This window comes from Miscanthus floridulus, chromosome 2 (genome assembly GCF_019320115.1).
Source record: "Miscanthus floridulus cultivar M001 chromosome 2, ASM1932011v1, whole genome shotgun sequence".
NCBI classification, from domain to species: Eukaryota; Viridiplantae; Streptophyta; class Magnoliopsida; order Poales; family Poaceae; genus Miscanthus; species Miscanthus floridulus.
In genome coordinates, this window is record NC_089581.1 from 133,145,209 (window position 1) to 133,217,297 (window position 72,089).

General features: G+C 45.3%; 1 protein-coding gene and 2 pseudogenes across 2 annotated transcripts; 1 reads left to right on the forward strand and 2 right to left on the reverse strand.

Moving 5' to 3' along the window:
- Positions 1-26,854: 26,854 nt before the first annotated feature.
- Positions 26,855-38,367, forward strand: LOC136537088 (guanine nucleotide-binding protein-like NSN1; annotated as a pseudogene).
- A 761-nt stretch (positions 38,368-39,128) lies between these two features.
- Positions 39,129-48,307, reverse strand: LOC136539731 (putative E3 ubiquitin-protein ligase RING1a). 2 transcript variants are annotated; one of them, XR_010779751.1, is made up of 3 exons: positions 47,486-48,307; positions 41,045-41,161; positions 39,129-39,979 (listed from the first exon to the last, which is right to left on the reverse strand). XR_010779751.1 is itself a non-coding variant. In XM_066531704.1 (2 exons), exon 1 carries the CDS (start codon positions 48,089-48,091, stop codon positions 47,525-47,527), a length of 567 nt encoding a protein of 188 aa, XP_066387801.1. In that variant the 5' UTR covers positions 48,092-48,307; the 3' UTR covers positions 40,568-41,161; positions 47,486-47,524. The 2 variants fall into 2 exon arrangements, 1 of the variants encoding a protein (XP_066387801.1); XM_066531704.1 differs by lacking the exon at positions 39,129-39,979 and having other exon boundaries at positions 40,568-41,161.
- A 20,877-nt stretch (positions 48,308-69,184) lies between these two features.
- The window catches only part of LOC136537090 (uncharacterized), a 24,161-nt pseudogene continuing 21,256 nt past the window's right edge, over positions 69,185-72,089 (reverse strand).

Sequence of the window (72,089 nt, forward strand, 5' to 3'; positions counted from 1 at the left end):
CTCCAAGCGCCAATTTGGCAGTAGCCGCCAATGAGCTCGCTCATTTCCCTCAAACGCCCGAGCTCGCCAAGATCGCCACCATGCTTAAAGCGGCTCACTGTCAGGTCAATGAGATCCGCCAGGATCAGAGACCTTCGTGCTCTACGAGCGCGATTCACCGATCAGCTGCGCCGAGGTCCAATCACCACCCAAGTCAAAGTTGTTTCGCCGACCAGTCGCTACCTCTCCAAGGGGGACCCGGGGGCATCACGCCGAACACCATCGCCAACATGACTAGGAGGTCGAACAGGATGCTAGAGTACATCTTAGCAACCTCCGGGATGTGCGGCGGCGTATCGAGCAACGTCGTTTTGGTCGCCATGAAGATGAAGTACGTCGCCGCCAGGATTACGAAAGGGAGTATGGCAACCCGGACTCAGCCCACGAGCCTATTCCCGACCACAACACCACAGACTATGGTGTCGACAACCATGAGGGGCCTCCAGCTTTTACAAGGGCACTTCGAACGCTTCGATGGCCCTGTGGTTTTAAGATCACCGGGGTCGGGCCCTATGAAGAAAGAATAAACCCAACTCAGTGGCTGCAGGCTTACGCCACTACCGTCCGTGCCACGGGAGGAGACACCAGCATCATGGCAAATTATCTCCCCATCATGCTCACACCACCCGCCATGAGCTGGTTTACCAGCCTTGCGCCGGACTCCATCGGCTCGTGGGAAGAGTTGAAGAAAGTCTTCACCGATAACTATATGGCCACGTGTACTCGACCTGGCACGAAGCATGATCTTAGCCGCATCAACCAGAAGCCATCCGAGCTCCTCCGCAGCTACATCAGGCGTTTCTCCGAGAAGAGGAACTCTATCCCTAACATCACAGAAGCTGAAGTCATCACCGCCTTTATCCGAGGACTCCACCATCACGAGCTTCGCTCCAAATTCAACCGTAAGCCACCGACCGGTATTGGTGAAATGATAACTACCACCAACCAGTACGCCAATGCAGAGGAAACCGAGGTGCGCTTTAATGAGGATGCAGGCACTCAGCAACCACCTCACCGATATGACGATTGCCTCGATGACCGATGTCACAGCGATCGTTGTCTCGACGACCGCAGCTATCATCGCGATAGTGGCCGTGATCGAACAGGAGGACACAGGTCTGGCCAAAATCGCCGCCGCCGGCCAGAACACATATTCGCCGCCGTTAGTCAACCTCACGCCAAGCATAACTACGATGAGTAGTACCAAAAGATCCTCAATGGCCCGTGCCCTCTTCACAAGAACACCAAACACAAGATGAAGGACTGTATCGGTCTAGCCAGGGAGTTCTAGGACAAGAGGCTCGATAACGACGCCAACGATGGAGCCGAAGGTCGCCAACCGCCTGGGAACAATAACAATGCCTTTTAGGACCACGATAAGGTGGTCGCCACCATCTTCGGGGGCCTCACCTCCACTGAGAGTCGAAGGGAATGGAAGCTTGCCGCTCGATGAGTGCTCGTCGTCGCTTCAAAAGAAACTACCGCCGACCCTAGCTATCGCCCATGGTCCGAGATCCCCATCACCTTCAGCAGGGCTGACTAGTGGGCAAACATACCATATACAGGGCATTTCCCCCTCGTCCTCGATGCAACCGTCTAGAAGGTGCTCTTCAGAAAAGTCATTGTTGATGATGGTAGTGCTTTGAACCTACTCTTCGCTGGAGCCCTAAGGGAGTTGGGCCTCGCGATATCAGATCTCACACCCTCAGACTCCTCCTTCTAGGTGTGGTACTTGGAAGGGCATCTAGACCACTTGGAGATATCACCCTACTAGTTCAGTTTAGCATGGCAAGCAACTACTGCGTTGAGCATATCAACTTCTATGTCGCCGACTTCGACACCGCCTACCACGCAATACTTGGTCGGCTAGCTCTAGCCAAATTCATGGCCGTCCCACACTATGCATATCTGGTGTTGAAGATGCCTTTGCCTGCAGGAGTCCTAGCTCTGTGGGCCAACCTTTCCGTCGCCTACGCCTACGAGACAGAGTCTCGCTCTTGCCGAAGCCACCGACCTCTCCATCCAGATGGCTAGCATGGTCGCCGAAGCCAAGACAGTTCCCGCTGATGACATGGAGATTCTAGAGCTAGAGCTTCCCCGCGCCTCCGCCAAGTCCAAGGAAATCAAGGAGGTTGGCCTCGGCCTCAATGACGCCTCCAAGACCGTGAAGATTGGGGCTCACCTTGACCCCAAATAGGAAAGCGCGCTCGTCTCCTTCCTACGTGCCAACACCGATGTGTTTGCTTGGAAACCGACAAACATGCCGAGGGTACCATGGGAGAAGATTGAGCACTCCTTGAATGTCTTGCCGACCGCCAAACCGATCAAGCAGAAACTCCGCTGATTCGCGCCAGACAAGAAGGAGGCTATTAGGGTAGAAATAAAACGGCTCTTAGCTACCAGGTTTATAAAAGAAGTGTATCATCTAGATTGGTTAGCAAACCATGTTCTCGTTCAAAAAAAGAATAAAGAATGGAGAATGTGCGTTGATTATACTGATCTTAACAAACACTGCCCTAAAGACCCCTTCGGCTTGCCTTGGATAGACAAGGTTGTAGACTCTACTGTCGGCTGCGAACTACTCTCTTTCCTTGACTGTTACTCTGGCTATCATCAGATCTCCCTCAAGGAAGAAGACCAGATAAAGGTGTCGTTCATTACACCTTTCGGTGCATACTGCTACAAAACCATGTCCTTTGAACTCAAGAACGCCGGGGTTATGTAACACCCTCGGTGTTACGCCTTAATCAAAATACTAAACCATGTCATGAGCATCATGTTTATGTATTATTGCATGTGGTAAATGAGAAATTAAATTTTATTGCACTAATTCTCAAATTGAGCTCTAATTTATTCCTTGTCCAAGTTGTCCTTCCAGCACGTCATCTCTCTCCACGTGAGAGCTCCATAGCCACAAAGTCAAATGATAAATTATTGTCATTCACTAATTATTAGCATACCACTTGGCAAGATTTATATCTCCATCAATCTCGCGATGCGCCACTGTCATCTCTCGTTGTTCTAATTATCCCGCCTTTACTTCGCTTGCTAATCACCTTGCAAAATTATCAGTGCACGATGCACTACCACTGCCATAGTGTGTCGCACACGCTACGCATTAATCTCACTCACAAGTTCGATCAGTGAGCATGCCGCTCGCTCACTACTCTGCAAACACGGTGCACGCACCCTTTCCTCACGACAGCACTGTAGCAGCAAGAGTTTCAACATGTCAGAACGGTACCAGAGCAGATTTTCAACATGACAGAACTGTAGCAGCGCAGAAGTACTGGTCACGCGTGGAAACACTGTAGCCCCAAAGAAAACATTGTTCACGCGTGGAAAACACTGTAGCTCCGCAGAAAAACATTGTTCACCCGAGCAAACACGTCGTTCCCGCGGCGTTTTATTACCTTTAAGCAAGCTAGTTAGCCACTAATCTTACGACGCGTCGCTGTCGCGCCTTTGCTTCTCCATTTCCTGCGTCTCCTGTCTTTAAAAGGGACACGCCGAGCCACCGAGCCATCTCGCTCCGCTGCTCACTTGTTTCTTCCTCTCAAATCAAGTTCTTCTGTTCTTGCCCGAGAGAGCTGCGTCTATCGATTTTTCCCTGAGCTATAATCAGCTGAGGTAGCTAGTTTACAATTGATCTTCTTATTCTCTAATGTTTCCTTGACCTGTGGTCTCCTCCTCCTTTAATTCCTTGACCTGCATGAATGAACCAGCACCCCACCGCCAAGCACGTTCAGCCCAAAGCCCACTCCAGTCTTGACGTGCTCGTAAGTCCAAGACCACTCAAAGTTCATCCTTGAATTAATTCTCTCATGACCAAAGACCACACCACCGCACACGGCATGGAGCCAGAGGACAACCCTGCCAACTCGATTCGTGCTTCCAGACTACCTAGCTTGTCATGACCACCCACAACCAGTGCTATATATGGTTCTGCTCCGCTCCACGCGGGGCAAGCAATTGCTAAGCTCCCTGGTGTCTCTCATCTTGCATTGCCTCTGCACATCGATCACCGTAGGAGGCACTTCATTCAATTCCGAGGTAGTTAGCCTACAAGAATTCCTTCATCCTCCTTCTCTATTATTTTCTTGACCCATGGTCTCATCTAGTATTTCTAGACCCATAGTCATGTGCAAGTCAACAAGTCCAATAGCATGATTATCCTTCTCCAATAATATCATTTTCTTCATCTCTAGAGCTCATTTGAATTTATTTATTGATTGTGAAATAAATTTTGTTAGATTCCTAAATTCATGATCTATCTGTTAGTGTAATTAGTTTGTATAGTTCAGTGATACCTTTAGGGTTACTTTATTATTTTGAAATGCTTATTATGGTTATTTAGAGAATGAATTTTTATGATGCATGGTAGCTAGTGCACCTTGTTTTATTATATATATAGTAAATTGATATTAACAATAAGGATGCCTTTGGTTGCTAAGATAATACATGAAATGTTTCATACTTGTTTAGTGGGAATAATAGGTAACTTTGCATATTAGTCATTAGAGTTAGCTTAGTAGCTTGGTAGATGTATTCTTATTTTAAGAGTTGCGGTTGCCTATATATTAATTATTGCATCATCATCACTGCATGCATATAGAGGACGAGCCACTAGAGATCGTGACCTTCGGTGACTAGGAGTACGACGAAGTCATCGAAGAGTACGAGGAGATCCTCGTGCAGGAGGACGTTCCGGAGCCACCCATCACTGACTTTGCTGACACCGCGCCTGCCCAAGGCAAGCCCCGGTGCATAACCCCTATTTTTAAATGATCACTGAATATATTTATATGATATGTATTTACGTTATAGGCATTTTATGGAAGCTACATGCATAAATATATCCACCATGAGTCCTACTAGTACAGGTCGAGTAGCTGCTATGCTCAGGATGTCGGTAGCGTGAGTAACCTGTCGTTACTCACAAATAGGTGATTAAACTATGATATCATGATGAAATAATGGAAAGGAAAATGGTGACTGGACAGGGATGTGGATTTGGTACTAGTGGGTGTGAGGGGTTGTGTCCTATGGCCAATAGGGCATAGCCCGGTTACACTTTTCCCTGTCTGTGTCGATTAAGGACCAGTCGTTGCATATGACTCTAGGCAAGTCACAGATTATTGTCCTAAGCACATACTTGGGTATGGGCGCAGGGAAGGCTTGCTGCTCTCTTATCATGGATCTGGCTCTTTCTGGATCGACTGATGGGAAGAGGAGGTGGTGGAGGTCCTTGCACCGCACTGAGTCCGGGACTCAGAGGCGGGGGCTTGGAGTCCAAGTTTGGACGGGGACCTGGACACCCAGGACAGGAGAGTGGTGGGTTAGTCCTGCTTGTGCCTGGGGTACAAGCGGGACATGTGTCTTTGGGGCACCTAGCTGGGCACATTGATTCATGAATCACCGAGTTATCCGGTACAGCTTGTCTGCGGTTTAGCACCGTAGTAAGAACTGGAAGTGGAAAAAGAGAAGGAACAGTATCGATTGCTCAACTCTTGCTTGAAAGTAGAACAGGTGCTTATATAGATTGACTAGATGAAAACTTAATATGGCTGATGATAATAATGTATCAATAAGGACTCACTATTAGTATTGCTTTTTGCTAAAAGAGAACCAGCAAACCATAAAGCCTAGCATATTCCTTGGAGTCGGGAAAGTATTCCCACTATCGGATAAGTCTTGCGAGTACATTGTGTACTCAGGGTTTATTTACCCCTGTTGCAGGTGATGCTTGAGGAGTTCCTTGTGTGGAGGATCCATCTGGTGGGCTCAGACGGAATCCTCGTTATCTTATCGCTAGATGTTATCTTTTAATATTCCGCTGTTTATCATTCCGCACTCTGTATTTGGTATTGTAATAATGTACTTTTCAAGAAACTCTAATGTATGAGATAGACTTGTGTTGTAACTCGTTTTCATTATTGGATCCTTGGGAAAAATGTGGATCTTTCAGGTTCTCCCTTGGGGTATGCCCGACGGATACCGCCCGCTGTAGCCTGCTTTCGGGGTGCTTAGGGTCTGGTGGAAGACGAGTGCCTCCGTAAGTGTGCTATTTTGGGCGGTTCTACCATAGGCTACCTATCACAGGGCCATTTAGATGTGCCTCGACCAGCAGATCCACCGCAACGCCGAAGCCTACATCGATGATGTGGTCGTCAAAACCAAGACAGCCGACAACCTTATCGCTGACCTCGAAGAAACCTTCGCCAATCTGAACAAGTACCGATGGAAGCTGAACCCTTCAAAGTTCATCTTTGGAGTTCCATCCGGTATACTGCTGGGCTACATCGTCAGTGCTTGAGGCATCGAGCCTAATCCTGACAAGGTCTCCGCCATCACCAATATGAAACGACCAACATGTGTCAAGGATATACAAAAGCTTACAGGTTGCATGGCTGCTTTAACCCGTTTCATATCACACCTCGGCAAAAAAGGGCTACCTTTCTTCAAGCTCCTCAAGGTCTTCGAGCACTTTTCCTAGTCAGAGGAGGCAGACTCAGCTTTCGACCAACTCAAGTTGTTCTTAACAAAGCCGCCGATCATGATAGCGCCAAGGCCAGATGAGACTCTGCTAATATACATCGCCACCACTTCTCGCGTCGTGAGCACAGCTATCGTCGTCGAACGCGAGGAAGCTGAGCACGCTTACAAGGTGCAATGTCCAGTCTACTTTATCAGTGAAGTACTTAATGAGCCAAAAACTCATTATCCTCAGGTACAAAAGCTGTTATATGCAATTCTGATTACGTCGCGCAAGCTCCGACATTACTTCGAATACTACAAGATCGCCATGGTCACTAAGTTCCCCTTGGGGGACATTCTTCGCAACAAAGAAGCCAATGGCTGTATCATTAAATGGGCTATTGAGCTTGGCACCTATTCCATTGAATTCAGAAGCAGACCTACCATTAAGTCACAGGCGCTCACTGACTTCATCGCTGAATGGACCGAGATCCAAGAGCCCATCGCCGCTGCTTGCCCCGAACACTGGGTGATGTACTTCGACGGCGCCCTTAACATCAACGGTGCTAGTGCGGGCATTCTATTCATTACGCTGACCAAAGATAAGCTACGTTATGTTCTTCGGATACACTTCCTGGTCTCCAACAACGCCGTGAAAATATGAAGCATGTCTCCATGGTCTTCGTATAGCCATCGAGCTCAGCGTCAAATGCCTAATGGTGTATGGGGACTCCGCATTGGTTATCAACCAGCTCAACAAAGACTGATCTTATTCTAGCGAGAAGATGGATGCTTACTGTGCTGAAATCAGAAAGCTTGAAGGAAAATTCTATGGTATCGAGTATCACCATGTGGTACGTGACCAAAATCAACTCGTCGACCACTTATCCAAGCTCGGTTCTTCTTGCACCACGATCCCGCTGGGGGTTTTTATTCAAGATCTCCTGGCACCATACATCAAGGAAGATAAGGAAGTTGAAGAAGTTCCCCGTGTCGAGCAGTTGGTACTTGCGGTACCTTCGCCGGTCGCCGATTGGAGGGAGCAATTCATCAAGTACCTCACCAGCACCGAGGTACCCGTAGACAAGACTGAAACTGAACGTCTAGTTCATTGGAGCAAGCTTTACGTGCTGGTCGATGACAGCTTGATGAGGAAAAGTGTCAAGGAAGGGATACTGCAGAAATGCATCACCCAAGAGGAGGGAGCGAAGCTGCTTCTTGATATTCACTCTGGTTCCTGTAGCAACCATGTGGCCTCGAGAACATTGGTCAGCAGGGCTTTCCGAGTAGGTTTTTATTGGCCCATAGCCATCACTGATGCAGAAGATCTCGTCCGATGTTGTGAAGGATGCCAATTCTTCGCTAAGCAAATACACGTACCGGCGCAAGAGCTGCAAACCATCCCAGCTTCCTGGCCCTTTGCATGCTAGGGACTAGACATGATTGGGCCTTTCAAGCTAGCACCAGGTGGTTTCTGGTACGTGTATGTTGCCATTGACAAGTTCTCCAAGTGGATTGAATATAAATCACTCGTCTCGGCTACTGCAAAAAAGGCAGTTGAGCTCTTTGAAGATATCATCCACAGATTTGGTCTACCAAACAGCATCATCACCGATCTCAAAACTACATTTACTGGACATCACTTCTAGGACTTCTACGAAGACTATTGCATCTTCGTCAAATATGTTTCTGTTGCCCATCCAAGAGCCAACGATCAAGTCGAACGGGCGAACAGTATGATCCTTGATGCCCTAAAAATGACTGTATCAGAAAGAAGAAAAGCACCTGAGCAGATGGCTCAAGGAACTTCCAGCTATAGTCTAGGGACTGCGTACTCAAGCTAGTCGCAACACCGGTGTGACCCCATACTTTTTGGTCTATGGCTTAGAAGCCATACTACCAGCGGATGTTACTTTCCGAGCACCTAGAGTGGAAAACTATGATGAAGAGCAGGCCGAGGCTGTTTGGTCTGAGGACATTGAGAGAGTCGAGGAAGAGTGCCTAATCACCTATGTCCGTACAACTAAGTATCTGGAAGGTTTGCGGAGGTACTACAACCGAAACATCAAAGGTCGTTCATTTGCTGTTGGCGATATTGTTCTCCGTAGAAAACAAAAGACTGATGGTTTGCACAAGCTCTCTTCCCCCTAGGAAGGGCCTTATATCATCAAAGAGGTTACTCGACCAGGTTCTTATCGGCTAAGTGACTTAGAAGGAGTTGATGTCCCTAACTCATGGCACATCAAACACCTTATACGTTTCTATCCTTGAAACACTACAGATATATACTCTACAAATTTATATTCAGTAATGTTTTTTGGTCTCCATAACTTGTCTCCGTTTTGTCTCTATTGTGGATTAACAACCACTTATGGTCATCGAGCTATATGCTACTTCATAATGAACTCTAGTACGTAATCGCCGTAACTACGCCGAACACGGTTTCTCCAAAATGCCAAACTCGTTTTCTCCAAAACGCCAACCACATTTTGCCCAAATCACCGAACACGATTCCGCCAAAACGCCGAATGCGTTTTCTCCAAAACACCGAACGCGTTTTCTCCAAACCGCCGAACACGATTTCTCCAAATCGCCACACTCGATTTCTCCAAACCGCCGAACATGATTTCTCCAAATTGCCAAACTCGATTTCTCCAAATGGCAGAGCATGTTTTCTATATAGCAAAAACATTCTTTGATCGGAGAGCAACATTTTTTCTTTTCTGTTCTCTTCGGAGATGACCCAGTCTTTGATTTCTCCCTACACGTGCTACGGGCTTCACGCTCTATGTTATGGGTGGTCGGCTGCGGTCCTTTGGTCACACCTGTTTTTCATACATGTCTACGGGCTCTGCGCTCGACATTATGGATTATGGGTCAACCAAGGCCGAGAGTTCAACATAGAATACATTGCTCGAACGCCACTTGTGTTGCCTTTATCTCCAAGTTCGTTTAACAGCTGCCGACCAGAACACGTTCAACGCTGATTTTTATGGAAAAAAACTCAGCCACCAATTTTTTCCTACACGTGCCATGGGCTCTGCGCTCTATGTCATGGGTGGTCGGCAGCAGTTCCTGGGTCATGTCTGTTACTCCTACATGTGCATGGGCTCTGCGCTCGACGTTATGGACTATGGGCTGGCCAAGGCCATAGGGACCAGTAGCAGACCAACTGGTCGGATGTTAGTTGAACTACGCTTAACCGCATTAGGTTTGAGACTTCAAAGATTATTTTCCCGAACTATAAGCAAACTACATATATAACATATACAAGCACCTTATGACAAACATTTGATAAGTACTTGTTTCTTGCGCTATCGCGTTTTCTAATACACAGTCAAGGTTTTACAGATGGTCTTCTATAATCACATTAATGAGCTCCGCCATCACCATCCATCTCGCCAAATAGATCTATATCACCGGCCAGCATTTTTCCTGCGTCCTCCACTTCATCCTCCAGCTACTGGGTCTCCGCATCGCTTAGTCCTTCTACGAACCCACCCTCTATGGACTGAAGGTCGGTGGTTGGATAATGGGACCGAACAACCGCAAGGACATGGGTAGCGACAGTAGTAATGGCATCACGGTTGAAGGTTTTGAAGTTTTCCCATGCTGCCTTGCACCTCTGAATGACGGTGTTAGGGTGTTGCCATCGGCCGTCGTGCTGAGTGGCCATTTTTGGGTCGATGCAGTCAAGCACCGGCTTAATTGCGGTGACTACAGTATCAAAGTTCTCCTTCTGGACCTTGGCCTCTTGCACCAGCACATCAAATTGTGCTTTGGCTTTATGACGATAACCTACGAGAGTTACAATGAGCCGTTATACGAGGAGCTACTACAACAATGATACCGATCAGAAGGAGTTCACCTTTCAGCTCCTTAGCAAGTTTGTTCGCCTGCTTTGCTTCCTTTGCTTTTTCCTGGCGAAGTTGATCGATGGTCTGATGCATCTGGCCGACCTTAGCATCTTGCTCTACAAGCACAATAGTTGTTAATAGAAATGAGGCTGTTCAGCAATACTAAAGTACATTCGTTGATGTACCGTACTAGCTTTCTATTTTGATACACTATTGAGCTATTCGCTTTTCCACTCTAGCAGCTCGGAAGCACATTTTAGTTGGTCGGAGATAGCGGTCAGCTGCTCGGACTGGCTCTGCACTTGCTCGGACACAGCCGCCAGCTTTTCGATAAGGACCCCCTTTTGGTATTCCAGGTCCCGCGCATTGGACTCCGCAAGGTCTCATTCATGTTGGGCTCACTGGATATTCTTCTTCGAGAGGTTTTTGGTCTCTTTGAGTTTTTCGTTCTCCGCTGCAAGGGGCTCCATTCGCTTTATTAGCTGGCGGCGCTGCTAGGCAACTCGAGATATTTCCTGCAACAAATATGATGACATTATTGTTAACCAATGCCAATAAACGACTAGGACTTTTCTAGATGAAGTATTCACCTTGATCTGTTTCATCACACCAGTAAGGGAAGTCTCCAGTCTCCTAAACTCCTTGGTGGTGTCCTCCTCTTCAACAATAACTATTTCTTCACCGCGCTTTTGGAGGATCCGGACTGCTTGAGGTCGAGGTTCATCATGCATGATTTCCTCCACCTCATCCTCTTCCGTCGTGGCTGGAGGGACCACCTTGGGGCTCGGTGGTCGGATAGCAGTTCCAACCATGCCCTCTAGAGAATCGGGGACCGTCGTTTGTTCATTTGACTCTGAAAGCTTTTCCACCCCCGTTTCCACCGTCACAGAAGGAGCTGTCGCTGATTCGCTCGCCATTGTAGGCAGTCGCTCATCGCCAGGAAGCTCACCAAGGGCAGCAATTGGCTCCCGCGTGTGCTCCCGAGCACTCGGGGACTCCACGATGTGGTCCACTGTTGTCTCCACCGCTCCAGGACAAGTTTCTGGTTACCGATCAGTCTGAGCAGGTGGGGCTGGATCTGTTGCTCGCCTTGCACTATATCAAATCAATTATTCAGCAACAACATAAGTAAAGAATATAGCAAATTAACCACAGCACAAGAGTACTTACGGTTTGGTCTGACGGTTCAATTTCTTGAACCGACGGTGTCGGCCAGAGCCTCCAGGCGCAGCTATGGGGTCAACTCCTGTGCTCAGCGGGGGAATTCTCAGCTCTTCCTCGGTCGGCCTTGGTTTAGTCTGCTGCTCCGGGGCTGCTGTCATTTGTTGCTCCAGGATCTCCGTTACCCTCTCCACGAGGATTTCCGACGTCTGCTGCGTAGCAATTCCCACCGCTTGATGCTCGAGGACTCTCCTTGTTGGAGCCTCAAGGACTTCTTCGCCTACACCGGTTTGTTGCTCTGTGCGTGGGTAGAGTGGAGGCCCTTTTGTGCTTGAGGGAGGATTCATAAGAATCTCGTCGTCGTCAGACCAATCGAACACCATGGTTCTTCATGTTCGATTGGTCTGGTCATCATCTAGAGAGATCCCACCTGGTTTGTAGGGAGCAGTCGTTGTTGTTTTTCTCTTCTTCTATGCCGGCTCATCTTTCGCCGGCCTCTTTCCCCTATTTTTTGTAGGGACCGGGGGAGGACTCTTCGTCCGACTAGTGTCCATTCCTCCAAACTCCGAGGAGACACCGATGGAGCTCTCCTCAATTTGAACAGGTCGACATGCATCCACTGACGGTGGCCAATCGTTTCTCGGTATGCCCGAGAAATACACTGCCCTGTCCTGCGAATGGATCTTCACATGAGTAGGATCAGTTTATTGCTCGGCAGTATAAATAAAATTCTCAGACACATAAAGTAAAGACATTCACCTGATGAGGCAGATTCTTGCAATTGAAGGGCTTCGTGTACCCTGATAGCCTAAAGGAGGATAGCGGAGCGAATAGCTCGGCAGTTCGCTCTTCGACGTCGCTCCTAGAAAGTATTTTGGGGCTCTCTCGAGTCCCATCGGTCTCCCCTTTGAATTTAAAACCCGGGTGCACCCTCTCCTTATAGGGTTGTATGTGGTGCACTATGAAACTCGCCGCTACCAATCCGCCATTGGTCTTCACACCCTTTATCAAGCCAAGGAGTTCATTCACTTGGTCCATGTCGTCCTTCCTCGGTAGCTCCGACCAACTCCTTTGGCTTTCTAGGATGTGGTCGGTGTTACAACGCACCACTGGGTGGCTTTGTCTCATGTAGAACCATCTGGTGTTCCACCCCTTCAGCGAAGTGTTCAGCGGTACGGTAAGATATTCACTCACCATCCCATCCCGAAGCTAGAGATACACCCTGCCAACCACCTTTGAACCAGAGCCGCCTCTCTTCTTCAGCCAGAATAGGTGATGGAAGAGATTAAAGTGGGGTAGGATGCCAAGGTATGCCTCACAAAAGTAGATGAAGATAGAGATGTGCAGAATGGTGTTGGGGTGAAGGTTGCACAGAGTAACCCTCTAGAGCTCCAACAGATCCCTCAGAAATGGGTGCACAGGAAACCCTAACCCACGCCAAAAATAGTCTTTGAATACTACCGCTTCATCAGTGTGAGGCGTGGGAAAGGACTCACCAAGAGCTGGCCGCCATCCAGCGGTCGCACGGTCAGGGAGAACATCGGCTTCCACTAATCGGTTTAGCTCAGCTTCTCTTGTTCGTGATGGCACCCACTCCTCATCGTATCGGGCCATGGCATCCGACTTCTTGGGACTTATCTTCTTTAGTTTCGCAGCTCCTCTCTTTGGCTCCATCTCTTAGATCAGGTTAGGGTTCGGCGGTGGAGGCAACTGTGGTTGCGGATTTGGTGGCGCGAGAAGTGAGGAGGAAGATGAAGTGGAAAAGGTGGGAATGGGGACTGCGGTGGCACTATTATATAGGATCCTCTCCACCATTCCGCATTCAAGGGTTTTTTGGGAACCGTTCCCATGATCTACGTCGCTGCGATTTCTTCGATGCGACAAATGGGCCGTTACATGGGCTTCCGTGCAACCGCAGCCCATGGCGCTCATTTATCGCTGCCTTTAGTTGCTCCATGCTGAAATATCACTGACATCTCTGCCATTTATTGAGGCTAAGTAACTGACGCTGTCTAGCCGTTACTCTGGTTTTTCCTCCACGATTGGATTTCTCCGATAACTCCTCCCGCAGCTCGAGGACTGGCGGTCTTCTCCGTTGGTTTTTGGTTGTTGCTCTGTTTTTGACCCTGGCACCATGTGACTGCACCACCTACTGTCAAGCTCGGGGACTAAGTGGGCACACTTCACCTTGCGGTGAATGTGTTTTGTTTCTTTTTTGGGCCACAACCAGGGACTGGCTGCCTGCTCGGCTAGTTTTCTACTTTTCTTCAAGTTTCTGACCTTGGCACCACATGACTACATCATCTGCTATCAGGCTCGGGGACTAAGTGGGCACACTTCACCTCACGGTGAGTGTGCAGGATTTTTTTCTAGAAGACTAGACGCCTACAGAGGAAGATTGACTCCTACAACTTTGTTCGAACTCTAAGTGGGCACACTTGGTCTACTGCAGAGAAATTTTCAATTATAAAGTTGAGCTCCTTACACCCTTATGGCAAGCCGTACTTTTGTCATTCTGCTCGGCGATGGTTCACGGTGCTTGGTGATAGGTCACGCTGCTCGGCGACAGGTTATGCTGCTCGACAACGGTTCACATTGCTTGGTAGTTCAGCATGGTGGTTGGACCATGAGCTTCACTACTCGGCGTTGTTTGCACCTGCTCGGACAAGCTTAAGACAACGTTGCACAATGGGTACAAGGCACTTGGGGACTAGCTGTGGGGTGTATGACCCTGGATACCCATGGCAGACCACATGGGCTGCGCCCCTAGGGGTGGCCCAGCTCACAAGAAGAAGCCTTGCGGGGCATGACTCTGCTCAGCGCCTTCCGCAAGACATCGGGAAGATATCTAGAAGATACTACAAGATCTGTTAGGATATGTATGATCCCAAGATTCTTGTAATCAGTTATTACTTTCCAGTTATCTCTTAGATCTAACCGACTTGTAACCCTGCCTCCCAGACTATATAAGGCGGGCAGGGACCCCCTCTAAAATCACAGCATATCATACGATAGCTAATACAAACCAACAGACCACGGGAGTAGGGTATTACGTCATACTGATGGCCTGAACCTGTCTAGCTCGTGTGTCTCTATTGCCTTCTTGTTCTTGATCTCACGCTCCTCTGCCGATCAATCTACCTTCGTGGGATACCCCTTGGAGGACTGCCAATGATATTTTGTCGATAGATTCTCTTTCGGGTCTTGTTGTTGGAGAAGATGCTGAATATGTATTGAACCTTTTACCTGTAGCGATACCCAAAGGATGAATGTGTCTTAGATTTTAGGTGTTGTTATTGGAGATAGCCTAAGTGGGCTATGGGAGAGTCCATGAGCCGCAAGTCACGAGAGCTGTAGAACTAGAAAATGGCAACGCCCGATGACGGCGATTGTGGTAGGGTTCGGGAGGTGCGATTGTCAAGACAGCGACTCAACGTTGTGGCTTCTTGTGGGCTCTATGTTTTGTCCAACGGGCTTCACTGGTTAAAGGACATTGGGCCACAAAGGAATTATGGCTGGGCCACAACAGCCATGGAGCCGAAGTTTGCGGGGCGAGCGTGCGGCTTGCGGTAAGAGACCGCCCCACCTGCAAGCTGACTCACGGCTCACCCTGTCACCCGGCAACCACGGGAGGCTACAAACACAGAGGTGGTAATGAATTACAATCCAAATTTAAATGAAGAAGTTCGATTGAAATTTAGAGGGAAAAAATCTAACATCTAATTGAAATCCAATTCAAAATGACTAACATCCAATCCAATTCAATCTGATTGCTTTAAGGTCCAAATCCATCCATGACTATCTAATAATAACAGAAGTGCCATGCCTACATATGTTAACCTCATGACTAAAGCTAGACATTAGAATTAAAACCTCATGTTCACATATTAAAAGTTTAGGGAAACTGATTGAAATTTGATTTAGGTGACTTAATATGATAGTTGGTTACTTTGTGCAAATTACTATGACAGCGGGTACCTCCCCTCTCCCTGGCAGTAGGACACTACCATGAGTATCAGAGCATGTTGTAGGCTTACATCTATGGTCCTTTTATCAAGATTTTCTTAGCACAATTTCATACTTCTAAAACCCTAAAAGTGGATCTCTATGCTTTAGGAGCGACAATACAAGTTGACTTAACTCTTCTCTTTAGGATGTTCTAGCCTCTCTCTCTTTCACTATAGCCCATAAAGTATATCGAATTGGCAAAATTTTAGTTTCTAAGAACTGACTTAACCATGAGACTAAACTAAAAGCAATTCGGATGATATGTAGGACGAGTAGGATCTGACCTAAGTGAGGAGTGTGTCTTCTAGTCTAGATGCCCTATATGCATGTTGAAAGCTCTAATTTGATTTTGGTGAATTGATGAAACACTAATTGCTAACCTAGTTTATTAAAGTGATTATGAGATAGGTGGCACATTTCAAGTGGTGAAACAAATGAAGATCATAACATGATAATGGTGATGCCATGATAATGATCACATGTTTGGACTTGGAAAAGGATAAAGAAAAACAAAAGACTCAAGGCAAAGGTATAAGTGGTAGGAGCCATTTTGTTTCGGTGATCAAGACACTTAGCGAACATGATCACATTTAGGTTCGATAGCCGTACTATTAAGAGGGATGAAACTCATATCGAAATGCAGTTATCAAAGTGCCACTAGATGCTCTAACTCATTGCATATGCAGTTAGGATCTAGTGGAGTGCTAACACCATTGAAAATGTTTGTGAAAATATGCTAACACATGTGCACAAGGTGATACACTTGGTGGTTGACACATTTGAGCAAGGGTGAAGAAGATAGAGTTGAAAAGGAGTAAGTAGCGCTGGTCATAGAGTGACCGAACACGCCCGGTATGGCGACTAGACGCGTCCGGTATGTGGCTCGATACTAAAATGAAGACAGTGACCGGGCGCGTCTAGTGTGAATCAGCGAAGTCGATGTTCAGTATAACAGTTGATTAGACGCTAGGACCATCTGGTCTGGAGTGACCGGACATGTTTGGTCGGCCTAGAGTGGCTCTGGGAGCTCTCTAGACTCGACTGTACGCTGAGTCTCCTACGTTCGGTCCGTGTGACCAGACACGTCCGGTTGGCCCTGGGTGCTCTCTGGACTCGACCGGATGCTGCGGCTCAGTGTCTAGTCATTTCTAAATGGTGCATTCGGTCGCATGGGACTCATGTCAGCAACGACTAGTTTATTTAAAATGGGACACATGGCGGTCAGGCAGCTACTGGACGCGTCTAGTATGGCGACCGAACACGTCCGGTATAGATGACCGATGCGTTCGGTGAACATGACCTGCACGTCCAGTCGATACATAGTTAGCCCAATAATTGAACCAATGGCTCTATTGATTAGGGGTGTCTATAAATACCATTTGGCTAGCTCTAGCTCACTCCCTTGGTCATTTGCATTGACATAACAACCTTGTGAGCTTAGCCAAAGCCCTCCCACTCATCTCCGTCCTTGATTCATCATCTTTGTGAGATTAGGAGAGAATCCAAGTACATTGCTTGAGTGTTTGCATCTAGAGGCACTTGGTGTTCGTGTTTCGCTGTGGGATTCGCTTGTTGCTCTTGGTGGTTGCCACCACCTAGATGGCTAGGAGAAGCGGAGGAGGATTGACATGAGTTGGTGATTGTTCTTGGCCATCTCCAGAGATTGTGAGGGGACTTGTGTCTTCCCCGGTGGAGCGCCGAAAGGTAACCCTAGTGGATTGCTCATGTTATTGAGTTACCTCACTTGTGGGTAGGTTCTTGTGGTGTCCAATTGTGTGGACGAGGTTTGTGCAACACCTCTTAGCCGCTGAACCACCATGTGTTGGTCGATACAATGGGGATGTAGAGTGTTGGCAAACACATGAACCTCAGGAGAAAATTGGTTGTCTCTTACCCTTTGGTATTCTCCCGGTGATTGATTTAGTGTTCATCTTGTCATTGATTTACTCCTCTACATGGCGGTATAATCACCCTACTTACTCATATATATTTGTGCAAACTAGTTATAGCAAGCTCTTTAGTGTAGTTAGAATTGAGAGCTTGCTTTGTTGTTTTGTGTTCATCTAGTGGAGCTCTTTAGTGTAGCAAGTCTGAGAGCTCTTAGTGAGTAATGACTTAGCAAATTGAGTGTCTAGTGATCATAGTAACTAGAATTGTTGGATAGGTGGCTTGCAACCCTTGTAGAACTAGAGCAAGTTTGCATTCTGCTATTTGTTATACTAATCAAATTGCTCTAGTTGGTTTATAGATTTTTAAATAGGCTATTCACCCCCATCTAGCCATATTAGGACCTTTCAAGTGGTATCAAAGCCGTGGTCACTGTTTGATTGAAGTCTTAACAACCTCAGTGTCAAATTATGGCTCAAGTTGTGTTCAACCATGTGGGAGCCAAACCACCTTTCTTTGATGGCACATGCTATGATTATTGGAAGAGAAAGATAAAGATATATCTTGGTTCAATCAATGATCAAGTATGGGATGTGACCGAGAATGACTATGCTATCATTGATCTCGACAATCTCACCAACCAAGACAAGACCAACAAGCAATGCAATACAATGGCTCTCAACACCATATACAATGCTATTGATTCTAAGGTATTTGAGCAAATCAAGGATTGTGATAGAGCTAATGAGGTATGGAAGAGATTGGAAGAAATATATGAGGGCACACCAACGGTGAAGAGTGCCAAGTTATACATCCTCAAGGATAAATTGATAAGCTTTAAGATAAAGGAAGATTAGAGCATTCCAGAGATGTTCCATCGATCGTAAGTGATTGTCAATGATTTAAAGGCATTAGGAGAGAAGATCAAGGATGATGATGTCTCTCATCGGTTCTTGATGTGCCTACCTCCAAGATTTGAGATGTTGAGATTGCTTATCATAAGAGGATGATTGAAGGAGATTATCCCTAACCAAGTACTAGTTGATGTCATGATACAAGAGACATACCATATAGAAAGAGAGGGACTTGACAAGGAGAACAAGAAGGAAGAAGAATACAAGAAGAAGAGTGTAGCATTCAAGGCTAGCTCATCATCCAAGAACAAGGGCAAGTCTAAGAAAGAATCAAGTGATGATGAGGATCTTAGTGACATTGATGATGAGGCCATGGCTCCACTTGTGCGCAAGATGGAAAAATTCATGAAGAAGAAGAGATATGGTGCAAGAAAGAGAAGAGATCACATCAAAAGTAAAGAATATGTGAGAAGATGCTATAATTGCAAGAGCCCCGGTCACGTTGGAGCGGATTGTCCCTACAATAGTGACAATGATGAGGATAAAAAGAAAAAGCATAAGAAGGAGAAGAAGGAGAAGAAGATGACCTTCTAAAAGAAGAAGAAGGGTGGAGGCTATGTGGTCACTTGGGATAGTGATGGCTCTTCGGATAGTGATGACTCTAGTGATGATGGCAAGAAATCTATCAAGAAAGCACTAGCAAGCATCGCCATCAACAACAAACCCTCCATCTTCGATACTCCATCGACATGCCTCATGGTAAAGCCTACCAAGGTAAAATATGATGTAAGTGATGATGATGAATATGAAAGTGATGCTTGTAGGAGTGATGATGATGATGAAGAGTACTCTAAGGAGGAGCTCATGGATATGTGTGAGCAAGTGCACACTTGCTTTGAGATGAAGAGAAAAGAGTGTAAAGAATTGCATAAGAAAGCCAAATTTCTTGAGCAATCTCTTGATGAGCTCAATGCCACTCGTGAGAGGTTAATGGAAGCCCATGAGAAGCGTGGCAAAGCTCATTCTAAGCTTGAAAAGGCTCACTCCTCTCTCATCGAGCAAGTCAAAATAGAGGAAGCCAAGAAGGAGCAAGTGATTGTGTCTTATGATGTGGGACTAACATGTGATATTATTGATGAATCTTTTCACAACCCCATTATAGTTGCTCCCACTAACACTTCTTGTAGCACTTCCACTTTAACTTCACTTTTGAGTGATGGTTCCACTTGTGATGCCTCACTAATGGTGGAAAATGAGACCCTCAAGAAGGAGGTGAATGAGCCCACTTGTGCCTTAGGCAATGCCTATGGTGGAGATGCCCGCTTGCTAAAGTGCTTGGGTAGCCAAATGTTTTCTCTCAATAAAGAGGGATTAGGCTATACCCCCAAGAAAGGCAAGGCGACCTTTGTCACTCCCAAAGCTAGGTTTGTGAAGGGCAATGGTCGGTTTTGTAATAGATGCAAGTAAGTTGGGCATATAGAGCAATATTGCAAGAATAACAAGAATAAGCAACCTAATGTGTCCTCAATTAGATTTGATTCTTGTTATATGCTTGTTAAGGGTGCTAATAGTGTGAAGGCTAAGTTCATTGGTACATCAATTATGAGCCTAAAGAAGAAGGTCATTTGGGTACCAAAGACCTTGGCAACTAACCTTTAAGGACCCAAGCAAGTTTGGGTACCTAAAAGAAACTAAACTTCTTTTATAGGTCAATTATAAAGCCAGAGGAAGGCATTGGGTGCTTGATAGTGGGTGCACACAACACATGACCGATGATCCAAGAATGTTCAATTCAATCAATGAAAACAAGAGCAATGTGATTGATGGTATCACATTTGGTGACAATGGCAAAGGCAAGGTCAAAGGTCTTGGTAAGAATGCAATATCCAATGACTTGAGCATTTTCAATATGCTACTAGTAGAGAGCTTCAACTTCAACCTATTATTGGCAGCTCAATTATGTGATCTTGGTTTCAAGTACATATTTGGTGTGGATAATGTAGAGATCATAAGTGTAGATGGCTCTAACTTGATATTCAAAGGATTTAGATATGAGAATCTATACTTGGTTGATTTCAATGCTAGAGAAGCTCAATTGTCAACATGTTTGATCCCTAAGTCTAGCATGGGTTGGTTATGGCATAGAAGGCTTGGTCATGTTGGAATGAAACAATTAAACAAGTTGATCAAGCATGACTTAGAGGCTTGAAAGATGTCACATTTGAGAAGGACAAGTTATGTAGTGCATGTCAAACCGGAAAGTAAGTTGGTAACACACATCCTAAGAAGAGCATGATGAGCACATCTAAGGCATTTGAGTTAGTGCACATGGACTTATTTGGACCAAGCACATACACTAGCATTGGTGAAAATAAATATGGATTTGTGATTGTGGATGATTTCACTAGATACACATGGATGTTCTTTCTTAGGGACAAAAGTGATGTGTTTACAACATTCAAATCATTTGTCAAGGGCATTCACAATGAGTTTGAAACAACCATCAAGAGAGTTAGAAGTGATAATGGTAGTGAATTCAAGAACACTAGAATTGATAAGTTATGTGATGAATTTGGAATTAGACATCAATTCTCGACCAAGTATACTCCACAATCAAATGGTCTTGTCGAGAGGAAAAATAGAACACTCATTGATATGGCAAGATCAATGTTGAGTGAGTATAATGTAAGTCATTCATTTTGGGCCGAAGCAATCAACATGACTTGCTATTATAGCAACTGACTCTATTGTCACCCTATGATGGAGAAGACACCTTATGAGCTGTTGAATAGAAGAAAGCCCAACATAGCATACTTTCAGGTTTTTGTTGTAAATGCTACATATTAAAGAAAGACACTAGATTGAGCAAGTTTAAAAAGAAATGTAATGAATGTTTTTGCTTGGTTACTCCACAACTAGCAAGGCATATAGAGTTTAGAATTTAGCTAATGGTACTCTTGAGGAGGTTTATAATGTGGAGTTTGATGAAACAAATGGTTCCCAAGAGGAAGATAAGAATCTAGATGATATGAAAGGCACTCAATTAGTCAATGCAATGAAGAACATGGACATTGGTGATATAAGACCTAGAGAGGCGATTGATGTTGAAGATGACAAGAATCTAGTACTCTCTAACTCAAATGTGCAAGCTAGTGGTTCTCATGATCAAGTTCAAGCAAGTACTAGTGATAACAAAGTGCAAGATCAACAACAAGTGGCTAGTTCATCATCTCAACCAAGTGATCAATCAAATGCAATCAATCAAGTGTAAGTGCTTCAACCAACCAATGTTGCAAGAGATCATCCATTGAATACTATCATTGGTGATATCTCAAGAGATAGATGAGGCTTTGAAGGATGTTGAAAGGTTGACACCACTCTCTTCACCAAGAAGCTTGGAAATGACTTGTTTGTAATGCAAATATATGTTGATGATAACATATTTGGGTCAACAAATCAAGATTTTTGTGAGGAGTTTGGCAAGATGGTAAGTGAGTTTGAGATATCCATGATTGGAGAGCTTAATTACTTCCTTGGTCTTCAAATCAAGCAAATGAAGAATGGCACATTTGTGAGTCAAGGCAAGTATATCAAGGACATGCTCAAGAAGTTTGGAATGGATGATGCTAAAGCTATTAGTATACCAATGGGGACAAATGGAAGCTTGGATAGTGATGCTAGTGGCAACATGATGGATCAAAAGATGTATCGGTCTATGATTGGAAGCCTACTCTATAATCGCATCAAGGCTGGATGTGATGTTTAGTGTATGCATGTGTGCTAGATTTCAAACCTCACCAAGAGAAAGTCATTTGAAGGCAACAAAGAGAATATTGAGGTACTTGAAGCATACACAAAATGTTGGATTGTGGTATCCCAAAGGAGCAAGATTTGAGTTGATTGGATATTCAGACTCCGATTATGCGGGATGCAAAGTTGAGAGAAAGAGCATATCGGACACATGTCAACTATTGAGAAGATCACTTGTGTCTTGGTCATCAAAGAAGCAAAATAGTGTAGCACTTTCAACCATCGAAGCGGAGTATATTTCGGCCGGTAGTTGTTGTGCTCAATTACTTCGGATAAATGCTACTTTGAGTGACTTTGGAATCAAGTTTAAGAAAGTGACATTGCTATGTGACAATGAGAGTGCAATTAAGTTAACCAACAATCCGGTTCAACATGCAAGAACAAAGCACATTGATGTCCGCCACCATTTCATAAGAGGTCACCAACAAAAAGAGGACATTTGCATTGAGAGTGTGGGCACCAAAGATCAACTTGCTAATATCTTCACCAAGCCACTTGATGAGAAGAGGTTTTGAAAGCTAAGAAATAAATTGAACATACTTGACTTCTCCAATATGTGTTGATGCACCCCCACTTATAAGGCATGCCTCTCCTTCGAGCAATCCAAGGTAAAAGTTGATTGGCATGGCATACATCCTTGCTAAGGACATGTTTAGTGCATCTAGACATATTTCACATTTGAATAGGCTCATTCATGAAAATCAAATGAATTTGATGCTTGTACGGTACCACTATTGCTTGCATGCTTGAAATGATCTAGTTGTAGCAAATGACATGTTTGTGGGGTTGTAAACCTAGTGTTTGATCTAGAAAATAAGCTATAAGTGTTTAACTCAATATGGTATAAGATAACCCTTATTTGGAGGTGTGAAGAAGCTTGTCCTTGGATCAAACCGAGTTAAATATCTTTTGCAAATGATCTAGATTGAACCAAATTAGAAAAATGATCCTCACTTCACATGGTTTCACCCCAACCTATCTAAAATTTGAGCTCACCTTTTTGTGCTAATTGTTAACAAAGGAGGAGAGAAATTCACAAAGATAGTAAGATAGGAGAAGCAAACAAATAAAATGATATTATAAGGGGATCAATCAAAATTGCACACAAGTAGGGGGGAGCAAGCTCATAAACTTGTATGTTGCATTCAAATGTGCATTTCATATATTTGCTTGCATGGCACAGGTTTAAATTTCAATATCCATGCTTGTGTGGTGTATGCTAGTTGTAGGTTTGAATGATGAAATGAAAAACTAGCATGCATAGGTTAAGTAACTAGACTCATGCTCACATTATGAAAACTAGACCTTTACTTCTAATGTTGATTTCACGGGGTATTCTAGTTTTTGTGTATGTCTAGTTACTAATGGTGCTAAGGATGGTATATTGGTGCACTTCGATTGGTATCACGCTTTAAAGATCCATCTCTTATACCTTAGCATCATTTGGTAGACATTGTCTCCTATATTTCCTATCTAAGCATATGTGCAAGCTTCAATCCAAACTCTTAGCACATATGTAGAAGGAGCAATTGCTACCATATAGGATTCATGAAACTTGTCTATATCCTTTTACACATGGTAAAGATACTTGGGCAAGCAACGTTGATTCAATTAAATCTCAATTCATATCTTTGTGTAAGGGTTGTCATCAATTACCAAAAAAGGAGAGATTGAAAGCTCTAGTTTGATTTTGGTGAATTGATGAAACCTTAAGTGCTAACCTAGTTTATCAAAGTGATTATGAGATAGGTGGCATATTCCAAGTGGTGAAACAAATGAAGATCATAACATGATAATGGTGATACCATGATGATGATCACATGTTTGGACTTGGAAAAGGATAAAGGAAAACAAAAGGCTCAAGGCAAAGGTATAAGTGGTAGGAGCTATTTTGTTTCGGTGATCAAGACACTTAGCGAGCGTGATCACATTTAGGTTCGATAGCTGTACTATTAAGAGGGGTAAAACTCATATCGAAATGTGGTTATCAAAGTGCCACTAGATGCTCTAACTCATTGCATATGCATTTAGGATCTAGTGGAGTGCTAACACCCTTAAAAATGTTTGTGAAAATATGCTAATACATGTGCACAAGGTGATACACTTGGTGGTTGGCACATTTGAGCAAGGGTGAAGAAGATAGAGTTGAAAAGGAGTAAGTCGCGCTGGTCACAGAGTGACCGGGCGCATTCGGTCGCTACACCGGACACGTCCAGTGTGAATCAGCGAAGTCGATGTTCAGTATAACAGTTGATCGGACGCTAGGAGCATCCGGTCCGGAGTGACCGGACGAGTTTAGTCGACCCAGAGCGGCTCCGGGAGCTCTCTAGACTCGACCAGACGCTGAGTCTCCTGCGTCCGGTCCATGTGACCGGACGTGTCTGGTCAGCCTTGGGTGCTCTCTGGACTCGACCGGATGCTGCGGCTCAGTGTCCGGTCATTTCTAAATAGCACGTCCGGTCGGCCCTGGGTGCTCTCTGGACTCGACCGAACGCTGCAGCTCAGCGTCTGGTCATTTCTAAATGGTGCGTCCGGTCGCATGGGACTCATGGCAGCAACGGCTAGTTTATTTAAAATGGGACACATGGCGGTCAGGTAGCTACTGGATGCGTCTGGTATGGCGATCGGACACGTCCGGTATACATGACCGGTGCGTCCCGTGCACATGACCTGCGCGTCCGGTCGATGCGCAGTCAGCCCAATAATTGAGCCAACAACTCTATTGATTGGGAGTGTCTATAAATACCATCTGGCCGGCTCTAGCTCACTCTCTTGGCCATTTGCATTGACATAGCAACCTTGTGAGCTTAGCCAAAGCCCTCCCACTCATCTCCATCATTAATTTATCATTTTTGTGAGATTGAGAGAGAATCCAAGTGCATTGCTTGAGTGTTTTCATCTAGAGGCACTTGATGTTTGTGTTTCGCTGCAGGATTCGCTTGTTGCTCTTGGTGGTTGCCACCATCTAGATGGCTTGGAGCAGCGAAGGAGGATTGGCATGAGTTGGTGATTGTTCGTGGCCATCTCCGGTGATTGTGAGGGGACTTGTGCCTTCCCCGGTGGAGCGCCGAAAGGTAACCCTAGTGGATTGCTTGTGTCATTGAGTTACCTCACTTGTGGATAGGTTCTTATGGTGTCCAATTGTGTGGAGAAGGTTCATGCAACACCTCTTAGCCGCCGAACCACCAAATGTTGGTCGACACAATGGGGACGTAGCGTGTTGGTAAGCACGTGAACCTTAGGAGAAAATTGGTTGTCTCTTGCCCTTTGGTATTCTCCTAGTGTTTGATTTAGTGTTCATCTTGTGATTGGTTCACTCCTCTACACGGCGGTATAATCACCCTACTCACTCATTTATATTCGTGCAAACTAGTTGTAGCAAGCTCTTTAGTGTAGTTAGAATTGAGAGCTTGCTTTGTTGTTTTGTGTTCATCTAGTGGAGCTCTTTAGTGTAGCAAGTGTAAGAGCTCTTAGTGAGTAGTGACTTAGCAAATTGAGTGTCTAGTGATCATAGTAACTAGAATTGTTGGATAGGTGGCTTGCAACCCTTATAGAGCTAAAGCAAGTTTGTATTACACTATTTGTTATACTAATCAAATTGCTCTAGTTGGTTTGTAGATTTTTAAATAGGCTATTCACCCCGCTCTAGCCATATTAGGACCTTTCACATATACAAACCCTAACTCTCTCTCTCCTTGATGCGCCGCCAGGTGCCTTAAAGAGAGGGGAACTGTTAGCGCTCGGACGTCCGATCCGAGCACTAGCGTCCGGACACTCACGCCAGCTGTGCCTGCTCGTGTGACCGCCCGCACGCCTACGTCTACTTCACGTGGGGCCCATGTCGCTCCGTTTCCTACGCATGCGCGTCCACGTGGGGCCATGTCTCGATCTGCGCCCGCTCTCGTTTCCCATGCCTACCGCTCGTGCCCCTCCGCTCCCACACACATGCATGTGGGCCCAACAGCTGCAAGAAGTGGTTGTGCAGGTGGGTCCCACTACAACATTCAAATACCAGATATATTTTTACAACATCCAGATAAATAACTTTGCAACATATGTCTAAAACAGATAAAACATTTGGGACATACAGTTGAAACCCATTGTAACATGTGCAACATCCCGATCTACTTTTGAAATATCCAGAAAAAACACTTGCAACATACAAAAGAAGACAGATGAAACACTTGAGACATACGTTTGAAACACTTGCAACATACGTGTACAAAAAACGGATGAAAGATTGGGGATAGATGTTTGCAACATACGTGTACAACCATCGCAACATAAACAACATCTCGATCTACTTTTGAAACATCTGCATAAAATAATTGAACATACATCTGAAAATAACTGAAACACTTGAAACATAAGCTTGCAAAACATGTCTAAAAAACGTTCAGAAACACTTGGAACATAGCATCACTGCGTGGCCATGATCTACCTGGTGGGGAGCTATGGTGGCGCTAGAATCCCCTTCCTGCCGATGATGCGAGGTGGACTGCTTCCCCTTCCGTGACGGATGAGGTGGATCTGCGCGACGCTAGATGGTGGCGCTCCCACTCTTGTGCTGGCCCGAGCTGTCGCCGCTCTAGTGGAGAAGGCCGTGGTTGGTTCGGCGCGAGCTGTCGCTGCTTCCGGTGGAGAAGGCGGCCGACGAGCTAGAGAAGGCTGCGGTAGGCCGGAGGCGTGGTGGAGAGGTTGGAAGGCGGTCAACCGGGAGGCATGATGGAGAGGGATCAAGGTGGGCGGCCACGCTCGGGCATGGTGGAGATGAAAGCCGTCAGGCCCTCGGCCACCGTGGAGAACGCCGGGGCGACGCGGCGGAGCGCGTTCGCTCGAGCTGTGGTGTTTTTTCTAGAGAATGAAGACAACATGCTACGGTTAGGGACTTGTGGACGAGGGACTACGACTATTGGACCATTGGGTTAGTGTTGTGGCCTACGAACGGGAGCGTCCGGAGGATCGAACGTTCTCACTATAGCATTTCATAGAAAATATCATGTCAATTAACGTCTTAAAAAAGCTTAATCTACAACTGAAAATATATTTTAGAGGCGCTTAAGGCCCTATTTGGATCTCTCCAATTTTTGTCCGTTTTTAAGAATTTAGCTTTTGAAACTGGGTGAGCTTCAAATAGGCCAGTTTTTGCCGGATTCTAAAAAAACCAGGAAGGTGTTGGTACCTAGCTTTTACCAATTTCTTATGACCCCATGAGCAATAAATGAAGCCAGATTTTTAAAACTGAGGGATCTAAACACCCCACCAGTTTTTACTCAGAATACAAATTTTAGAGATTAGAGGCAAAAATTGATTTTTAAGAATCTTAAACTCATCCAAACGTGCCCTGAAACGGCGGTAGCCCGCATGTGGAGCACTGGAGCGTTGGTGGTGCGGCAGTGAAGCGCACCCGTCTGCTCGGGGTCGCCCAACTCGGATTTTTTTTTGAAAGGCGACTCGGATTCAACGTTGGCAGAAAAACGGCCCAGCAACCTATAACGGCCCATAAGCGCCGAGCATTGTACATGGCCTGATTGCCGCTCTTCGCAGCCGCGAGGTCGGGCGCCGCCTCCTGTCCGCTCTCCTCTCCCTCCCTCCTCCCCTTCGCTTCGTCGCCGCCTCTCCCGCTCCGCCTCCCCTCCGCCGGACCGGAGTAGGATCCTCCTCCTTGTCGTCCTCTCAAAGAATCGGCATATCAGACAGTAAGATTTTTATCCCCATGATTTTTGTGGAAGCTGAATCTAGTCTAGCCTTTCAAAAAGGCGTGGTTGAAATAAGTTGTTCCAAACAGGGCCGCCCGAAGTCTGTGTCGCGACACCTCAGTGCCGCCGGCTCCTCCTTCCTCCCCTCTCCTCCACCTTGACAAGCGTCGGCAAGATGGTGAAGAGGAGCAAGAGCAAGAGCGTCACGCTGCGGCAGAAGCACAAGGTGCTGCTCAAGGTGAAGGAGCACCACCGCAAGAAGCGCAAGGAGGCCAAGAAGGAGAGCAAAACCGGCGGCCAGCGGAAGAAGGTCGAGAAGGACCCCGGGATCCCCAACGAGTGGCCCTTCAAGGAGCAGGAACTCAATGCGCTCGAGTCCCGACGCGCGCAGGCGCTCCAGGAGCTCGAGCTCAAGAAGGAGGCTCGCAAGGAGAGGGTATGCCATGTCTGCCGTGCCCTGCACTACCCTGACCCTCCCACCCACTGCTACCGCTGGTTCTATGCCTGTTGTTAGTCTCTGTCCAGAGCAAATAGTTTTTCGGTCTTAGTGTACGAATCCACCTTCATTCCGTTTAATTGCAACCCCTACCTTCCTGTCCATTCAGTTTTCATTGTGAAATTAACTTTCTTAGATGCTTCCCTATATTGGTAGTGTATACATAGTTACCATCAGGAATGCAAATGGGGCGGTGTGCGCTGTGATGTTCAGAGTTCAAAGTTAGACATAAATTGTTAAAATAAATTCAGAAATTCTGGATGACAACGTATTTTACTATATTTCAATGGAAAATAAACTAGCTGTTTTTCAGTAGTTGATTAACACATTCCACATTCATCACAAATTACAGGTTTGGTGCAGATTGAAAAAAAAAAAGTTATGCGCTAGGCTATTATTGAACAAACTAACACCCTCTCGCTCTAATAAAGTGGTCATTGTTGATCATCTGTCTTGACACAATCTAGTCATGGTCAGTATGAATGCCTGAATGAAAACCATGGAGTGAAGGAAGGACCGCTTTATGTGTCATTAAAGCCATACTCTAACTGAAAGTTAAGAAGAAGAGGGGATACTAATTGTAAGCTAATTGAAGCAGAACATACATTTATTTGGATTGAGCCCGGTCATCCATGTAGAGCAGAGTCCATGCCAGGTTCTCTCCAATGGAGTAAGCCATGCTACAATGCTAATAGTCAAATGAATTTGATTTGGATGTGCCAATGGGGATGATGAGATGGAAAAAAGGCTCTTTTCTTCAGTGGCTGCCAATGGAGTAAGACGTGCCTAATCTTGCTTCATCTACTCTCTTTTTTTAACGCAACTTCCTCTACTCCTCTAATGGGGTAGTTGTAAATATAAACAAACTCATAATTAAACTGATAAGTAGACACATGAGCACTCAGCCTAGTCAATTGAGTTGACAATATTTGCATTCTTAGTGAGTAACATTAGCTTCAAGATTCTGTTTGTTTGCTCAAACTGTTACTGATTGCTAATAATTGAGAGCTACTTGCCACTTGAGTGGACATGATTGAACTTGCTGGTGGATTGGGAAAGGAAGCTGAGAAGGCATTCTTCAGCAACTGTAGCTCAGGGAGGCTCACAAGTCACAATGGAGAGAACAAGGCCGAAGGCGGAAGAGCCGGCGCCAGGAGAAGGAGAGAAGGTGGCGGTGGTGGCAAGCTACGAGGCTGACACTAGAGTTGCCAACTCTGCTTGGAGGCGGACTCAGAGCGGGAGGGCGGTGGTGGTGGATTGGGAGATGCAGGGTGTGTGGCGCTGCTGGACTATGCTGGTTGCCCATATCAGTCCGCTCCATTTAAGTGGGTTAGCTTGCGGGCTTCAGCAGGTTAGTGGCGGGTGCCAGCCCAACGGGTTGGCGGCGTGGCCCAAACCATTTGCAAGCCTAGTTAGTACTTAGTAGTTGCCATCTGGTTGATGGCTTGCTATCTTTAGTATCTGCCATTATAGTTTTTGTCCCAACCTTTGTTGTCCCTTATTACAACCTAAGGCTTGTTTGAACCAATATTGCTGTATGTATAATTGTGTTCTCTTGTGAAATTCTGGTCATTGATCTCAGACAAGATGGATGCTCATCCTTTATTTGGGTCTTTTCACTTCACATTTTAGGCTCACTCTGTCAGGATCATGAAATTTCACATAGACTGGACCAAACAGTGATTAATATTGTCACCCTTAGTTAGGTTAGGCAGATGAATTATGTGTTCCTTAACATCTATTTATGTTCTTCGTCTAGTTTTATAGATACATCTATATCGCTTTCGTTGTGATGGTTAAACAATGAGACACTACCTTTTTCAGGCTCAGAAGAGGAAGCTAGGATTGCATGAGGATGAGGACATTGCTAATTTGGCATCTGCAGCTTCCGTGCAGGGCAGTGAGTTTGCAGCAAAGGATGCAGCAAAGGATAATGCTCCTTCAGCAGTGGCAAAGGGCAACGGTAAGTTTCTTATCCCCCACTTGTGGTTTAATTGCCCTACTGCATGCAGTTACATTATTGACCAAAGATGTTAAATGTGTCCCAGATCATTCTGAGAGGTCTTTCTACAAGGAGCTTGTTAAAGTAATTGAAGCTTCCGATGTGATTCTTGAGGTTCTTGATGCAAGGGATCCGCTGGGCACCCGTTGCATTGACATGGAAAAGATGGTTAGGAAGGCTGATCCAAGTAAACGGATTGTACTACTTCTCAACAAGATAGGTATTGTGTAGTGTTTTGTTATGTTTAAAGTTTACTCTGTGGTGGTTATGCCATCCTAAATTTCAACTTCTGATTCTTGAATTATAGATCTTGTTCCCAAGGAGGCGGTAGAGAAGTGGCTTACATATCTAAGAGAAGAAATGCTAACAATTGCATTTAAGTGCAATACCCAAGAGCAAAGGACGAAGGGCAGGCTTGGTGCAAGCGGTAGAGTCTTACCGCCTGTGACCGGAAGGTCCCGGGTTCGAGTCGTGGTCTCCTCGCATTGCACAGGCGAGGGTAAGGCTTGCCACTAACACCCTTTCCCAGACCCCGTACAGAGCGGGGGCTCTCTGCACTGGGTGCGCCCTTTTTACCCAAGAGCAGAGGACCAAGCTGGGATGGAAATCTTCAAAACTTGATAAAACAAGTAACATCCCACAAAGCAGTGATTGTCTTGGTGCAGAGAATCTAATCAGATTGCTCAAGAATTATTCCAGAAGCCATGAGGTAAATGGTCCTTGTTAAGTGTATGGTTAAGGCTCTATCTATAGGCCCACTCTATATTTAGCCATGAGGCTCTCTATATATTGTCCCCGTCACCTCTGGAGAGATTGTACTCGGTGATCCCAAAGGTACGTAACATGGTACCAGAGCTATGGGATTAGGGTTAGGATTAGATTAGTTTGATCCACGATCCATTTTTTTCCCTTGGGATCCTCTCTTCTTCGCACGGCCCGTCGCTGTGCGCTCTCGTCGCCCGACTTCCTGCGTGGACAGCCCGTCGCCGTCTCATCGCGCGTCTTCGCGCGGCCCGTCGCCGTGCCCCTTTGCCCGACGGCCCGTTGCCGTCTCATCGCTCGCCCGCGACTTGGCTCGCGACTCGTCGCGTTGCATCGCGAATCATCCGTCGCGGGGCACGTCGCTCGCGACTCGTCTCCGTTGCGGGGATCGTCATCTGCTGCTTCCGCTCGTCGCCTCTTCAACCTCTTCAATCTCCGTCTTCTCTGTTCTACCCGCCTGTTGTTGGAACAGAGCAGAGGAGGTCCTGATCGTCATCTGCTTCCGCTCGTCTCTGCTCCACGCCTCTTCAGTCTCCAACTTCCCTGCTCTGCCCGCCTGTGGGAGCAGAGCAGAGGAGGTCTTGCACGTTCAGCAAATAGAGGGGGTCCTCTGCTTCTTATACCACAGTGGTAACAGATCGCTGCCTCCCTCCTCCTTGGTCAGCTGTTAGCAGTTGTTTCCATCATGTCTCAGTCTCAACTCGACGCAATTGTCATCCGTATCACTTTAGAGGGTCCAAATTATCCTGAATGGGCCTTCTGTGTAGAAACTGCTTTAAGGGGTCATGGTTTACTACATCATTTAACTGACAATGCCCCTAAGCCTAAGGAGGATGGTAGTAATGCTACTGCAGTAAAGGATTGGGGTATCAATGATGGCAAAGTGATGGCTGCTATGGTCAATAGTACTAAACAATCCTTGATTATGAGTCTATCTAAGTTCAAAACTGCTAAGGCCATATGGGAAAATCTAAAGCAGCGCTATGTACAGGACAGTGGGGCTCTTTTACATAGTCTTATGCAGCAAACTCATGTCATAGAGCAGAATGATATGTCCATTGATGAGTACTATTCTGCTTTTGATCGATTGATGGGATCATTGACTTCCATGGTACCTGAATGTTCAGCTGATTCTTGTCCAGCACATAAATTTATTGAAAAGTTTTTCACTTACAGATTTGTCATGGGAGTTCGAGCTGAGTATGATTCCATCCGTACACGGTTGCTTCACAGTTCTTCTGATCTCACTATGGCAAATGCTTTGTCAGATTTGCTTGCAGAAGAAACTCGTCTCAAGTCCCTGTCCTCTACAGTGTCTCATGGTGTGTTGGCAGCTTCTCGGAGGACTAGTGCACCCAATAGTACCTCTGCCGAACCTTGTAAGCATTGTGGCAGGACTGGTCATCTTTCAGAAAATTGTTTTTCTCACCATCCAAAGAAGTTGGCTGAGTATCGTGCACGGCGTGCTGCTCATGGTGGTCGTGGTACTGGTTCCACTCCTAGAGGCTTAGTTTCAGTGGCTACTTCCTCGACTGTTAGTGTTCCCTCGGCTTGGGTGCTTGATTCAGGCGCTTCTTTTCATGTGACCTCTGATAAGTCCCAGCTGGTTGCCTGCAAGCCGGTCCCTGATGGTGCTTCTGTTCAGACAGCTGATGGTACATATTGTCATATCACTCATCAGGGTTCACTTTGCAATAATCACTTTTCTGTACCCAATGTTTCCTTTGTACCTCAGTTGTCTATGAATCTTCTGTCGGTTGGTCAAATTACCGACCAGAATTGCTTTGTTGGTTTTGATGACTCATCTTGTTTTATTCAGGACCGTCGCAGCGGGAAAGTGATTGGGACTGGCCATCGCCGTAAAGGTGCTTCTAGCCTCTACGTTTTGAACACTCTATGTCTTCCTTCGTCCGTTCCATCTACAGCTCATGTCTCATCCGCTGCATCGTCTTCAGCCTCTTCATTTGCCAAGTGGCATCATCGCCTTGGTCATCTTTCCGGGTCTCGTTTGTCGTCCATGATAAATAAAGGTTGTTTAGGTCATACCTCTATTGAGTCTAGCTTTCATTGTAAGGGTTGTAAGCTTGGCAAACAAATACAACTTCCTTACCCTTCTAGTGTTTCTCGTTCTGCTAGACCTTTTGATATTATTCATACTGATGTATGGGGTCCTGCACCTTTTGCTACAAAAGGTGGCCATAAATACTATGTCATTTTTATTGATGATTATTCTCGCTATACATGGATTTATTTCATGAAACATCGTTCATAATTGTGTTCCATTTATCAGTCTTTTGTTCGAATGGTTCACACACAATTTTCAGCTCCCATTAAAGTTCTTCGTTCAGACTCTGGGGGTGAGTACTTGTCTGCTGTCTTTTGCCAATTTCTATCGTCTGAGGGTACACTTGCACAGCTCTCTTGTCCAGGTGCTCATGCTCAGAATGGTATTGCTGAACGAAAACATCGCCATCTCATAGAGACAGCTCGCACACTTTTGATTTCATCATTTGTCCCTTCTCATTTTTGGGGAGAAGCTGTTTCCACTGCTGTCTATCTCATCAATAGGCAACCTTCATCCAAATTGTCTGATCAGTCCTGGTGAAGTACTTTTTGGTACTCCTCCTAGCTATGATCATCTTCGAGTTTTTGGATGCACTTGCTATGTTCTGCTTGCACCTCGTGAGCGCACAAAATTGACTGCACAATCTGTTGAATGTGTTTTTCTAGGGTATAGTCCTGAGCATAAAGGTTATCGATGTTATGACCCTTCTTCCCATCGCATACGCATCTCTCGTGATGTTACCTTTGATGAGGATCGCCCCTTCTTTTATAACCCTTCCACTACCCCTTCATATTCTCCCACAGAGTCCACCTCTTTTTTGAGCCTTCCTCCAAATTCATCCACCGATGATGCCTCTGCACCATCTGATCCTCCTATTTCCATCACACCACCTTTACCTCCTACAACATCCTCGTCTCCATCTCACTCTTTTTCAAAACCACCTATTACACGTGTCTACAGCCGTCGTCCCTCCCAGCTTCCGTCTAGTTCTCCCACCATGGCTAGTCCAGATGAGCCCGCTGCTGATGCTTCTAATAATAACATTGATGATTCACATGTTGATGAGTTACAGGTTGCTCCACGATATAATCTTCGAGACCGCAGTATCATTCATCCTGAAGAGAAGTACGGTTTTCCCCAATTGCATGCTGTTGTTGATGAGCCATCCACTTATCAGGAAGCTTCTCAAATTCTGGAATGGCAGCTAGCTATGTCTGAGGAACTTGCCGCCCTTGATCGTCAAGACACTTGGGATCTTGTTCCATTGCCATCGCACACAGTACCTATTACATCTAAGTGGGTATTCAAAGTGAAGACCAAGTCAGATGGCTCTATAGAGAGATATAAGGCCCGTCTTGTTGCCAGAGGTTTTCAGCAAACTCAGGGTCTAGATTATGATGAGACTTTTGCACCTGTTGCTCATATGACGACAGTCCGTACATTAATTGCAGTTGCAGCAGCTTCTTGGCCCATATCTCAAATGGATGTCAAGAATGCCTTTCTTCATGGTGATTTGACTGAAGAAGTTTATATGCAACCGCCCCCGGGTGTTGTCGCTCCTCCAGGATATGTCTGTCGTCTTCGCCGTGCTTTATATGGCCTTAAACAGGCTCCTCGTGCTTGGCATGAGCGTTTTGTCTCCGCGATACGGGCTGCTGGCTTTTCAGCTAGTGATCATGATCCTGCTTTATTTGTTCATTTGTCATCACGTGGCCGTACGTTGCTTCTTCTCTATGTTGATGATATGCTGATTACGGGTGATGATAAGGATCACATTTCCCATGTGAAACAACTCAGTGCTGAATTTCAGATGTCTGATTTGGGTCCTCTCAGTTATTTCTTAGGCATTGAGGTCAAGCAATCTACTCAGGGCTATCATCTTTCTCAGTCTAAGTACATACAAGATCTTATTGCTCGTTCAGGCATCACTGATAGTTGAACTGCTGCCACACCCATGGATCTTCACTTGCAGCTTCGTCCCACTGATGAGGTACCTCTTAAGGATCCCTCTCGATATCGACACATTGTGGGCAGCCTTGTTTACCTCACTGTCACTAGGCCGGATATTGCTCATGCAGTCCATATTTTGAGTCAATTTGTTTGTGCCCCAACTTTTATTCATTTTGGACATTTACTTCGCATGCTACACTACCTACGGGGGACATCATCTCAAAGTTTACTCTATGCGCATGATAGTCAGCTTCAGCTTCATGCTTACTCGGATTCCACTTGGGCGAGTGACCCAACAGATCGATGTTCCATCACTGGATATTGCATTCTTCTTGGCTCTTCTCCTATTGCATGGAAGTCCAAGAAGCAAGCAGCTGTATCTCGCTCTAGTACAGAGGCTGAACTTCGAGCCCTTGCCACTACTACTGCAGAGATTGTATGGCTTCGATGGTTGTTGGCTGATTTAGGCATCTCTTGTGATGTTGCCACAGCTCTTCTATGTGATAATACAGGAGCCATACAAATTGCTAATGATCCTGTGAAGCATGAACTCACAAAGCATATTGGTGTGGATGCTTTCTTTACTCGGTCTCATTGTCATCAGAAGACTATTTCTCTCCAGTATGTGCCTTCAGAGTTGCAATTGGCCGACTTCTTCACTAAAGCACAAACTCGGGAGCAGCATCGGCTTCACTTGATCAAACTCAATGCTTCAGATCCTCCACTTCCACCTTGAGTTTGAAGGGGGGTGTTAAGTGTATGGTTAAGGCTCTATCTATAGGCCCATCTATAGGCCCACTCTATATTTAGCCATGAGGCTCTCTATATATTGTCCCCTTCACCTCTGGAGAGATTGTACTCGGTGATCCCAAAGGTACGTAACAGTCCTATCGTTTTCATATAAGGTTTATGCATATATAGCTTCGGTCATCTCTCATCTGTCTCTCAAGTTGATTATTGTTGGGGCATTCTAAATTAGAATGTTTTATCCTTGTTCTACAGCATCCCGTGTGCTTCATTACTTGACTATATTATAATAATTGAACCTTCACTTCCTTTTCCTTGCTTATGTGCATATTACCTTTTATTGAACATGATTAATAGAATCCTTTTGATTTTGAAGGGAGAGCAGCTTCCTACATTTTGTATCAGAACCTAATGACTTCATGCAAATAGTTGTTTTACTTGTGTGCTGTATCTTATCATGACAGTTTTACATGTAGCCCTGTTTCCTGTCTTCAGTTATTACCTTCTTATGCTTCAGTATTCCCTTTTTTTACTCCTCTTGTAGGTATGTGTTTTTTGTTCTTCCTTTGTTGAGTTTTGTTATTGTGACTTGCAGCTCAAACTGGCAATTACGGTGGGTATTGTTGGACTTCCTAATGTTGGCAAGAGCAGTCTGATCAACAGCCTGAAGAGGTCCCGAGTGGTTAATGTCGGTTCCACTCCAGGGGTTACTAGATCAATGCAAGAAGTTCAATTAGACAAGAAGGTGAAGTTGTTGGATTGTCCCGGTGTTGTTATGCTCAAATCTTCCAACAGTGGTGTGTCTGTAGCCCTTCGAAACTGCAAAAGAGTTGAGAAAATGGAAGATCCAGTCACTCCTGGTAAGCTAGTTTGCATGTTTCTGTGTCATTTCTGTTAGCTCTTTTGAAGTTTTTTATTTATTTATTCTAGTTATATAGCCTTCTTATTGTTTTATTCTTTAGGTACTATACCATTTGATAATAAGCTATTATATAATGTGACCAGAAGTGGAATACTTGACATGTTCTATGCTTCTCTCTCTTTTTGATGTTTCTAGTTAAGGAGATCCTAAGTATTTGCCCACATGAGAAGTTGCTGTCTCTGTACAAGGTTCCAAGCTTCGGTTCAGTTGATGATTTCCTTCAGAAAGTAGCAACTATATGGGGGAAATTGAAAAAGGGTGGTGTAGTGGATGTTGAAGCTGCTGCGAGAATTGTGCTTCATGACTAGCATGAAGGTATGTCTTAAAATTTTGGTCATTAACTTTGTAAATTCTTGTTAATAGTGACCTGATCCTCTTGTTTTTAGGTAAAATACCATATTTTACACTGCCACCTAAAAGAGATGCTGGGGAGGGCTCAGATGCAGTGATTATATTAGAAGATGGGAAAGAATTTAATATTGATGAAATTTACAAAGCTGAGTCTTCATATATTGGTGGTTTGAAGTCCATTGAGGAGTTCCATCATATTGAGATTCCACCTAATGCTCCACCAGGGATTGATGAAGAGATGCTAGAGGTAATAATCTTAACGCTAGCGGTTTCCCATGAATTAAGTGGATTTAACATGGTAACCACTGTAGATTTTGTGCCATCTTGTTACCTATTAGTTCTATGTTTTGTTCCTTGTGATGGCCAGATGCATGGCATCCATTGAAAGCATTTTTTTTTTTTTGAGATTGTTTTTCATGGCCGCTGGTTCGGGCTCAGCTCTATACGCTTATGTTAGGAGGTTCCATTCAAATCTGTTGACCAACATGAGTTTTTTTAAGATCATCTATGTATAATCCTTGTAAACAGCATAATGAAACTGGCATCATGATAAAAGGGTAGTGCCTGCTTTCTGGTGAAAACACTTTGTATAAGTCATCCGTAGGTTCTATTTGAACTAAATAATTCATATGCAAGAATTTCATACCAATATGCTTTGCTGCAAGCAAAACATGAATGCATTAGGAACATTGTGCTCGGCCTTGTTATTTGATTCTTGTTTTGCACTAACCAGGATGGCAAGAAACCGAGTGAACCCGTCCAGGAAACTGACGTGAATGGTCGCGAAGGAAGCAAGGCAGCCAGTGCTAGCACACAGAACGACAAGTAGTACACTGCCGAGGGCATACTCGACCCTCGCAGGAGGAAAGCAGAGAAGAAACGACGCAAGGCGAACAAGTTCAGCGTGCTGAACGACATGGATGCGGACTATGATTTCAAGGTGGATTATCAGATGGAGGACGCGGCGGCCGCTGGTGAGGACTGTGAGAGCAACGGCGCACACGCAGATGATGAAGATGGGGACGGAGCCAAGGATAATGAACCGATGATCAGTGTCGATGATGCGTGAAACATTTGGGCCCTTGTATGAGTTGATGGCACAAAGTAGATGATTATCATGTCGAGTGCCAGAAACGGCCCAGTGGGGGTTGCAAAGTTTTGTGCTTAGTTTGCTTGTTTAGTGAAAGATGATACTCTGAGAAGGTCTGCGGTTGTTTTTGACAGAGGTAAACCTGGCTTTTTATAGAAAGCTTAGAACGTTATAGAGAGTTTGCGTTTTACCTGTCCCAGTACCTACTTTTACCTGCTCTTAAGTTGCATTCATCGATCATGATGCGCTATCGGTTGCATTTATTTATCATGAATTCATGATACGTTATCGAGAAAGGTTACCAAGCATGAAATTTATCTACTTCAGAAATTTGATTCTGGTATCATCTGAACCAATATAGTAGTAGCATATGATGAACGGTAACTCTGGGCCTGCCATCTGAAATCTGAATGAGGTTTTTGTTAAACTTCAGAAGTGAAGAAAGTGGTATAGGACAACCCGATGGAATGGAAGTGAACAACGTGGATAAATTACAGTTATAACAGGCATACTCTGGTGCGTTCAGTGCATGCAAATTGTTAATCACAGAGATCGGAGCCAGGGATCAGGGATGGGCTCCCTTTTCATTGAGAACCGAATGATATTTTTAGCCGGAGATGTGTCGGCGGCACGAAAACGACCAATTCCCAACCGGAACTTGTGCTTGTACATTTGTACTATACAGTGTTTAGCATATATACACAGGTCTAGCAACCGTTTCAGCCTCCATTGCAAGTTCGCATCAGCAGCACAATTTTCAAGTGGAGTATCAGCAGCGGCCACAAACGCAACAGGTGGAAAACCACCAGCAGCATCAGCAGCAGCAAAAGCCAAAAGAGAAACAGCACCAGCAGCAGAAGCCACATAAGACGCAGCATCAGCACATTCAAAATCAACAAGAGCCGCAGGAGCCGGAAGAAATGTGGCAAAACCAGAAAAGGAGAAGACAAAACAAGAATCGCAAGAGGAAACAGCGCAGGCAGAAACTGCAGCAACAAAATAAACGCCCAAGGCTACCTCCACATGTCAGGCCAGGAATTAGCAAATGAACACCATGTTGCGGAAAGAGAACACAAAGCCACTTACAGACCGAACCAATACCGGGCTATTTCATATAACTTCTACGCTAGCTATTTCATATAACTTACGCAGCTATTTCATATAACTTCTACGCTTCACCATAGTTTCACAACGCCAGGACTTCTACACTATCTGGGATAGGACGGAGGATGAAGGGCAAAGGGATTAAATGGCGGACCCATATACTGAGGTGATCTGAATTGCGGTACGAATGGTCTTCCTTGAGCTATAGGCCAACCTGGCTGGGCAGGGTAATTCTGAACTCCAGGCATAGCGGCGTAAGGTGGACGCCCAAAGTATTGGATCTGAGCCACATTCAGAACCAGAGGAACAGCAGGTGTCGGTAGCTTAAGGGTAGCTGGCCCTGGCGGTTTCATATGCTGCTGCTCTGTCACTTGCGCCTTATTTTCTTGTTGATGCAGCTGATGTTGCTTTCCTTGAATTAACTTGTTTTCATTCTGTTCCTGCTGCTGGTTGTCTTGTGCTTCCCCATGGTGCTCCTGCTCCTCTTTCTTGCGCTTCCTCTTCCTCTTTTTATGTTTCGTTGGCTGCTGTGAATCCCATGTAGAGGGCATTGAGGGATTTGCTGACCTTTGTTCCTTTTTATATTCACTCATCAAATAATTAATTTCTGCTATGATAGCACTGCGTTGCCTAGAATTAGCAAATTTCTGCTCAGCTAGATGATGTGCAATCCATAGTTCCTTTGGTATAGCCAAGTTCTGCACATAGGCAAGATGCAAAAACCTTTCAGCTAACAAACAACAAATTTGAGTACCCACCTCTTGGTGGGGTGGAGTTTTGTGACTCCACCCTGGATTGAAATCTAGACACCATATCTATGTCAATATGTGTGAGTACGTTCCCCATTTACCAGTGGTATATGGCTTTCTAGGGGTGTGAATCAGATACCTTGGCACACTCATGTGCCAGGCAAGTGTGCTAGTGCAGAATGTGTATGTGCTTTCTTACTTACTTCACTGTAAATGTGAAAAGGAAACAAAAGACAGAAAGAAATATAGTTGATAAGAAAGCAGATTTAGTCGGATCAATATACATTTATATCTACAACAGAACTTGCTTCCACAATCTGTAGTAAAACCACAATGCTATAAGTTATGATTAAGGTGATCACTGAAAGAACCCGGTTTCTATGTCCACCAGGATGAGCATCCTGGACTGGACATCCTGGTCTTCATAGTAGGAGGGAAACAAAGCCGTCATCGTCTCGATCCCCACCCACACCTCTTCCGTCCGTCCCGACCCCCTGCCCGCCCAATGTGCCGCATGCACAGCGCCTCCCTCCCTCACCATGGATCCTGCTCCCCCACCTCCACTGCCCTCCACCACGGACAGGCACTAACCACTTCGAGCACAATGCCCCCGCCTCCATGCCTGCCCAACCACTGTCCACCACCGTCTCGCGTTTCCGCCCGCTACCGGGCCGGCGAACTACCTGCAACCCTCAGCCATACCTCTACAGATGGAGGCCACCAAGATCCCCAAAACCAAAACCTCGTACCCCAACCTGAAACTATAACCTGCCAGAGTTATTGGAGATCTCCAGACATGGAAAAGAATGAGATCAGCATCCCGGAGGAGGTATGCATTCCCACCCTAAAAAATCTGTCAATAGATGAATAGCGGCCTCAAATTTCTCTCCGTCAGAACAAATTTTGACGTTACAGCATAATGGCCTGGATGTCCAGGGTTTGTGCTACCCTGGGCGCCATATAATTCCTGTCAGTGAAATACTTGATTTTAGTGTCACAAGGGCTAGTTCATACCAATGACTTGTGTGTTTCATTCTTTCTAAATATCTCCACAGAAGTCGTCTGCTTGGCCTTCTCAATGTATCCCTTCAGAAGAGAAAATGGAGGATACTTGTCCTCCAAATTTAAAATCTGCAGAAAAGATGAAGGCAAGAGGAAACATTAATAAGAAGGCGAACCCTTGCATTGCGAATGAGGTACAGACATGGAGATGAGTGCCTACATTTCTGTCAAAATCAAACTGAAAATGTAAAGATATTGGCCAATGTATGAAGTCTAGCTGCGTATGAAAACAGTGAAAAAAGTTCAAATAATGGCTAAGCAATAAACATACAAAAATGCATTACAGCTACAGACCAGACAATCAACTGATGTACATACTTGATATACTAAGCAAACTAGGGTTTCTATCGAAATTTAAAAGTATATCCATATAAACCTACCACTTCGGTTGATATCAGTTATCACGTGAGATGCAATAATGAACATTTTTTTCTTTTTTTTTCTTTTTTTTTTGTGAGTAGCAATAATGAACAGAATTGCCATTTTGGTCACAGGATTCAGACTCTTTCACAGATTGTATTGACAAATGACAGGCTAGCAGCAAAGGAAAGCATGTAAGCACACCTTCACAGAACAGTCTCAGTGAAGGCACAACACCAAAGAAGAACACGGTGAACATAATTGGTGGTGCTTTCTTGAGCAACTTTTGGTTGATGTCCCACATTAGTCACAACCGACAACTATATTTTTCAATACCATCATTTGATGCATATTGTATATATTATACACTGATCTTTGATACTTACATTGACTATTGAACATAGTGAAAGACAAAATATCAATTGGGAATAAACAAAAACCTCCCCTAGCAGCCTTGCACATCCACGTACATGTACAACAATAAGCACTCTTATTTTAATGAAAATTTAGGAATTCAAAAACTAATTTCTTTGGCGTTTGATGTCAAAGTCTGGGCCAAAGGATCAGAATGGTTGAGGCCCACCAACTGGTGGTGTCTGAGATGCTGCTGTCAATGGTGAGCCAAAGGTGCTGTGTCTAGAAAGTAGAAACAAAGAATGTGTGGAGACTAGAAACTTTTACAGTAGTAAATAGTTTAATAACTGTTAAATCTTAGTTATGAATAGTTACATAGCATTGGAGCGTTGCAGCCAGAGATCAAACACTTGCATGATCAAGCAGGTATTACTCAGGAATACATGTTAATCGATTAGGCAAAGAAGGATACATAGCACCAGGTGCGACAAACATGTATGAGTTGTGTCAAATGGTCCTTTGTCTGCATCTTACACTATCTGCTACCAAACTTTCAAGAAAGTCAAATTGGGAAAATTTCGCATACCATTGATTAGTACAAAATCAAAAGATGGGTCAGAATAGTTCCCTGTTTCCTACAAATATGATTTCTTTTATTCGGCTATATAGTTTTTAGGTGTACATCTACAATATTCTACGGTGTGGCTACGCAGTATCTCTACTCCTAAATGTTAGGTTGATCTCCACCAACTTGGCCCAACGGCCAATTGGGCCCTTGATCCGCGCCCTGATCGGGGGCGCCCAACCGTTCCATGGTTGGTGAGCCCCCGTCGCACAGCGCCATAAAAAGGGAGGTGGGGGCCGGGACACAAGGCATGAGATTCACCTGCGCCGCCACAACCCCACCTACATCTCAACCCTAAGCCGATCTAGAGAGGGAGCGCTGCCAGCGACGGGAAGCACCGCCACCGGCCACCGTCGCCTCTGCACCGCCTCTCTACGACCGCGCCTCCACCGCGTCACTGACACCGACGCGATGGCCAGCTCGTCTTCCTCGAAGGCGGCCGATGGTTTGCTACCCCGCATCCCCCTCTCTCTCTCTCTCTCTCTCTCTGTTTCCTCGCACTAGATCATGTTCTAGGGTTTACACCATATCTTAAATGTCGGTTTGACCCTCTCTCTTTGTTTCCTCGCACTAGATCATGTTCTAGGGTTTACACCATATCCTGTTAATCTATCAATGGTATCAGAGCCAGGTTACTAGGCGTAGATCTAGCTTTTGGGGTAGATCAGAACGAGAAATTTAGAAGGAGACGATTCAAATCGGATCGAACTCCAACCCAAACCCCATAGTCAAGGGCGATAGATATGAGGAATTTCAATGTCCCAGGAGCCAATATGAGATCGATCAAATGAAATCGGTTCCATATAGTTCAGCTGTCGGAAGTTTACAGTATGCTCAAGTGTGTACTCGCCCTGACTTAGCATTTGTTACCGGGTTACTTGACAGATATCAGAGTAATTCAGGAATAGAACACTGAAAATGAGTAAAGAAAGTTTTGCGTTACCTGCAAGGTACGAAGGGTCTCATGCTAACGTAAAGAAGATTTGATTCCTTGCACATAGAGAGGTATACAGATTCTGATTATGCGGGAGATGACAGAAAGTCCACGTTATGATACATATTCACTCTCGCAGGAGGAGCTATATCATGGAAAAGCTCAAAGCAAACCGTCACTACATCGTCTACAATGTATGCCGAATTTGTAGCATGTTATGAGGCCGGACAGGTGAATTGGCTGAAGAAATTCATGCCCGTGTTGAAAGTGGTAGACGACATACATAAGCCACTCAAGTTATACTGCGATAATAATCCAGCAGTATGTTATGTTCACAACAATAAGTCAAGTGGTGCTGCCAAACACATTGACATAAAGTATTATGTTGTGAAAGACAAAGTCCGAGATCATATAATTAGTCTTGAGCATATAAGTACAGAAAAGATGCTCGTGGATCCGCTTACTAAAGGCTTACCACCCAATGTGTTCAGAGAACACTTAGCCGGCACGAGTTTAAGGGAAAGCCCATGATTCCTTGACAATAAGGGCCTAGTTGAGAATCTGTTTCAAAACAGAGAGGTGCATTGTAGCTGTTAAATCTAATGGCAACTGACCGTGACGATGAGGCACGCTCTATGCACTGAACTGTAATGGAATGGGAAAAAGATAAAGTAAGTTAAGTTTAAGTCATAAGGTGAGATCAAGGGAGAGAATGTTAGGTTGATCTCCACCAACTTGACCCAACGGCAAATGGGGCCCTTGATCCGCGCTCTGATTAGGGGCGCCCAACCGTTCCATAGTTGGTGGGCCCCCGTCGCACAGCGCCATAAAAAGGGAGGTGGGGGCCGGGGCACAAGGCGTGAGATTCACCTGCGCCACCACAACCCCACCTACATCTCAACCCTAAGCCGATCTAGAGAGGGCGCTGCCAGCGACGGGAAGCACCGCCACCGGCCACCGTCGCCTCTCTATGACCGCGCCTCCACCGCATCGCTGACACCGACGCGATGGCCAACTCGTCTTCCTCGATGGCGGCCGATGACTTGATACCCCACATCCCTCTCTCTGTTTCTTCGCACTAGATCATGTTCTAGGGTTTACTCCATATCCTAAATGTCAGTTTGACCCGCTAGATCTATGGCTAGTGGATCCTGTTAATCTATCACTAAAAAGAATCACTCGAACCCGTCTACCATCGCCGTGGTGAAGCCAGAGCGGCCCCCACGTCGTTTCCTCCGCGCGCCCCCACTCGGCCGTTCGTCCGTCATCCAGGGCAAGGGGAAAAAAACAGAAACCCCCACCCAGCTGCGCCGTACTCCCGACGCCTCCGTCGTCGACGCCACAGTGCCGCCGCTCCCCTACCGCTCCACTGCTTCCTAGCGCCGGGAGCGCTTAGCCCCTCACCTACCACGGCGTCGCCGTGCCGTCGTCCCGCCCCCTCGCATCCCACGTGGCTGCGTTGCCTCCGCTCCGCACCATACCTACCCCTAGGGCCGCCCCCCGCCGCGGCGGCCTCGGCTCGGCGAACCCCGATGCGGGCAGCGCGGGAAGAGCCCCTGGCAGGGCGGCCCACCACGCCAGTCCCAGCGCCGGCGAGCCCGAGCGTGTCCGCCTGCGCGGGTGGCCCCCGGACTGGCGGCGCACGGACCTAGGCACGACTTCGACCCTACATCGGATTTCTTCCCCGCTTTGCCCCTTCATAAGATTTCCTCCTCTTTTCCTTGAGAGAACCCCCTGGCAAGCAAACTCGGTGCGTGACATGAAGGGGACAGGGGAGCACAGTTCCCAGGTGACAACGACGGTGTGGACCGCCGCCATGTGGCCAACATGGAACACGGGTGATTCGCTCCTTCCAGTGCCGAATCGCTTTGCGCTGCTTGACTGGCTGTGGTTGATCTGCTCCCAGTGTTCCGTTTGATGTGCCTGTCTGATTTTGCTCGTTTGCGTTCTCCTCCGTAGTAACCAGGTGTGATACATACAACCATGTGGTATAAGATCGTGGCGCTGTGCTGCAACCAGGTGTTCCCCTGCTGCCACCACCGCTGCCACAATGAGACTACGGTGAGTGAATGTCCTGTATTATGTGGCTTTTTGGTAAGTAGAACTACTCAGGATTTCAGGACCCTTATGGCGTGCTTGCCAATTAGCTATCACACTGCCAGACATTTTTTTTCGGACGCCCAATGGGGACGGTATAGGCATAGTTATTACATTTGTGACTTCACATATCAGTAGTTTGGTTGTATACTATACTTCTGTCAGACTTAGTTCTTGAGTGTGTTCATTTTGGTTAAATTATGTGCATGATAAATCAAGATATGGAATTCAGTGGTGGCAATGTTGCGGTTGCTCTGTACAGAAGTGTTCATGCAATAAATTGTGAGATAAGGAACAATCTCCTTAGCAGATTACATTTGTGAATCTGTAGTTCCTGGAATGGGAACTCCATAATACATTTCTCAAACTGTGCCTTCAGACTCAAACTGTGCCTTCTGAAATAAGGCTTCGGTCATTTTAGGAGCAATGCAACATGACGAGTTTATGAAATTGTGCCTTCTAAAATTGAACCATCAGTTTTTGGCACCTAATGCTAGAGCACTTCCTTTTTCCTATCTGTTGGTTCTTTCTTCGATGTAGGCTTCCAGAGGGTTTATGAAATTGTGCCTTCTAAAATTGAACCATCAGGTTTTGGCACTATATGCAAAGAGCACCTAATGCTAGAGCACCTAATGCTAAAGCACTTCTTTTTTCCTATGCTTGGTCAGAGGCAGCGACGATCATCATCCACAAAGTACATCACCCTTTTCCTTCCCTAGCTTGCTGCTGTGGGGAACGCAAGCTTTATGCATCCGGAATTGACCCAGATAGCTAGCATTGACAGTATATAGAGTTTTTATTTTTGGCAAAAATTATCGCACCCATGTCCTATATTGAGCCTGTCCCTGAGTGCCACCGAGAATTTGAGGGCACAAGCTTCTACTAGGAAGGATGGAGTGCACAGAATGAGTAAATTGAAAAAAGAACAGATTTTACACAGAAGCACAGATCACAAGTGCATACACATTCTCTGCTGGCACATAAGAACAGATTATTGCATCTTAATCAAAAGCTGTTGGCTTAAGTGATGTCCAATTGTTTATGCATATCACTGCATCTTAATCAAAAGCTGTTGGCTTAAGTGGATAGATGAAGTGTCATGTGTGATACATTTTTTTGTAAACAATATATTATCAAAGAAGTGTTAATACTAATTTACTGACCAAATTAGGAACCGAACTATTCAGAATACACATCTGGTGCTATAGATCCAGGAAACTAAGCCTGTGTTGGTACTTATGGGAGCCACTGATCTTATTCCTGCAGGTAGAGTGCTCTGGACACATGCTCATCCAGGCAAGGGGATTCGAGTGCAGATCCTATGCCACGAGCTCAAGGCGAAGCAGCCATGTGGCATACAGTTTAGACATTAATACTATTGTCTTTGTTCATTCAATCTGCCAACACCAGTATGTTTTGTTATTGGATATTCCTAATCTGTACAGTTTTATAGAGCTGAGTTTTCTTTTTGTTGAGGTTGTAATTGTCATTTAGGTTATGGTACAAAAATTTAGTGGATGAATACTGAACTTTTGGTTTCGGTAAATTAGGTAGTATATGTCGATGGAATTATATAGTACCTTTGTTCACAAATAAAAAGAACTTTGACATCTGCGATGCACATGAATATTATTGTATATATTTTTTGCCCCGTCGCATTGCAAGGGCACTCACCTAGTAGAAGATAAAAAAACTAACATGCTTGATGAACCATAAGAAAACTCTGGATGACATGATCAGATAGTAAGCCTTTCCAAAATTAGTCACACTGCATTATATCTTATGGACGAATAACCATCCTGCAAGAGATATTTCTCATGCCTTTGCAGGAATGTGGTCTTCTATAATCAAGCTTTTATGGTGCTATAAATGACATAAGAAAATTGTACCAGCACTTTAAATCAACCTAGTTTATGAAACATTATTGACAATCACCAGAACACCATAGGCACGATCAAACACATAGATTAGCAGAATTGCAGAAAAAAAAAAAATATAACTATGAACGGAGATAGCTCCATACCTGTGGCCCTGTCTGCAAGCCCAAGACCCTCGCAAAGCTTCACAGTGTTGTTCTTCTGACCGCCTCTTCGTCAGCATCCTGCTTGCGCTTGTTATCCTTGCCGCCCTCTTTATCTTCCTTGGCTTGATTGCCAATGTAGTCGTCGGCCTCCTTCATCTGCTTGTCGTTCTCTTCCTCCTCGTCGTCCTCTTCCTCGTCCTCCTCTTCTTCTTCCTCCTCCACCTCCTCTTCCTCTTCTTCTTCCTCCACCACCTCCTCTTCCTCTTCTTCCTCCACCTCTTCTTCTTCTTCTTCCTCCACCACCACCTCCTCCTCTTCTTCCTCCACCTCTTCTTCTTCCACCTCGTTAGCCCCTTCCTTATTCTTACTAGTGCTGCCTGGGCGCGCGACCTCGAGCGCCCGGAGCTGGCGGAACCGGCGCGAGATGGAGGATTGGACGGAGGAGACGTGCGCGTCGAGGTCCTCCCACGTGAAGGGGAGCGGGTAGGGCGAGCAGGCGGCGAGGCTGTCGAAGGCCTCGCGCAGGGCGTCCTTCTTGGCAGGGAGCTCGGCGATGGCCCCCTCAAGGTCCTCCATCGGCATCATCGCCGGCGCCGCCGTCCCCATGGCTGGGTCGGAACCGGCGGCGAGGGGGAGTGAGGAAATTTACACTTTACAGCATCAAAGGCTCCACCCTAGCGCAGCAGCCGTCGACGAGGCACCAGCAGCAGGCAGGCGACGTCAGCGCGGCAGCGCTTGAGCCCTCTGCCCGCCGGAATTGGATCTACTTTTTTGGTTGCTTTGACCACCGTTTCCCCTCGATTTTGCTCTTGCTTTTCAGGAACTTTTATCTTTCTCCGATTTTGTAGCTATATACTTTCGTTATTTATTTTGATTAATTAAGCGATGGAAAAAATAGCATCTTTTAAATTATGAGCAAATATATCGTTAACAGCAGCTGGTCTGCGTGATCACTTGAGTGACCCGCGGCTCCAAGACTTATTTGACAAAAGGAAACGACTTACGCACGCTCTATATTAGGAAATCTAATATCATCATCATCATTTCCGTTCTGATTGTGGGGAAAGCAGTGGCCGTGCGCGCGTAAAGCGTTACGGCAGGTGCGCGCCAAGCGCGCTTCACGGACACGGCCCATCAGAGGCCACGCCTACGCAAAACAGAGGCGTCTAGAACGCCGTCGACACCATCGGGCGTCCGATAGATTCATCCAAACAAGACAGGCCAATACATTCAAACAGCAGATACAGAACTTGATATTATCAGCTGTAGATAATCAGCCTCTTCTTAGACACTAGAATTATATAATAAGAACTAATGATTACAGATCGGACGACTAATCACGATTCCTTATCGTAAAAAGGCGCTCGATAAGGGTCCTCGATTAGTTTGGACCGATTAGAAACCTTATCGTCCGATAAGTTGCGACTAATCATGATTAGTCATCCGATCAGACACACATGACGACTAGTTGGGCCAGTATATTCAGCTAAAGAATTCGGCCCAGCTAAAGAATTCGGCCCACCTAATAGCTGGCCCATTAGGGTAAGATAAGAGTGAGTGACGACTGACGAGTGAAGGAGCTGGCTGCAGCCGCCGCACACGGCACATTTCTCTCTCGCTCTGGCTCTGCTCTCTCTCGCAGCTCCGTCCGCAGCGGTGCAGCTCCGTCCGCGGCCTGCAGCTCCCTCGCCGGTGCAGCTCCGTCCGCGGCCTGCAGCTCCCTCGCCGGCGCTGCTCCGTCCGTGGCCTGCAGCTCCGTCCGCAGCGGCGCAGCTCCGTCCGCCGGCGCAGCTCGTCCGCGGCCTGCAGCTCTGTCCGCAGCGGCGCAGCTCCATTCGCCGGTGCAGCTCATCCGCCGGCGCAGCTCCGTCTACAGCGGTGCAGCTCCGTCGGTCAAGCGCCAGGGTGCGGACAATCTACGAGAGCAAGCTCCTGGAGCACGACCCCGAGCGCCACCTCGCCTATCTCCTCCCCTGTCTCGCGCGGACGGCGTTCACGAACAAGGACTGCGGCAAGGGCGAGCGCGAGGCACATTGGGCGGTAGAGCAGAGGGCACTCCACGGCCTGAACCAGCTCGCCACCTCCTCCTCCTCTGACCTTCTAGTCTGCAGCTCCATCCGCGCCTCTCGCCGGCGTCCGTAGCATCAAGATGAGCCACCACTCTGCCTCCTCTGCCATGTTTACATATATTTACATCATAATATATATAGTATATACATGGTCGATCAGGCCATCTAGGCACAAGGACGACTAAATGTCCGACTAGCCGATTAGACCGATTAGGACCGACTAATCGTCCCTTATCGACGACTAATCGTCCCTTATCGACTTATCGGTGGTCATACGACTAGCCTCGATAATACGATCTGAAAACATTGATAAGAACCAATCAGATTTGTTACTAGAAGCAATTCAGTTCTGATATCAGATAGTACTGTTGTTACTACTGCATAAGCAAATCCGATCCTAACCGATAAGCAATTCACTACTTTTGTATAAGCAATTCAGTTGTTTTGCATAAGCAATCCAGTTCTCTTGCATCACAATGCATTAGCAGATTTGATCCTAACTTAGACATGTAAATGACTAGTGTTTTACTGCACATCTTACTACCAGACGGTGTTCTTACTTGTTAACATGGATATATGTTGTATGCACCACTCCTATAGATGTATATCTTGATGCATTAAACTTTCTTGTGTTAGCTGCTGCACATGGTTACTCCTATGTATTAAACTTTCTTGTGTTAGCTGCTGCACATGGTTGCTGCACATGTTCATTTTGATGCTTGATGGCCTCACACCTGCAATTAAATAGAAGTACATGATAAGCACATACATGGTAGTGAGAACTGAGGAAAAAAATGTTTAAATCAACTGAGTTGAGGATAAGCAAGCCTCAAATTTCAGCTTTCTGCAAAAAGAGGAAAACACAAGAACAGTAGATTCATTAAGTTGAAATCTGACTATGGAATAAAATGCATTTTGTACCATGGACAGTCTTAAGTTTCTAAACTCTCATGTGCCTATTTTACAGGTTATAACATTTTGGTACAGTGTTAGTCAGTCTTCAGTCCCACTGTAAATGTGGAAAACTGATAGCCATAGCTGTCATGAAATTTCATGTAACTGATAGCATGTACCGAACAAAACTGATAGCATGTACTAAACAAAACTACATAAATTGCTAGCCTTTTTTGCCTAATTTTATACAGTATTATTGCCTAATGGGTTTGACTAAGTTGTCTAATTTCATGTAACTTACTATTTTACATGCAGTTCTCAAATATGGATCTTAACAAGCTGCCACCAGATTTGGATGAAGATTTCTTGAATGCATTTAGTTTGGATTATGTGACTGGCAACCCTACCTTCTGCACTCAAGTGCCTGAAATTCCTCAGCCTAATGATGAACATGTGAACCAGCAGATTTTGCCTAGTTTTTCTAAAGTTGGTCATGCTAGTTTAGCAGAGACGGCTCCTGCAGTTTTAGAAGAGGTTCTTCCTACCGTTTCTGAGATTAGATTGTCATTTAAATAGGCAAGGATTGAGGACGGGAATAAAGGTTCTACTGCTAATCCTGTAGTTCCTGATAATGAATTGAATGGTGCTAGAAATGAAGTAGCAGAAGAGGAGGAAGAGGTGTGGTCTACTCCTCAAATGCCACACAATGGGATGTCTTTTGCATCCTTAGACAAAGCAAAAGAGTACTACAACTCTTATGCAAAGAGAACTGGCTTCTCGATTAGAACAAACATGTCACGCCAGTCCACAATCATAAGAGAAATGCAGAAGGTCCAGTTTGTGTGCAATAAGGAAGGCTTTGGCAAGAAAAGGAGAGTTGCTGCTCAACTTGTTGATGCTATCACTTGCTACTCTGACAATGATGAAGCCAAAGAGGAGGACAACTCACAAGGGAAAGAGGATGATCAAGGGGAGAAGAGGAAGAAGCTTGACAAATGTAAGAAAGGGAAGAGGGAGAAAATGTTATATACAAACTGCAAGGCGAGGATGGTGGTCAAAATGATTGGCTCTAGGTGACAAGTCATCTATTTTCTGACCGAGCACAACCACGATCTTGTGGTGAAGCCCTCGCTCAAGAAGTTCTTAAGGTTCCACACAGGGATACTGAAGCCAGAAAAGGATTTCATCGTTTTGCTACACGGATGCAACTTGAGCACGGGTAGAATCATGTAGTTGATGAGCGAGTTCTATGGTTCTGCACAGCTGGTGCCATACGAGGGCACACAAGTTTTGAACTTTCGCTCCACCATCCACAAGATGGAAAAATTCAAAGATATGCAGGAAACTTTGGATTACTTCAGAGCTTTGAAAGAAGACCCTGATTTCTTCTACAAGATCAAGCTTGATGACAACCATAAGGTTGAGAACCTATTTTGGGTTGATTCAGCTACAAGACAAGCTTACAAAGAGGCATACAGCAATTGCGTCCCATTTGATGCAACCTATATGACCAACATATATGAGATGCCTTGTACACCATTCATAGGAATCAACAGACACTGTGAAAGGTCCTTGTGTGGTTTTGGTAATTGAGTGACAACCCTATGTGGACTAATTGTGTTTATGTGAGATACACATATGATTAGTCCACAAGTACATGTGAGTGAGCAACATATGCTGTGAAGGTGAAAATGGTTTGGAGATGTTGCAAAGCTCACACATGTGATGATGAAGGAGCTTATTGCACATGAGGCATGACATTGAGTCATGTGATCAAGGTGGAGAAGATCAAGACAAGAATTGGCTTGATGGACCGATTGCAAGCGTGAAGGGCAAGTCAAAGGCTTTGGAGCGATGGACCGCGTGGTGGTGAAGCTTGAGCAAGATTTGATGCCGATGGACGAAGGCAACAGTGAAAAGCAAGTGAAGTCAAGATTGATGAACCAATATGATCACGTGATGAGATGAAGTGGATCATATCATTGTTGATCATGTTGGTGCATGTGTTGCATCGATATTGGAGGAGATGGAATGGAATGCGCAAGGTAAAGGTATAACTTAGGGCATTTCATTTCACCGGTCATAGGTGTGTAGAGAAGTTGATGACCAGGTTTAGGCTAGATGATCGTACTATCAAGAGGGGCAAACTTATTTGCATATCGGTCATCTAGTGCCACTCGAGTGATCTAACTTTGCATCATCGCTAGGATTGAGTGGCGTGGCAAGTTGAGTGGCTAATCCTTTGAAAAAATGATTGTGAAAATGCTAACACACATACACACGGTGGTGTACACTTGGTGATGTTGGCACATTTACAAAGAAGAAGAAGTTAGAGTTGATGTGGATCAACTTGGTGAAGGAACGGAGGCAAGGGTTTGAAACTCCATCGGTGGAGTGTCCGCCCGTAGAGTGCGGACAGTCCGATGGTGCCACCGGCGCCCTATATAGAAAAGATAGGGTCTCATAGAGTGGACCAGACGCTGGTCACGTGGTGACCGGACGCTGGGGTCCTGTATCCGGTTAGTGGTGGCAGAGAGCGTGTAAGCGTTGGTCTTCGACCGGACGCTAGCGCTGAAAGTGACTGGACGCTGGCAGGGTGCATTCGGTTAGGCTGATGTACGATGATGTAGGTGACACAGAAAGGTTGAAGAAGGACCAAATGCTGATGTTGTGTCCGATCGTGACCAACCGGACCGTCCGGTCATGACTGGTACCTTACTAGAAACGACCGAACGCTGGGATTGCTGCGTTCGGTCACTTTGAGCAGCTACGTCCGGTCATCACTTGACTGTTGAGATCAAGCGACTGTGGTTGAACGGTGGCGACACATGGTGAGCATCCATTGACCAGAGCATCTGGTCACCCCGAGTTTTGCTCAGTGAAGGGGTAACGGCTAGTTTAGCCTGTGGGGCTATAAATAGAAGGGTGTCTCGGCCATGGGTGTTGTTGAGCACCTTAGGGGACTTTGTGTCCATGCTTGAGAGTGCTTGGGAGCCCTCCATCTCACATATGCTTGATAGTGATCATCCGATTGTGTGAGAGAGCGATTCTAGTACGATTGCATCGTGAGGTTGCATCGAGTGGCACTAGATGATCAAGTTGTAAGCCGGTGGTGCTTGTTACTCTTGGAGGTTGCCACCTCCTAGATGGCTTGGTGGTTGTCTCCGTGGAAGCCCATAAGAAGCTTATGCGGTGCTCCGGAGAAGAGCTTTGTGAGGGACATTGTGTTTGCCCCGCAGGAGTCACGAAGAGCAACTCTAGTTGAGCGTGTTATTGAGCTACCCTCACTTTCAGGGTAGGTTCTTGTGGTGCCCAACGTGCGGGCTTGGTGGGTGATGCCAATTAGTCGTCGAACCACCAAGTGAGTGGTCGACACAACAGGGACTAGCGTGTTGGCAAGCACATAAACCCCGAGAGAAAAATCACCGTGTCAACCTTGTTCTTCCTATTGGTTTGCAATCTCCTTTCATAAGCTTGTATTTACATTTCATATACATTGTGCTTGTGTAGTTGCTCCTGTAATTAGTTAGCTTGTGTAGCTCACTAGTTACCTTCTTGCTTGTGTAGCATAGAAGTAGCTCCCTTGCGTGGCTAATTTGGTTTGTGTAACCTTATTAGTCACTTTGCTTAGTTTATGTAGCTAAGTATTTGTGCTCTCTAATTTGGCATTGGTTGCCTTGTTATTGAGTATTGCTAGTGAGCTTAGTTGGCTTTGTGCTTTTGCTTACTAGCATATGTAGGAGCTCTCTCATTGCTTGAAATACTAGTGGCATAGGTTTGTGTGACCTTGCTTCTAGAATTGGTTAGGTGAGCTCTAGTTAGCCCGGTGAAAGGTCCTTGTGTGGTTTTGGTAATTGAGTGACAACCTAGGTGGACTAATTGTGTTTATGTGAGATATACAGGTAATTAGTCAACAGGTACATGTGTGTGAGCAGCATATGCCATGAAGGTGAAAATGGCTTGGAGATGTTGCAAAGCTCACACATGTGATGATGAAGGAGCTCATTGCACATGGGACATGACATTGAGTCATGTGATCAAGGTGGAGAAGATCAAGACAAGACTTGGCTTGATGGACCGGTTGAAAGCTTGAAGGGCAAGTCGGAGGCTTTGGAGTGATGGACCACGTGGCAGTGAAGCTTGAGCAAGACTTGGCACCGATGGACGATGGCAACGGTGAAAAGCAAGTGAAGTCAAGATTGATGAACCAATATGATCACATGATGATATGAAGTGAATCATATCATTGTTGATCATGTTGATGCATGTGTTGCATCAACATTGGAGGGGATGGAATGGAATGCGCAGGGCAAAGGTATAACCTAGGGCATTTTATTTCATCGGTCATAGGTGTGTAGAGAAGTTGATGACCGGGTTTAGGATAGATGGCCGTACTATCAAGAGGGGCAAACTTGTTTGCATATCAGTCATCTAGTGCCACTCGAGTGATCTAACTTTGCATCATCACTAGGATTGAGTGGCGTGGCAAGTTGAGTGTCTAATCCTTTGGGAAATGTTTGTGAAAAGCTAACACACATACACATGGTGGTATACACTTGGTGGTGTTGGTACATTTACAAAGGAGATGAAGTTGGAGTTGATGTGGATCAACTTGATGATGGAATGGAGGTGAGAAGGGTTCGGAACTCCACCGGCGGAGTGTCCGCCCGCAGAGTGCGGATAGTCCAATGGTGCCACTAGCGCCCTATTTCGAAAAGATAGGGTCTCATAGAGCGGACCGAACATTGGTCACATAGTGACCGGACGCTGGGTTCTAGTGTTCGGTCAGTAGTGGCAGACAGCGTGCAGGCGTCGGTCATTGACTGGACGCTGGGGCTAGAAGTGACCGGACGCTAGCTATGTGCGTCTAGTCAAGATGATGTGTGGGGACGCAGGCAGAGCAGTGTTGCTAGAGGTGACCGGACGCTGGTGCTACGTCCGATCGTGACCGACCGGACGCGTCCGGTCATGTCTGGTACCTTACTAGAAATGACCGGATGCTGCGGTTGCTGCGTTTGGTCAGTTCAAGCTAGAGCGTCCGGTCGTCAGATGACCATTGAGATTGGATGAACAACATTTGAAGAAGGGGACACGTGGCATGCATCGCACGACCGGACGCTGAGGTCTAGCGTCCGATCGATCAGACTGGAGCATCCGGTCGTCCCGACATTTGCCCAATGAAGGGGTAACTACTCTATTTGTTCGTGGGGTTATAAATAGAAGCCATGGTCTACCTTGGGTCAGTAGGAGAGCACACTAGAGCCTTGGTGGCTTGAGTAGTAGTGCTTGGGAGCCCTCCATCTCACATATACTTGATAGTGATCATTCGATTGTGTGAGAGAGTGATTCTAGTGCGATTGCATCGTGAGGTTGCATCGAGTGGCACTAGGTGATCGAGTTGCAAGCCGGTGGTGCTTGTTACTCTTGGAGGTTGCCACCTCCTAGATGGCTTGGTGGTGGTCTCCGTTGAAGCCTGCAAGAAGCTTATGCGGTGCTCCAGAGAAGAGCTTTGTGAGGGGCATTGTGCTCGCCCCGTGGGAGCCGCGAAGAGCAACTCTAGTTGAGAGTGTCATTGAGCTACCCTCACTTTCGGGGTAGGTTCTTGTAACAGAACTGACCAATTTATAAGAGCACAAGTACAAAAGCAATCACCGGAGTGATCAAACCGTCATACTTGAACCCATATAAACCCGGTAGTCAACTGAAACCACGAAGGATTTCAAAACCAACTTGCATACAACCAAGATCACAGTAATTCAACATAACAAGCCACATGTTACATCCATTTCACAAGTAGTTCCTAAGTACCACATACATCAGAGTACACATAGTTATTACAAAACGAGTTCACAAATAGCGGAAGCAAAGTAGTTTAACACCATCACACACACTTAGTTCAAATACCAGCCAGTACCATAGTCATATCCAGCAAAAGCAGTAAGATAAGATAACATAGATGATCATGCCCATGATCTAGTCTTCATCCCCCGTAGGGTGGAGACAATACTTGCAGTAGCCGTTATATAGCACGTCATCTGCAACAAGGGGGAAATAAACCCTGAGTACGAGAAGGTACTCAGCTAGACTTACCCGTCGTAAACCAGAAATAAATGACACCAAGGATTATGCAAGGCTTTATCGGTGGATCTAGCTTGACAATCATTTTGCAAAAACGCTTAAGTGATACGAGAGCATAATTAGATTTATGAGTAAGCAGCAATTTAACAATATTAACCTATCAACTAAATTAGCACCTGTACTAGAGCAAGCAATTGATTAACTCCAAACATTAGTAACCATATCCGGTATAATGTGGTATCATCATCATCAATTTAACCATCAAGTTCAATTAAGTGCATCTACGTTGCCGCTGCTCAGTCAAGTTCTCACTATCCGGGAGAGACGGCGATTCGAATCGATTCCTATCCAGCTAGAGGGGTATTCCTAACACAAACCCAGACATACCTCGCGAAGGCAGCCTTAGGTCACCTTTGGTACATCTCAGGAATCGCGGCTCCGAGCAGCGCCGCACCCTCAGGGAGTCCACTCTGCCAGGTGGTCAATCTCACCTCGGACTTACGCCAATAGCTCCCCGCACATCCTTACTACCGCCAGGGTGCGCACTTTCACTTCTCGGTCTTCTGGCCTGAGTTGAGCTACTCGGCTTCGCGGTCGGAACGAGTTATCCGGCCAACTAAGTGATAGGCATGCGTTCAACATGACATGAGGACGTACAACGAATCGGTCCTTAACCAACACAGACGGGGATAGGTCCACAACCAAGACCTCCTTGCCTTGCTGCTTCTCTATCGACCTCCCGCCCGGTCACAATTCATTATTAACACATGGTTATTCTCCACGATAGCAATTATAGCCCATCGTGACCAGACATTTTTCTAATATGCAGGTGACAGGAAATCACCTGACTTTTACCGGTCTAAGCATGGCTAAGCTTTGATTCGCTCCTGGACCTAAATAGGATTCAGGGTACGTATACTAGCCAAGGAATAGATATATATGCAGGAAGTGTTCGCATCCAAATCCTATCACTTAATGCATCAATAAATGAAGATACTCAAAGTAACCATTTTGAAAACATAGGAGTCTTAGAATGCCCCGGGGCTTGCCTTTCAGAAAAGATGAAGGTTGGTGATCGGGGCACTCAAGAACTTCTTCGTTGACTCCTTCTTCGGGGGCCTGCACCTCCTGCTCCTGAGCTTGCTGCTGCTCCTCCGGAAGTACTGGCTCGAATTCCAGAAGCGTAACTCCCTCCGGAACACCTATTGCATGCATATGCATAGTAAGAATCGTGCATGCACAAGAGATGGAAGATAATGATGAAATGTATAGCCATGTATGAATGGATCGTAGTAAGTGTTTACGAACGCATTACTGGACACTCGTTTACCGAGTAAGACTAGCCCTATTCAAATCACTTTAAGCATATTTCTAACTTAACTGAAAGAACAAGATTAACTTACCTAACTTGCATAACCTAAGATAAAGATGCTCATCTTCAGTTAAGGGCCTAACACCTAGGAACAGTACCATGAACTTAGAATAGTAAAGACATACTTAAAATAACAGTTAAAGTTTCATATGCAACAAGTAGTCACTTAATTCAATCATAACCAGAGTTCTATAAATCCAAATGACTTGCAAGAGGACATTATGGAAAGCTCATGAAATCCTCTACAATTCATTTGTAAACACCACAGCATGATTCTTACGTTAACCAAACTGAATTCCAGTAAATCTAGAATCTTTCCAGAATTGACAGGGTTACTAACTTAATTATTTAATGATGATGCAAAAGCCTAATTTGACCAAACAAAGTTTACCAACTTGTTTCACACACCAGAGGAACACTAGAAAGTAAAGTGCCATCTTCTAAATAAATTATTTATTACCCTTTTCTAATTTATTTAATTAATTAGGTGATTAAAGCAATATATAGTAAAACTATTCATAAAAATCTACAAAAATTACAGTAGCTATCTCATGCTGCACATAGACCAACATAAAAATTTCAAAGCCATAGGACCAACATAACTTGCTGTATCCAAAATAACAGATGACATGTCTAATTTGAGCGTAATTAGGAAACCCTAATGAAAAGTGTCAAGCCACAGATTTCACATTTTTCCTAACATTATTCTAGCATAAGAACCTTACTCACCAAATTTTACCTTCACTGGATCTATAGAAAAATTATGAAAATTCACACAAGATCCACCCATTAATAAAAGGAAATTCTATAACTTAAAAACTACACATGCACTAGCTCTGAAATTTTAACCAGAGACTCTACTACACCAAAGTAGAGGGCCCACAAAATTTCATAATTTTTGGACCACAGAAACTCAAGATAAAATTCAACCAAGTTTGCATGTACCCAAAAACACATTTCAAAGTCCTATTTAAATCATCAAAAATTTCTAAAACAAGTGCTCATATAATATTTTTGTTAAATACTAGACATGACCAGGAACTTAACAAAATTAGAACCACAACATTTGGGTCTATATACTAGGAGATACACATTTTTGAATCTATGTGCCAAACTGTGAAATAAAACAAACAAACAAATAAGAAAACAGTCTACTGCTGTTGGGCCGGCCCGAAGAACGGTGGCCCGCGAGCGACGCTGGCGCGGCCCAAAACGCGGCGCAAGTGGCCCAACCGGTGGCTTCCACAGCAGCGGCGACTGACAAAGGGCCCCGCGCGCCAGTGAGAGAAAACAGGGGAGGAGGAACGGCGGTGGCGCAGTTCGCCGTCGGTGGCTTCTCCGGCGAAGGGTGTGGCACCAACGTGCTCAGCTCACTGCCCCGCACCGATGGGAGAAGAAAACGGGCTTCCTAGCTACCGAGGAGGGGGTCGCCGACGGCAATGGCGCTTACGGCGGTGCTGCGCAAGGCATGCCGGCCAACTTCGACCATGGCGGACTGACCTAAGCCAGGCGTGAGCGTCAGGAGTTCGCAAAGACAACGAGGGATGGGAGAGAAAGGAAAGAGGGAGCTCCGGTGGTGGTTGGCCACGGCGGGCTCACCTCCGACGAGGTTGCGACGGCGCGAGAATGCCGAAAGCGGCCTCACCAGAGGTTGACTAGCAGCGTGGAGGCGACGACGAGCAAGAGGAGGTCGCGGCGGAGCTTGGAGCTAGCTGGCGACAGCGTTTTTGCAGTGGCGCGAGAGCGAGGTAACGGCGGAGGCTCGGCCAGCAATGGCGAGCGGCTGCGGCTCGGTTCTGGCGAACAGGCGAGGCGAGACGCGGCGTAGGCGAAACAAATAGGCCGGCCAGCAGGCGCGTGGCGTCGTCGTGTCCGCGATGGCCTGACCCGCGGGGCCAACGCCGGCGTACGGCCGCCACTTGGCGCGCGCGGCTTGAGCTCGGTCGGCCATGACTGACCGGCCGAAGCACTGTAGACGCGATTCAGAGAAACATCTATGGGGCCTGACAGCGAGTTTTTGACGATCATTAATTCTTAAACGGTGCCGATCTAGCTCTAGGTTAAGTTGACAAAGTTGGAGATTGAGGTGAGAACTACAACTTTTCTAATTGGCACACGAGCTGATTCGGTTAGGTTAGGGAGATACAAGGCTCCAAACAATGGTACAAGAAACTGAAATTCAGCTTTTGGACTTAGAAAATTTCTAAGTGTAGAATCAGCCCCAATTCTGACTTGTGGGCCATGTTTGAGACTGTTCCACACATTTTCATGACTTCACCTCTAAACAAAGTTTGTTCCATATAAAATTTGCTACAACTTTGCTTTAGGTTGCTCAGACATGCAAACACTCTACGTTGTACTTTTTAAACAGTCAAAGATAAGAGCTCTAGGGTCAACATAAGTCAAACTATTACTTAGAAGTGTAATTAGGTAAGATGGTCAACATGAACATTGTTGCTAAAGACATTCTAAGTGTAGCTAAGTTGTTTAAGAGGACATTTGGCACACATTTGCATAGACCATACAAGAGCACACACAATTGCTAGCATAAACCCAACAGTTCAAATAGAAACACACATGAAATGATAATATTCATAATGATATGATGCTTATGAATGAGATGATGATGCTCATGCTCATATGATGCAAGTGTTTTAGTCCAACCATAACACAGGGTGTTACAGCCCTCCCCCTTATAAAAATCTCGCCCCGAGATTTGAAAAGCGTACCATTTTGAATAAAAGGTAGGGTATACATCCTTCAAATAATCTTCCCGTTCCCACGTTGCATCGCTCTCGCTACCCTGGTTACTCCACATAACCTTGTAGAACTTAACCACACGGTTCTGGGTTACTCTTTCTCTCGTGTCGATAACCCGCACTGGTCTTTCTTCGTAGGATAAATCTGATTTCAACTTGACATCTCAAAGTGAAACTCTTTCCTCGGGAACACGAAGACATTTCTTCAATTGAGATACATGAAACACATTGAAGATAGCTCTCATCTCGTAAGGTAACTCTATCTTGTAAGCTACATTCCCACTCTTCTCTATGATCAGATATGGACCTACATACCTAGGTGCAAGCTTTCTCTTCACTCCAAATCGCTGCACACCTTTCATCGGGGATACCTTCAGATAAACATGATCACCCACTTCAAACTCAATGGGCTTTCTTCTTTTATCCGCATAGCTTTTCTGCCTAGCTTGAGCGGCTTTCATATGTTTTTGGATAGTGCGGACTTGTTGTTCAGCTTCTTCGACAAAATCAATGCCGTAGTATCTCCTTTCTCCAGATTCAACCCAGTTCAAAGGAGTTCTACACTTGCGACCATACAACGCTTCGAACGGGGCCATCTTGATGCTTTCTTGATAACTATTATTATAGGAAAATTCAGCCAAGGGTAACCACTTATCCCATGAACCTTTGGATGATATGACACAAGCTCTTAACATGTCTTCCAATATTTGATTTACCCGCTCCGTCTGTCCGGAGGTTTGGGGATGATAAGCAGAACTTCTAACTAAGTTGGTCCCTATCCTCTTATGCAGTTGTTCCCAAAAACTGAGCGGTGAACTGAGGTCCTCTGTCAGATACAATGGTTCTAGGAACACCATGGAGACGTACTATCTGGTTAAAATATAGCTCAGCATAGTCACTTGGCCGATAGTCAACTCGAACTGGTATGAAATGAGCAGACTTTGTTAAATGATCCACTATCACCCATATGGAGTTAAAATTCTTTTGGGTAGGGGGAAGTCCAACAATAAAATCCATACTAATCTCTTCCCACTTCCATCCTGGTATAGACAATGGTTGGAGAAGTCCAGCAGGCTTCATGTGAATTGCTTTGACTCTACAACAATTGTACGCACCTTGCAACATAAGCTGCGATTTCTTTCTTCATTTTAGTCCACCAAAAGCGGGATTTCAAATCTTGATACATTTTACTACTTCCTGGGTGGATAGATAACTTGGATGAGTGAGCTTCTTCTAAGATTTGGTTTCTAAGCTCTTTGTCCTTCGGTACTACCAGTCTGTCCTTAAACCATAGAACACCCTTCTCATCAATGCAAAAGTGTTTTGTCTCTTGTTCCTTCATCTTTCTTTTGATGTGGAACACACCCACATCGGTTTTCTGAAGCTCGATGATCTTACTTTCTAGAGAGCAACTAAGGGTAATACTGTGCAACACAGCAGGATGTAATAGATGCGCCAAATGATAATCTGCCTCCAAGAGAGAATTACAGTGAGATTTCCTACTCAAAGCATTGGCAACAACATTTGCTTTACCCAGGATGATAGTGAACTTCTAAGTTATAATCTTTAATCAACTCTAGCCATCTTCTTTGTCTCATGTTCAATTCTGGTTGAGTGAATATATACTTGAGACTTTTATGATCGGTATAAATATGGCACACGTTACCGAGCAAGTAATGCCTCCAAATCTTCAAAGCATGCACAACCGCAGCTAACTCAAGATCATGAGTTGGATAATTAGCTTCATGCTTCCTTAGCTGACGTGAGGCATAGGCGATAACTCGACCTTCCTGCATAAGGACACATCCTAAACCGGTACCTGATGCGTCACAAAACACATCAAAAGGTTTCTCGATGTCAGGTTGTGCCAACACAGGAGCTGATGTCAACAAGGTCCTCAAAGTGCAGAAAGCAGTCTCACACTCTGGAGTCCAAACAAACTTTACATCTTTTTGCAGCAACCTGGTCATGGGCTTGGCTACCTTAGAGAAATCTAGGATGAATCGACGATAATACCCAGCCAAACCAAGGAAACTTCTTATCTCATGTACTGAAGTTGGTGCTTTCCAATTCATGACTTCTTGCACCTTGGACGGATCAACCGAAATCCCTTCATCGGACAACACATGACCCAAGAAAGGTACTTTCTTAAGCCAAAACTCACATTTACTGAACTTGGCATAAAGCTTATGCTCTCGTAGCCTGGATAAAACAACTCTCAGATGCTCGGCATGTTCTTCAGCATTTATAGAAAAGATCAAGATGTCATCGATGAAGACAACTACAAATTTGTCCAGTTCTTCCATGAACACCGAATTCATCAGATATACGAAGTATGCCGGAGCATTGGTTAGGCCGAAAGACATAACCAGATACTCATACAACCCGTATCTGGTGGAGAAAGCGGTCTTAGGCACATCCTACGGTCTAATCTTTATCTGATGATAACCAGATCTCAAATCAATTTTTGAGAATACCTTTGCCTTAGACAACTGATCAAACAAAATATCAATGTGGGGCAATGGGTACTTGTTCTTGATTGTCACCGCATTGAGTGGACGATAATCCACACACATGCGCAATGACTTGTCCTTCTTCACAAATATAGCAGGACAACTCTAGGGAGAAGCACTAGGTCGGATAAGACCTTTCTCTAACAGATCTTGTAACTGTACTTTAAGCTCTGCTAACTCATTGGGTGGCATCCTATAAGACCTTCTAGAAATAGGTGCAGTGCTCCGGCACTAACTCGATCTTGAATTCAATATCTCGATCCTGGCGGTAAACTAGGTAGATCATCAGGAAATACATCTGGAAATTCACACACTACTGGGACATCCTCAATTCTCGGGGTCTGGATAGCATTAGCAGTGTTGTGGAGTTCTAGCTCTCTGGGAAGTGGCACAAGGAAGGCTTCATTGCTGATAGGATCCCTCAACATAACGACCCTAGTGGAAGTATCAATGAGCACTCCATGACCGCTCATCCACTTCATTCCCAAGATTACATCTATCCCTAATCCCGGTAGGACTACCACATCGGCCATGAACACTCGGCCCTCTATTTCAATCCTTACCCCCAGCACTATTTGATTGGTTGAAATATTACTTCCAGCTGCACTAATGCAATAACTACCCGTGGATACTGTAATTACCTTCTGATTGTATTTTGATGCAAAAGCTGGACTCATAAATGAATGCGAAGCACCAGAATCAAATAGTACAACTGCCGGATGGTGATTCACAAGAAACTTACCCGTGGTGACCACCTCTCCTGAGGGTATCTCGGTCACGTTGGTGTAGTTAACATGTCCTTGACGAGCACCAGAATTCCCTTGCTTCTGATTGTTCTTCTGAGGATACGGACAATTCTTGGACCAATGACCTGTCCTGCCACAATTCCAGCAGGGCCTATTAGCTGGCGGAACAAAAGAATTTCCAGGTCCTGTGGTACCCTTTGGAAGAGGTACAGTGAATGCCTTCTTGAACCCAGTCTTTGCCTGATTCTTCTTTTGTGGCGGCCGGTACCGAACGGCTATAGTGGGTGGGCGAAACTGAGTCTTCGCTACTGGCGCTCTAGCCTGAGAGACACCTGCCTCAAAGACCCTCTTGCGACTTTTGGAAGCAGCATAAACATTATCGTTATTCTCTTGAGTAAGAGCATCACTTACGAACTCATTGAAAGTGATACTTTTGTTGTTCCCCATGGACTTCATCAGTTTGGGACTAAGCCCTCTTTTAAAGCTGGCGATTTTCTTCGCTTCTGAATCCACGAATTCTGGAGCATACCTTGCCAGATGGTTGAAGGCATGAAGATATTCGGTGAGTGTCTTGGTGCCCTGCACCAACTTCATAAACTCATTGTGCTTTATGGCCATCAACCCGGGAGGAATATAATGACTCTTGAAAGCCTCCTGAAATCGATTCCAAGTGATCTGGGCATTTTCTGGTAGTGTGGACCGATAATGTCGCCACCATATACCTGCTGGTCCTTGTAGCTGATGCGAAGCATACTCTGCCTTCATCTGCTCTGTCACCCTGAGCAAACAGAACTTGTGCTCAAGCGTGTTTAGCCACTCTTCTGCCAAATTTTTGATCAACCTCAAGTTTCAGAAATTTCATCTAAGTATAACGAGACTGCTCTAGGGCGGTAGTGCTAGTGCGGCCATCAGTAGTAGCATGGCAACTTGGGTGTGAGAGGATTACCTTACAGGATGAGAAACTATAACGGAATAATTAGATAAGGGAGGGAGTGATGCAAAAATGGAATGGCATGAGTAAACATGATGCATGCACGTTTCGTACGTCCTCACGAATCTTAAGAAAATTTAACATTCTAGCGACATAGACGGTGGCATACATACGTTCTCTCATATACGTATCTAGTCGAGCTACGCGTTGCGTTGTTAGTGTTCCTGCAGAAAATTTCATTGCAGCCCATCCCAACAAAAGAAATAAGTATGCAATGAAAGCAGTAAACTAAGATACTTTCCATATATACATCCCCGGATATATATACTTTGGTATCCAAAGCTACCCGATTGATACACCCACAATTAAGTACCTTCACATGTACATGTGTGCAACATGTAAACATTTCGATAACCAAAACTAACTCTCCCCTAGACCGACAGTTGGACGATCATGCTCTCACAACTCACTTTACCTGGGCGTAGAGGCAATTGATCCATACATTACCACCCAAACAGATGGCATCCATACAATAGCACGCCGTATGGACGACGAAATAAAATGAAAGCAATTACCCCCCAAAAGTCATTACTTAAATAAGCCACCTGAAAGTCCTTATTTGGGCATAGAGGATATGACAACTGGCACACCTAGATAAAATTTTAGATTTGAACACCTATATATGTAGCTATAAGTTGTCAAAACTGATTTTTACCAACAAAAGCTATTGTTTTAAATACACATATGACATGTTTAATGTTGAATCTAGCTCTGATGCCAGCTGTAACAGAACCGACCAATTTATAAGAGCACAAGTACAAAAGCAATCACCGGAGTGATCAAACCGTCATACTTGAACCCATATAAACCCGGTAGTCAACTGAAACCACGAAGGATTTCAAAACCAACTTGCATACAACCAAGATCACAGTAATTCAACATAACAAGCCACATGTTACATCCATTTCACAAGTAGTTCCTAAGTACCACATACATCAGAGTACACATAGTTATTACAAAACGAGTTCACAAATAGCGGAAGCAAAGTAGTTTAACACCATCACACACACTTAGTTCAAATACCAGCCAGTACCATAGTCATATCCAGCAAAAGCAGTAAGATAAGATAACATAGATGATCATGCCCATGATCTAGTCTTCATCCCCCGTAGGGTGGAGACAATACTTGCAGTAGCCGTTATATAGCACGTCATCTGCAACAAGGGGGAAATAAACCCTGAGTACGAGAAGGTACTCAGCTAGACTTACCCATCGTAAACCAGAAATAAATGACACCAAGGATTATGCAAGGCTTTATCGGTGGATCTAGCTTGACAATCATTTTGCAAAAACGCTTAAGTGATACGAGAGCATAATTAGATTTATGAGTAAGCAGCAATTTAACAATATTAACCTATCAACTAAATTAGCACCTGTACTAGAGCAAGCAATTGATTAACTCCAAACATTAGTAATCATATCCGGTATAATGTGGTATCATCATCATCAATTTAACCATCAAGTTCAATTAAGTGCATCTACGTTGCCGCTGCTCAGTCAAGTTCTCACTATCCGGGAGAGACGGCGATTCGAATCGATTCCTATCCAGCTGGAGGGGTATTCCTAACACAAACCCAGACATACCTCGCGAAGGCAGCCTTAGGTCACCTTTGGTACATCTCAGGAATCGCGGCTCCGAGCAGCGCCGCACCCTCAGGGAGTCCACTCTGCCAGGTGGTCAATCTCACCTCGGACTTACGCCAATAGCTCCCCGCACATCCTTACTACCGCCAGGGTGCGCACTTTCACTTCTCGGTCTTCCGGCCTGAGTTGAGCTACTCGGCTTCGCGGTCGGAACGAGTTATCCGGCCAACTAAGTGATAGGCATGCGTTCAACATGACATGAGGACGTACAGCGAATCGGTCCTTAACCAACACAGACGGGGATAGGTCCACAACCAAGACCTCCTTGCCTTGCTGCTTCTCTATCGACCTCCCGCCCGGTCACAATTCATTATTAACACATGGTTATTCTCCACGATAGCAATTATAGCCCATCGTGACCAGACATTTTTCTAATATGCAGGTGACAGGAAATCACCTGACTTTTACTGGTCTAAGCATGGCTAAGCTTTGATTCGCTCCTGGACCTAAATAGGATTCAGGGTACGTATACTGGCCAAGGAATAGATATATATGCAGGAAGTGTTCGCATCCAAATCCTATCACTTAATGCATCAATAAATGAAGATACTCAAAGTAACCATTTTGAAAACATAGGAGTCTTAGAATGCCCCGGGGCTTGCCTTTCAGAAAAGATGAAGGTTGGTGATCGGGGCACTCAAGAACTTCTTCGTTGACTCCTTCTTCGGGGGCCTGCACCTCCTGCTCCTGAGCTTGCTGCTGCTCCTCCGGAAGTACTGGCTCGAATTCCAGAAGCGTAACTCCCTCCGGAACACCTATTGCATGCATATGCATAGTAAGAATCGTGCATGCACAAGAGATGGAAGATAATGATGAAATGTATAGCCATGTATGAATGGATCGTAGTAAGTGTTTACGAACGCATTACTGGACACTCGTTTACCGAGTAAGACTAGCCCTATTCAAATCACTTTAAGCATATTTCTAACTTAACTGAAAGAACAAGATTAACTTACCTAACTTGCATAACCTAAGATAAAGATGCTCATCTTCAGTTAAGGGCCTAACACCTAGGAACAGTACCATGAACTTAGAATAGTAAAGACATACTTAAAATAACAGTTAAAGTTTCATATGCAACAAGTAGTCACTTAATTCAATCATAACCAGAGTTCTATAAATCCAAATGACTTGCAAGAGGACATTATGGAAAGCTCATGAAATCCTCTACAATTCATTTGTAAACACCACAGCATGATTCTTACGTTAACCAAACTGAATTCCAGTAAATCTAGAATCTGTCCAGAATTGACAGGGTTACTAACTTAATTATTTAATGATGATGCAAAAGCCTAATTTGACCAAACAAAGTTTACCAACTTGTTTCACACACCAGAGGAACACTAGAAAGTAAAGTGCCATCTTCTAAATAAATTATTTATTACCCTTTTCTAATTTATTTAATTAATTAGGTGATTAAAGCAATATATAGTAAAACTATTCATAAAAATCTACAAAAATTACAGTAGCTATCTCATGCTGCACATAGACCAACATAAAAATTTCAAAGCCATAGGACCAACATAACTTGCTGTATCCAAAATAACAGATGACATGTCTAATTTGAGCGTAATTAGGAAACCCTAATGAAAAGTGTCAAGCCACAGATTTCACATTTTTCCTAACATTATTCTAGCATAAGAACCTTACTCACCAAATTTTACCTTCACTGGATCTATAGAAAAATTATGAAAATTCACACAAGATCCACCCATTAATAAAAGGAAATTCTATAACTTAAAAACTACACATGCACTAGCTCTAAAATTTCAACCAGAGACTCTACTACACCAAAGTAGAGGGCCCACAAAATTTCATAATTTTTGGACCACAGAAACTCAAGATAAAATTCAACCAAGTTTGCATGTACCCAAAAACACATTTCAAAGTCCTATTTAAATCATCAAAAATTTCTAAAACAAGTGCTCATATAATATTTTTGTTAAATACTAGACATGACCAGGAACTTAACAAAATTAGAACCACAACATTTGGGTCTATATACTAGGAGATACACATTTTTGAATCTATGTGCCAAACTGTGAAATAAAACAAACAAACAAATAAGAAAACAGTCTACTGCTGTTGGGCCGGCCCGAAGAACGGCGGCCCGCGAGCGACGCTGGCGCGGCCCAAAACGCGGCGCAAGTGGCCCAACCGGTGGCTTCCACAGCAGCGGCGACTGACAAAGGGCCCCGCGCGCCAGTGAGAGAAAACAGGGGAGGAGGAACGGCGGTGGCGCAGTTCGCCGTCGGTGGCTTCTCCGGCGAAGGGTGTGGCACCAACGTGCTCAGCTCACTGCCCCGCACCGATGGGAGAAGAAAACGGGCTTCCTAGCTACCGAGGAGGGGGTCGCCGACGGCAATGGCGCTTACGGCGGTGCTGCGCAAGGCATGCCGGCCAACTTCGACCATGGCGGACTGACCTAAGCCAGGCGTGAGCGTCAGGAGTTCGCAAAGACAACGAGGGATGGGAGAGAAAGGAAAGAGGGAGCTCCGGTGGTGGTTGGCCACGGCGGGCTCACCTCCGACGAGGTTGCGACGGCGCGAGAATGCCGAAAGCGGCCTCACTAGAGGTTGACTAGCAGCGTGGAGGCGACGACGAGCAAGAGGAGGTCGCGGCGGAGCTTGGAGCTAGCTGGCGACAGCGTTTTTGCAGTGGCGCGAGAGCGAGGTAACGGCGGAGGCTCGGCCGGCAATGGCGAGCGGCTGCGGCTCGGTTCTGGCGAACAGGCGAGGCGAGACGCGGCGTAGGCGAAACAAATAGGCCGGCCAGCAGGCGCGTGGCGTCGTCGTGTCCGCGATGGCCTGACCCGCGGGGCCAACGCCGGCGTACGGCCACCACTTGGCGTGCGCGGCCTGAGCTCGGTCGGCCATGACTGACCGGCCGAAGCACTGTAGACGCGATTCAGAGAAACATCTATGGGGCCTGACAGCGAGTTTTTGACGATCATTAATTCTTAAACGGTGCCGATCTAGCTCTAGGTTAAGTTGACAAAGTTGGAGATTGAGGTGAGAACTACAACTTTTCTAATTGGCACACGAGCTGATTCGGTTAGGTTAGGGAGATACAAGGCTCCAAACAATGGTACAAGAAACTGAAATTCAGCTTTTGGACTTAGAAAATTTCTAAGTGTAGAATCAGCCCCAATTCTGACTTGTGGGCCATGTTTGAGACTGTTCCACACATTTTCATGACTTCACCTCTAAACAAAGTTTGTTCCATATAAAATTTGCTACAACTTTGCTTTAGGTTGCTCAGACATGCAAACACTCTACGTTGTACTTTTTAAACAGTCAAAGATAAGAGCTCTAGGGTCAACATAAGTCAAACTATTACTTAGAAGTGTAATTAGGTAAGATGGTCAACATGAACATTGTTGCTAAAGACATTCTAAGTGTAGCTAAGTTGTTTAAGAGGACATTTGGCACACATTTGCATAGACCACACAAGAGCACACACAATTGCTAGCATAAACCCAGCAGTTCAAATAGAAACACACATGAAATGATAATATTCATAATGATATGATGCTTATGAATGAGATGATGATGCTCATGCTCATATGATGCAAGTGTTTTAGTCCAACCATAACACAGGGTGTTACAGTTCTTGCTGTGCTTGACGTGCGGGCTTGGCGGGTGATGCCAATTAGCTGCCGAACCACCAAGTGAGCGGTCGACACAACAGGGACGTAGCGTGTTGGCAAGCACGTGAACCTTGGGAGAAAAATCATCGTGTCAACCTTGTTTTTCCTGTTGGTTTGCATCCTTGTTACACAAGCTTGTAATTACTTTCATATACATTGTGCTTGTGTAGTTGCTCTTGTAATTAGTTAGCTTGTGTAGCTTACTAGTTACCTTCTTGCTTGTGTAGCATAGAAGTAGCTCCCTTGCGTGGCTAATTAGGTTTGTGTAACCTTGTTAGTCACTTTGCTTAGTTTGTGTAGCTAAGTATTTGCGCTCTCTAATTTGGCATTGGTTGCCTTGTTATTGAGCATTGCTAGTGAGCTTAGTTGGCTTTGTGCTTTTACTTACTAGCATATGTAGGAGTTCCCTTGTTGCTTAAAGTACTAGTGGCATAGGTTTGTGCGACCTTGCTCCTAGAATTGGTTAGGTGAGCTCTAGCTAGCCCAGCACCTTTGTTGCTTAATTAGTATCTTTGGAAGGTGCTAGAGAACATAGATAGAGGTGTAGTATTGGCTAGACCGATAGTTCTAATTCCGCACTTATTTCGGTTAGCCGACTCGATTAATTTTAGAAAGGACTATTCACCCCCCTCTAGTCTGCCATCTCGACCCTACACCCGGCACCTTTGTTGCTTAATTAGGATCTTTGTAAGGTGTTAGAGAACATAGATAGAGGGGTATAGTCTTGGCTAGACCGATAGTTTTAATTCAGCATGTGTTTTGGTTAGCCGACGCGATTAAGTTTTAGAAATGACTATTCACCCCCCCCCTCTAGTCGCCATCTTGACCTTACACACTGCCAAACTTTTTAGCTAGGATGTGCCTTTATAAGGAATGAGAAGGTAGCTACCTATGAATGGTTGTTTGCAACATTTCTGGAGGCAATGGACTGAAAGGCACCCCTCAACATAATCACCGATCAAGATGCTGCGATGAGAGCCGCCATTTGCACCGTTTTTCCAAACACGACCCACAAGAATTGCAAGTGGCCCTTGCTAAAAATAAAGAACTAAATGAGGAGTTTGTTGATTGCTTGAACCACACCATAATTCCTGAAAATTTTGAGTCAAAGTGGGTCGCTATGGTCCAGAAACATGATTTGGGGGGCAATGAGCATTTTCAGCACCTGTACCACATAAGGCAGAGCTTCATTCTAGCCTACTACATGCACAACTTCTTCCCACTCCTCCAATCGACTTAAAGGAGCGAGGGGTCCAATGCTTTGCTCAAGAAGTATGTGAACCCAAACTTGTTTGTGTTACAGTTTGTGAGACAGTACCAGAAAATACAAGAGAAGTGTCTGGTAGCACAGGATGGGCAAGACTTCAGGACTAGTGATAATGAGCGAAGATGATGGTCAAGGCATCCACTTGAGAAGCATGCTTTCACTGTATACACAAATAATATGTTCTACAAGTTCTCCAAAGAGTTTGAGAAAACTGCAGAATATGATGTGAAGCCTGTAGGGCAGTTCCAATATTGGGTGGAGCCCAATAACAATTTTGTTTATGGGTATGGAAAAAGGAACTACCTTGTTACAACAATAGAAGAGAAAAGCTACTGCTGTGAGTGCAGCAAGTTTGATAGGGATGGAATCATTTTCCAGCTAAGTTGGAAAATGATGCTCTTATTGAGTTTGAGAAGAAAAAGGTGAAATCAATAGTTGTGTTTCAGACATCTAATCATGTACCTCCTCCATCCACATCTAAAGAGCCTGCTAGTGGCAATTCTTTAGTTACACCTACCTATGAGTCTCACCCAAGAAGGATTCAGAAAAGGCCAGCTGCTCTCCAATCGCCTTATATTGACTTTGCTACAAAGAGGATTTTCCATTGCAGCAAGGATGTTTG

Bases quoted from the DNA above. Each gene is read 5' to 3' on its own strand.
- LOC136539731 (XM_066531704.1), bottom strand. From the start codon at position 48,091: ATGGGGACGGCGGCGCCGGCGATGATGCCGATGGAGGACCTTGAGGGG.